This window comes from Ovis canadensis, chromosome 2 (assembly GCF_042477335.2).
Source record: "Ovis canadensis isolate MfBH-ARS-UI-01 breed Bighorn chromosome 2, ARS-UI_OviCan_v2, whole genome shotgun sequence".
NCBI classification, from domain to species: Eukaryota; Metazoa; Chordata; class Mammalia; order Artiodactyla; family Bovidae; genus Ovis; species Ovis canadensis.
The window spans coordinates 90596476-90657423 of NC_091246.1; the positions used below are offsets into that span (position 1 = coordinate 90596476).

General features: G+C 43.4%; 5 protein-coding genes and 2 pseudogenes across 5 annotated transcripts; all 7 read left to right on the forward strand.

Moving 5' to 3' along the window:
- The first annotated feature begins 2184 nt into the window (after positions 1–2184).
- LOC138433644 (interferon omega-1-like) lies at positions 2185–2771 on the forward strand (annotated as a pseudogene).
- Positions 2772–20964: 18193 nt separating this feature from the next.
- Positions 20965–21525, forward strand: LOC138433655 (interferon beta-2-like). Its single transcript, XM_069576680.1, has one exon. It carries the CDS (start codon positions 20965–20967, stop codon positions 21523–21525), a length of 561 nt encoding a protein of 186 aa, XP_069432781.1.
- A 4354-nt stretch (positions 21526–25879) lies between these two features.
- On the forward strand, positions 25880–32450 carry LOC138432387 (interferon alpha-2-like). Its single transcript, XM_069573733.1, has 2 exons — positions 25880–26080; positions 31818–32450. Exons 1-2 carry the CDS (start codon positions 25880–25882, stop codon positions 32448–32450), a joined length of 834 nt encoding a protein of 277 aa, XP_069429834.1.
- A 5566-nt stretch (positions 32451–38016) lies between these two features.
- LOC138433650 (interferon beta-2-like) lies at positions 38017–39409 on the forward strand. Its single transcript, XM_069576675.1, has one exon. The coding sequence runs from the start codon at positions 38849–38851 to the stop codon at positions 39407–39409; it is 561 nt and encodes a 186-aa protein (XP_069432776.1). The 5' UTR covers positions 38017–38848.
- Positions 39410–43136: 3727 nt separating this feature from the next.
- On the forward strand, positions 43137–43448 carry LOC138432388 (interferon tau-11-like). The gene has a single exon (XM_069573734.1). The coding sequence runs from the start codon at positions 43137–43139 to the stop codon at positions 43446–43448; it is 312 nt and encodes a 103-aa protein (XP_069429835.1).
- Positions 43449–49173: 5725 nt separating this feature from the next.
- Positions 49174–54415, forward strand: LOC138432389 (interferon alpha-2-like; annotated as a pseudogene).
- A 2540-nt stretch (positions 54416–56955) lies between these two features.
- On the forward strand, positions 56956–60693 carry LOC138433641 (interferon omega-1-like). The gene has a single exon (XM_069576666.1). The coding sequence runs from the start codon at positions 57076–57078 to the stop codon at positions 57826–57828; it is 753 nt and encodes a 250-aa protein (XP_069432767.1). The 5' UTR covers positions 56956–57075; the 3' UTR covers positions 57829–60693.
- Positions 60694–60948: the final 255 nt, after the last annotated feature.

The following is a 60948-nucleotide window of genomic DNA, read 5'->3' on the forward strand; positions in this document are numbered from 1 at the left end:
ATTATGATTACCCAGATTAATATAATGATCTTTGGAATTATCTGATCCCCTTTTATTTAATTTTAGTTTTCACAAAGCATCGTCTCATTGTTGAGCGGATTTTTCACCTAGACAGATGCTCAGCAAGGTTGGTCTCCAAAATCCTGCCAGAGAGAGTTAGTTTTCTAGCAACTGGCATTCCTTGTGAGCTGATGGATGTGACTCAGTTCTCTCCTAAAACTGATCTTACATGGATTAAATGAAAGAAAAATGAGGCCACTGATCTTGCAAAGCAAAGGGCAATCAACCGACCCAGAACTTTTCCTTCATTGAGTTTCTGGCAGACCCAGCTCTGTCCCAGCCTTTCTGTTGTTCATACTGGCCTCATCCTTCCCCTCTGCCTCAGTATGTCCCCAGCTGTGCTGCACTGAAGTTTGCTAACTCAGAATATGTCATTGTGTCAGGGGAAAGCCACTTCCCTTTTTTCATATTCATGACATTCAGATTGACATTTGTTTTCTTTTTTTTTGTCTACATTTGTTTTCTCATCTCAAATTTTCGTTTCCAGGAAAGGTGCAAAGAAAAACAAAAAAATCTAGTCTTAAAAATGATAGAGTACGGCCCCTCTGGCTTTCTTTACTTCCTTTTATTGTTCTCACCTCATCATGAATTAGGACTAGAGCAGGAGCAGTGAGACTCATCTTGTCCAGTATGTCAATATAAATTAAAGCAACTTCAACTGAAGAATCACCCACAAGCAAAGAAAGAAGGCTATTTCCCCTGACTGAGTAGCATGAGTCTCACTGCCCTGCATTCTCAGAGGAAGACAGAGACAGAGGAACAAAGGAGCCCAGTGGAATCAACTGACTGAAGGAGCAACTGAAGCTCACTGGGTTCTGTGACATAAACTTCTGATGAGAGACAGCAACACCACTGAATCTCATTCCTCCAACTCAGAAACTCTGAACATCGCACGTGTTCAAAAAAATTAAGAGAGTAGAATGATAAAATCTATCCTTGGTAAAATAAAAATTATCTCTCTACTAAAGGTAAAATAATGGCAGTTGGATAATTCCTCTGTCTACCTGCACAAATGCACCCTACTCTCAGCATGTGGGCAATACTGACACTTAGGACACTTGGGGATATGGGCCAGGAGAAGAGGGGTCACCACTGGGAACGCGGGTCCTTCACACAAACATTCCAGAGGAGAAGGTGGGGGTTTAGGAAGACCATCTATTTTCCCAACAAGTAAACAAGCCCTCCACAGAAAGGAGATTTTTCGCATCCTCAGGCTGTGGTGAGCCTGTCTGCAGGGAGGGAGTCCAGCAGGTGAGCAAGGGGACTCTGTCACCCGGAGGACAGGGGGTGGCGCCATGTGATCTCTCCCTGAGAGTGAGGTGCTGCTGGGGAAACACAATCATCCTGGAATTAGTCTCCTCACCCATGTTCCCTGAGAAGAACCAGGATTCTGGTGGGGGTATTGGCCCAGCCAGTGAAGGACAACAGGTCTCCAGTATGAAAATGGTGGAAAGAAAGCGTCATGTCTGCAATAGTCCTGACTCCATGGTTCCCTGAAGCACAACCACATGGACCTGCAAGAACGTGTTCTAGAAGGAAGAGAAACATGGGGGGAGCTCATGGACTCATAATATTCAGAATCTTCTCTAAATCAAACACTAAAGACAAACATCATTTATTTCAAAGAGCTTAATTACCAGAGGGAACTGGTAAATACGTTATAAATATAGAAATACAGAGCTGAGGGAGCCTGGTTTCCTATGTAAAGTAAGAGGGAAAAGTGGAGCCTAAGATCAGGGCTGCAGATGTGTTTATGGACAAGAGGCACCAGCATGAGAGACAAAAGGCAATAATGTGTGTAATTACACACATACATCACTCCTGAGTTAAGAAAAAGACCTTTCTCATTTGATTGATAAATATCCATTTGGATGGGCACATAGGAAGTTATTGGGAAATACACAAAATTAATACTTTACATTGATGACATTTTATTTGATCATATTGTGAATACATAAATGAAAATCAAAAAAGGAACTAAAAGTGTAGAGAAATGACTAGAAAATGAAAACTACCATGTTCCCTATTTAATGGCCTCACTTAGAAAGCATGGCATCAGAGAACCTACCTCAAGTTTCCCCCAGACGCCGTCTCAGCCAGCCCAGCAGCAGCTGCGTCTTCCCCATGGCCTTCGTGCTCTCTCTACTCATGGCCCTGGCGCTGGTCAACTATAGCCTGGGAGGATCCCTGGGCTGTGACCTGTCTCAGAACCACATTCTGATTGGCAGGAAGAACCTCAGGCTCCTGGGCAAAATGAGGAGAATCTCCCCTCGCTTCTGTCTGCAGGACAGAAAAGACTTTGCTTTCCCCCAGGAGATGGTGGAGGGCAGCCAGCTCCAGGAGGCCCAGGCCATCTCTGTGTTCCATGAGATGCTCCAGCAGAGCTTCAACCTCTTCCACACAGAGAGCTCCTCTGCTGCCTGGGACACCACCCTCCTGGAGCAGCTCCGCACTGGACTCCATCAACAGCTGGACGACCTGGACGCCTGCCTGGGGCAGGTGATGGGAGAGGAAGACTCTGCCTGGGAAGGACGGGCCCCACCCTGGCTGTGAAGAGGTACTTCCAGGGCATCCATGTCTACCTGAAAGAGAAGGGATACAGCGACTGCGCCTGGGAAACCATCAGAGTGGAGATGATGAAAGCCCTCTCGTCATCAACCAGCTTGCAAGAAAGGTTAAGAAAGATGGGTGGAGATCTGAACTCACCTTGAAAGGACTCTCACTCACTAAGATGTCACATCAGCCTTGCACACTCACCTGTGGTCATTTCAGAAGTTTCTGATTTCTGCTTTAACCACAAAGTTTGCTGAATTACTTAAGCATATATTTTGTAGTATTAAGCAAGGATGTTAAAAACTTAGCTCTAGGGTCATCAGTCCTTAAGCGATTATTTCCCTGATTTATTTATTATTTATTTATACTTGTTCTTGTCATATTTACATTTTCATATAAGGATATTTGCCTTCACATTGTATTAGGATTTAGGAAATATGTTCAGCTTTCCATTTCATTAAAGATGATTTTTTATTTATTAAATTCTTATCAAACTTTTAGTTTTCTTTTTGTGTGTGTGAGATCAAATTTATTCTCCTCTCTTTTAGTGGATGGCATTTCCAAACATATTTTTACTGAATGATTGAATAAACCCAAAAATGAACTAATCCAGCAATGAGTATTTAAGTAGAAAATCCTGTGTTTTGATGAAAGAAATCTCCACAGGCGAAGATCTCCACTGCCTCACTGGAAACATATTTGTGCAGTGGTCTCTGTGTAAAAATCCAGACACTGAGTCTGTTTATTCTTAACAACTAAATTCAATCTTCAGTATTCTAAACAAAAGTGAGTAACTCATGGTAACACTTATCTACTCATTCATTCATTCAGTTCATGTCACATGTATTAACTGAGTATCAAAGTGGCAGATGGTGGAATTACCTTTAAGAAACACTGGTAAATAAATCTAATTCAGAATCTCCTATGTTGAAACTTTCAGTCTCATAGAGAACGATACATAAAAATAATGTATTTTTTTAAAATATCAATTATATTAAAAAATACAAAAAGAAGTAATGGAAAACTGGGTTCTCACATCAGAAAATACTTGCAGGTAATTTTTCCAGGTAATTTTCAGGGGAAAAAAGAGGGATACCTTTGCTACGGTACCCGCTGCTGCTGCTAAGTCGCTTCAGTCGTGTCCGACTCTGTATGACCCCAGAGACGGCAGCCCACCAGGCTCCGTCGTCCCTGGGATTCTCCAGGCAAGAACACTGGAGTGGGTTGCTATTTCCATCTCCAAAGCATGAAAGTGAAAAGTGAAAATGAAGTCATTCAGTTGTGTCAGACCCTCAGCGACACCATGGACTGCAGCATTCCAGGCTCCTTCGTCCATGAGATTTTCCAGGCACGAGGACTGGAGGGGGTGCCATCGCCTTCTCCAACCATCACGCTAAGCACATTCAAAATTAACACGTTTTTATTTTCTTAAATAAACCATCAATTTATTTTCACTAGTCTTTTAGACCCTCTTGTCTGTTTATCAGTTCAGTTCAGTCCAGTCGCTCAGTCGTGTCCAACTCTTTGCGACCCCATGAATCGCAGCACGCCAGGCCTCCCTGTCCATCACCAACTCCCAGAGTTCACTCAGATTCATGTCCATCGAGTCGGTGATGCCATCCAGCCATCTCATCCTCTTTCGTCCTCTTCTCCTCCTGCCCCGAATCCCTCCCAGCAGCAGAGTCTTTTCCAATGAGTCAACTCTTCGCATGAGGTGGCCAAAGTACTGGAGTTTCAGCTTCAGCATCATTCCTTCCAAAGAAATCCCAGGGCTGACCTCCTTCAGAATGGACTGGGTGGATCTCCTTGCAGTCCAAGGGACTCTCAAGAGTCTTCTACAACACCACAGGTCAAAAGTACCAATTCTTTGGTGCTCAGCCTTCTTCACAGTCCAACTCTCACATCCATACATGACCACAGGAAAAACGATAGCCTTGACTAGATGGACCTTAGTCGGCAAAGTAATGTGTCTGCTTTTGAATATACTGTCTAGGTTGGTCATAACTTTTCTTCCAAAGGAGTAAGCAGCTTTTAATTTCGTGGCTGCAGTCACCATCTGCAGTGATTTTGGAGCCCCCAAAAATAAAGTCTGACACTGTTTCCACTGTTTCCCCATCTATTTGCCATGAAGTGATGGGACCAGATGCCATGATCTTCATTTTATGAATGCCCAGTTTTAAGCCAACTTTTTCACTCCTCTTTCACTTTCCTCAAGAGGCTCTTTAGTTCCTCTTCACTTTCTGCCATAAGGGTGGTGTCATCTGCATATCTGAGGTTATTGATATTTCTCCCAGCAATCTTGATTCCAGCTTGTGTTTCTTCCAGTCCAGCGTTTCTCATGATGTACTCTGCCTATAAGTTATATAAGCAGGGTGACAATATACAACCTTGACATACTTCTTTTCCTATTTGGAACCAGTCTGTTGTTCCATGTCCAGTTCTAACTGTTGCTTCCTGACCTGCATACAGATACTTGAACATAAATTCATGTGCATACCCATTCCCATCATGTCTCCTATGAACACTTACTCTATTGGCTAAAAGCAAGAGCCCCAATAAGAACTAGAAGGGAACAGTAAAATCGGTTAAAATTACTTTTAAAAATGTATTTATTTATCTTTGGCTGTGCTATGCAGGTGGTGGGATTTTAGCTTCATGACTAGGGATTGAACCCAGGCCCACAGCAGTGGAAGTCCTAACAACTGGACCACCAGTTCAATTCAGTTCAGTTCAGTTGCTCACTCATGTCTGAATCTTTGTGACCCCATGAATTGCAGCATGCCAGGCCTCCCTATCCATCACCAACTCCCGGAGTTCTCTCAAACTCATATCCATCAAGTCAGTGATGCCATCCAACAATCTAATCATGTGTCATCCCCTTCTCCTCCTGCCCCCAATCCCTCCCAGCATCAGAGTCTTCTCCAATGAGTCAACTCTTTGAAACAGGTGGCCAAAGTATTGGAATTTCAGCTTCAACATCAGTCCTTCTAATGAACACCCAGGACTGATCTCCTTTAGGATGGACTGGTTTGATCTCCTTGCAGACCAAGGGACTATCAAGAGTCTTCTCCAACACCACAGTTCAAAAGCGTCACTTCTTCGGCACTTAGCTTTCTTGACAGTCCAACACGTTCATCCATACATGACCATGGGAAAGACCACAGCCTTCACTAAATGGACCTTTGTTGGCAAAGTAATGTCTCTGCTTTTGAGTATGCTATCTAGGTTGGTCATAACTTTCCTTCCGAGGAGTAAGCATCTTTTAATTTCATGGCTGCAATCACCATCTGCAGTGATTTTGGACCACCAGGGAACTCCCCCAATAGGTTAATTTTTGCAGTTTTAATTTTGCAATTTTTCACTCAAAACTTAAGAGAAACTCTAAATTGCTTTCAAAAGTATACTGGGTTTAAATCAACATTAATGGAGAATTGAAAGGAGTATGACAAGTGTCAAAAAAAATATGTAAAAGGGCTTCCCTGGTGGTCCAGTGCTTAAGAATCTGCCTTGTAATGCAAGGGACACTGGTTTGATCCCTGGTCCAAGAAGATCTCACATGCCTCAGAGCCACTAAGCACGTAAGCCACAAGTACTGAGCCTGTGCTCTAGAGTCTGGGAGTCGCACTTACTCAGCCCATGAGCTGCAACTACTGAAGCCTGTGCACCTGGAGCCCCTGCTCCTCAACTAGAGAAGCTGCTGCAATGAGAAGCCCAAGCACCACAACTAGAGAAAGCCCGCACAGCAACAGAGACCCAGCACAGCCAGATACATAATAAAACAAATTAATTCAGTAGCTTTAAGAAAACGTAAAAGTAATATTAACAGTAAAGCAGAAATCAATGCACTTAAGACCCAGATATACAGCACTCAAGATAATAAATACAAGCTACTTATGAATGAAAACATCTGTTGATTGCTTTAAACATAAACCCTACTATTACCTTAAAGAGGAAGAAAAGCTGAAATTCAAATAATACTAAATACTTATTAATACTAAAACTACAACAACAAAAAAGATGGGCAAATACAGAGCAAGAAAATATAATGAAGGATGTAATTAGAGGTGGCAATGTTAACGTCAATGAGATCTTGATAAAGAATTAATATCAATAGTAATGTCATTAACATCCAGGACAATTCAATAAAAACATGTTTCATTTGAGAAACAAGGTCAATATACATGGAAATACAGTTGGATCTATAATTAAATTTTAAGAGCATGGAACTAAATTTCAAATATTATAGGAGGTTTAGTGGGAAAATGCAGCATATGTAGTAACGCAAACAGAAACATGGTAGCACTGACATTTAGTCCAGTGCTGTAAGCTGGTAAAAAAATACAGAAAAATAATAGAGGAAAGAAGGCCTGAAATATGATGTAAAAGACTAAAACCAGAGGTTTATATACAGGGCCACTATCACCTAGACTAGGAAATACAACTTCTATCAAATATTTATAAATCACCCATGAAAGTTATCATATATTAGACTACCCAGAAAATACCTATAATTCCTCCAGAGCAAACATATTATAAGTTGCATGCTCACATCACAATGCCTGCAATTAATATGAAAATAGGTGGCGCTAGTGGTAAAGACCTGCCTACCAATGCAGATAGACATAAAAGACCTGGATTCCATCCCTAGGTCAGGAAGATCCCCTGGAGGAGGGCACAGCAACCCACTCCAGTAGTCTTGCCTGGAGAATCCCTTGGACAAAGGAGCCTGGCGGTCCATAGGGTCGCAAAGAGTCAGACACAACTGAAGCAACGTAGCACAAAAGCAATCATTTAGAGATTTGAAATCATCCTGATAAATTATGGTCAAGTCAGAATTAAAAAATGAAATGAGAAATATAGTAAGTAATGGAAATTCAGTCACTATTCTTCAAAGTTGCAGGAGCAAAGTTGCATACTGAGGTAAATTCACAGCCTCGAGTGTGTGCATGCTGAGCTTCTTCAGCTGTGTCTGACTCTTTTGCAATCCCATGGACTATAGCCTGCCAGTCTAGCTAGTCCTTGCCACTAGCGCCATCTGGGAAGCCCAAATTAACAGGTTTAGGAAACATGAACTGAAAATAGATTGGCCTCACTCATTAAAGGGCTTCCCAGGTGACTCATCAGTAAAGAACTAGCCTGACAATACTAGAGATATAGCAGACGCCAGTTCCATCCCTGGGTTGGGAAAATCCCCTGGAGGAGGAAATGGCAACCCATTTCAGCATTCTTGCCTGGACAATTCCATAGACAGAGGAGCCTGGCAAACTACAGTCCATGGGGTTGCAAAGAGTAGGACACTACTGAGCAACTGAGCAGGCACGCACACACTCGTTCAAGTCAGTAAGAGAATTCAAAAAACAGTAAAAGAAATAGGAAAAGGTAACATTCATTAAACGTTCCCTCTGCACCTGGGACTGTGCTAAAGACTTGACAGGAAGTATTTCTATCTTCTGAACAACCACCCAAGCCATTAAACAATAACTGGTTCTCTTCAGTGTGTCCTTTGATACCCTCATTTACTGAGTGCCTACTATGTGCAAGAACAACAGACCATAGGTGCTATGAAGTAGCAGAAATGTGATTCAATTACAGTCAGAATTTTCCCGAATCTATACACATTCCAGTGTGACAGAATTCAAAATCAGATTAATAAACTAATTCATCATGATTAAAAGCAGGAGAACTCCAGAAAAATATTTTTCTACTTTATTGACTACGCCAAAGACTTTGACTGTGTGGATCACAATAAACTGGAAAATCTGAAAGAGATGGGAATACCAGACCACCTGACATGCCCCCTGAGAAATCTATATGCAGGTCAAGAAACAACAGTTAGAACTGGACATGGAACAACAGACTGCTTCCAAATAGGAAAAGGAGTACATCATGCTGTATATTGTCACCCTGCTTATTTAACTTCTATGCAGAGTACATCATGAGAAATGCAGGGCTGGAAGAAGCACAAGCTGGAATCAAGATTACCAGGAGAAATATCAATAACCTCAGATATGCAGATGACACCACCCTTATGGCAGAAAATGAAGAACTAAAGAGCCTCTTGATGAAAGTGAAAGAGGAGAGTGAAAAAGTTGGCTTAAAGCTCAACATTCAGAAAATGAAGATCATGGCATCCGGTCCCATCATTTCATGGCAAATAGATGGGGAAACAGTGGAAAGAGCGTCAGACTTTATTTTGGGGGGCTCCAAAATCACTGCAGATGGTGATTGCAGCTATGAAATTAAAAGATGCTTACTCCTTGGAAGGAAAGTTATGACCAACCTAAATAGCATATTCAAAAGCAGAGATATTACTTTGCCAACAAAAGTCTGTCTAGTCAAGGCTATGGTTTTTCCAGTGGTCATGTATGGATGTGAGAGTTGGACTGTGGAGAAAGCTGAGCATCGAAGAATTGATGCTTTTGAACTGTGGTGTTGGAGAAGACTCTTGAGAGTCCCTTGGACTGCAAGGAGATCCAACCAGTCCATCCTAAAGGAGACCAATCCTGGCTGCTCATTGGAGGACTGATGCTGAGGCTGAAACGCGAATACTTTGGCCACCTGATGCGAAGACTTGACTCATTGGAAAAGACCCTGATGCTGGGAGGGATTGGAGGCAGGAGGAGAAGGGGATGACAGAGGATGAGATGGCTGGATGGCGTCACCAACTTGATGCACATGAGTTTGGGTGAACTCTGGGAGTTGGTGATGGACAGGGAGGCCTGGCATGCTGCGATTCATGGGGTCGCAAAGAGTCAGACACGACTGAGTAACTGACCTGAACTAATCTGGATCTTACTTCCTGATAAGAGCAACTTTGAAGGAAGCTTTGCTAGGCTTCTTTTAAAAGGTCTTCTTTCTCCTGCCTCTAGATAGCCTCTTGGAAAAGCTAATTAGGCGTGAAAGATACCTGAGCTTTATATGCATGGATCTCACATTTGGCTCTGCTGCAGAATTTATAATTTGTCATATTTGGTTTCATTTGCCCTCTTCAATTGAGAAAATTTCTGAGCACTTACTCTGTGCCAATCATTATGCTGAACTCAGGCTATATCAAGATGATTAAACCTCCAATGTTACCCTCAAGAAGAGTAAAGTGTAGCCACCACTCCTGTCCAGATGTTCAAGTGGTTAGAATGACTTGCTGCTTTTTGGGCACCTCTTTGTCTTAGCCAGTACCATTGTCCTAGCTGTGTCCATGCAATGGCTGTTGCTGTCTTTCAGTCACCGAGTCGTGTCCGACTCCTTGGGATCCCATGGACTGCAGTCTGCCAGGCTCCTCTGTCCATAGGCTTCTCACAGCAACAGTACTGGAGTGGATTGTCATTTCCTTCTCCAGGGGATCTTTCCAATGGTTAAGCCACCATTTTTTTATGTGCTACATTTATATAATTTTCATATTGTTACCTCTTGCTTGGCATTTGTAGTTTCAACTTGTAAAAGTGGTCCTAAGGATCCTGCAATCTTTTCTATTTCCACTTTGAGGTTTGTTAACCAAAAAAGGGAAGAGAAAATGTAAGTGAAAAGAAGAGGTAATATATTTCCTCTGTGATTTTTCAAGATATCAAATCTTTCCTCCTTCATTGAACATTCCTGGAAAGTAAAACTAAGTTGTGATCAAATTGCCAACATCTGATGGATCATCGAAAAAGCAGGAGAGTTCCAGAAGGACACCTATTTCTGCTTTCTTGATTATGCCAAAGCCTAATGGCACAGTCAATGTGTGCATCACAATAAACTGTGGAAAATTCTGAAAGAGATGGGCACCTGACCTGCCTCTTGAGAAACCTGTATGCAGGTCAGGAAGCAACAGTTAGAACTGGACATAGAACAACAGACTGGTTCCAAATAGGAAAAGGAGTACATCATGCTGTATATTGTCACCCTGCTTATTTAACTTCTATGCAGAGTACATCATGAGAAATGCAGGGCTGGAAGAAGCACAAGCTGGAATCAAGATTGCCAGGAGAAATATCAATAACCTCAGATATGCAGATGACACCACCCTTATGGCAGAAAATGAAGAACTAAAGAGCCTCTTGATGAGAGTGAAAGAGGAGAGTGAAAAAGTTGACTTAAAGCTCAACATTCAGAAAACGAAGATCATGGCATCCAGTCCCATCACTTCATGGGAGATAGATGGGGAAACAGTGGAAACAGTGGGTGACTATTTTTCTGGGCTGCAAAATCACTGCAGATGGTGACTGCAGCCATGGAATAAAAAGCTTACTCCTTGGAAGGAAAGTTATGACCAACCTAGACAGCATATTCAAAAGCAGAGACATTACTTTGCCAACAAAGGTCCATCTAGTCAAGGCTATGGTTTTTCCAGTGGTCATGTATGGATGTGAGAGTTGGACTATAAAGAAAGCTGAGCACCGAAGAATTGATGCTTTTGAACTGTGGTGTTGGAGAAGACTCTTGACAGTCCCTTGGACTACAAGGAGATCCAACCAATCCATCCTAAAGGTGATCAGTCCTTGGTGTTCATTGGAAGCATTGATGTTGAAGTTGAAACTCCAATACTTTGGGCACCTGATGTGAAGAACTGACTCATTGGAAAAGATACTGATGCTGGGTAAGACTGAGGGTAGGAGGAGAGGGGACGACAGAGGATAAGATGGTTGGATGGTATCATCAGCTCGATGGACATGGGTTTGGGTGGACTCTGGGAATTGGTGATGGACAGGGAGGCCTGGTGTGCTGCAGTTTATGGGGTCACAAAGAGTCGGACACAACTGAGCGACTGAACTGAATGCACAAAGGCAAATGGAAAGTAAACACTGATATTGGGGGAAAAGTGATATAGTCTTCTCCGTGCAAATGACAAAATGTCACTTAACTACAAATCAGGGATGAAGAGCTCTACAGTGTAACAGATTTTAGACCACCCCATGTTGTCACGGTCTTTGTAGACCGGGACCTGGGGACTAGAGTCAACGAGAAGAAGGATGCAGGGAACCCAAGTCTCGAGTGAAACAAGGGTGCTTTATTTGCAGAAATGCATGTTTATATATCTTCATACAAGGCAGATTTAGGTAGTAAAAAATTGAGCAAAAACAAAGCCAAGCAAATAACAATCTTCAAAGGGCCAGAAAGCATTCAATATCCTGAGTAAGAGGGGCATAACTGAATAGATTACGTTTAATTAAGGTCACTGAAGGGAGTCACTGAAGGGATCCAAGCACGTGCCTGCTCTCATGATCTCAGTTGTGAGAACTGCGCACAGCTCTGCTCGCTCCTGTTTTCCAGGAACTAATAAGGGATAGAGAATCCTTGAGCAACGGCACACAAAAGAAAATAACATATTGGATCCCTTAAAGCTGAATGTCCCTCGACACCAAGTGAGACTGTTTAGCTGCAGACAGAGCCAGAGCAGGGCAGCAGGCTCCAAGGCAGAGTGTTCACCTAAAAGGCTAGTTGTCAGCTTTGCTGAATCTAAGCATCTATTTATTTGTCTGTTTACGTTTTTCACTCCCTATGGAGGCTATCAGATTCTGAGGATGTAGTCCTATTAACTCACACTGAAAAGGACTGGGGTACAGCCTGGACAGCCACTTCATTCATGTGTGAGAGGTCAGCTGTTATCTGGAAACTACTAGATGTTAGTTGCTTGGACAGGGCGCCAGGTTCGAGTAAGAGATGAGACAGAAGTGAGCTGAGAATTAAAGGAACAGAAGAGGTCATCTCAGGGAAATTCTATCCAGTGCCCATAGCTGGATGTGTGAATTTTGCCCACAGGGGAACGGCTAAATAATGCCTGCTTATTTGTCCAGGCATTGTTAGAAATACGTGAGGCCATCCAATCATCACGACAAGCCAGTGGAATAGACAGGATTATCACTTCCATGTAACTGGGGAGAAAGCTGAGGTGCTGAAGGTCATAGAACCAATGCAGACTGGAGCTGGGACATCACCCAGGCAGTCCTGCCCCCGTGCCCACTGTCTCAAGCGCTGGATCCAGCCCTCTCCTCTGACAATGTGCCCTCTGTCTTAGAGAAATACTCAGCAAGTTCTTACTTCCCAATTCCCATTCTTCTCTATCACAAAAGTGCCATTCACCATTCCAAAGACATTACAATCATTACAACACTACAATTGAAGAGGATGCAGTTCCCCTTACACTTGCTTATTTCCAGTCTTATCTTTTAGATGGTGTTGTGTTGAGCTCTACACAATCTGTAGAGCTCCTGGTCTGTAGGAGCTCTGGATGTAGGAGATCCTGGTTTGAGTCCAAGGTCAGGAACATCTGCTGGAGAAGGGATAGGCTACCCATTCCAGTATTCTTGGGCTTGCCTGGTGGCTCAGCTGGTAAAGAATCTGCCCGCAATGCAGGAGACCTGGGTTTGATCCCTGGGCTGGAAGGCTCCCCTGGAGAAGGGAAAGGCTACCCACTCCAGTACTCTAGCCTGGAGCATTCCATGGACTGTATATATAGTCCATGGGGTCCCAAACAGTAAGACACAACTGAGCAGTTTTCACTTTCACTTAAACTGGACCTCTGGTCACTTTCACTGGACCTGTTCCCACCCGAGATATTATTTTTAGAAATTATCCTGAAGGATAAAGCTTCCATTTAAACTTTACTCTTACTACCTTTGTTTTCTAAGATCATCATTTTCTGACACAGTCTTCAAATCCTACATCTACTCACTCTTAGAACTGGCTCTGGGACAGAGGGAGGACTTCCCTGGAGGCTCAATGATAAAGAATCCTCCTGCCAATGCAGGAGACATGGCTTTGATCCCTGATTTCGGAAGATCCCTTGGAGAAGAAAATGGCAACCTACTCCAGTATTCTTGCCTGGAAATTCCCGTGGACAAAGGAGCCTGGTAGGCTACAACAGTCCATGGGGTCGCAAAGAGTTGGACATGACTTAGTGACCGAACAACAACAACTTGCTGGACACTCCAGATGTGGCATTACTGCCTTATAGTCTATCAGGGCAATCAGATGTTACATAATTAGATAAATTACTTAATTCCACTGTACAGAGTATAGCTAAAGGAGATGCTTAAGATTAATGAGAAGTAACAAGGACACAGAACACTATAATGGTAAAATACCACTTATATAATTAATCATGACTTAGTAAATTAGGTAACCTCTCTATTTCAGTTTCCTTATTTGCAAGCAAGTCGATCAGTTGTGTCCAACTCTTTGCAACCCCATGTACTGTCTGTCTCCTGACAGGCCCCTCATTCCATGGAATTCTCCAGGCAAGAATACTGGAGTGGGTAGCCATTTCCTTCTTCAGGGTATCTTTCCAACTCAGGGATTAAACTCGGGTCTCTTGCATTGCAGGCAGATTATTTCCCATCTGAGCCACTAGGGAAGCCCTCCTTAGTTGCAATCATATTAATACTTATAGTAATTACCTCAAAGGGAAGTTGTAGAGATGAAATGAAGTGTTTGTAAAACACTTCCCTGAGAGGTTATGTATAATTAAAGGTTGCTACCATTAATATTATTAAAAATAATCTGTATCTTACAGAGTCAATAAAGATGTATCATTACAAAGTTTGAAAATCATTCAGCCTCATTCTGCCTGAATATGTGGCAGGATACCACCTCTCAGGGAATATATAAGGAGATGAGATTGTACTGCACAATGACGGAGGCAACTGTAGTTGGTAGAGAAGAGTGAGACTCACATACACAGGCAAACTCAAAACTTTTAGGGAAACCAGCACCTAAATGAGTGGCCAGAAGATTATAGGTGCACCATACTTTCCTTTTAACAGATCATCTCAGTGATATTGTTCTCCAACAATGTCTGCAGTGAACTTTAGAACAATTCAGTTGATATTTTTAAGGTATATACATAATTAAAATTTTTACAGAAGGGAGAAAAGGGTCAATAGAGAAAAAGAAGAAAAATCAAAAGTCTTTTATATTGAATATTTCCTTCTGACCCAGAAAATCCACCATATATTGTATGAATGTTTCTCCCTTCTCTGACCTTAACTAGACTCTCCTCTCCAGGAACAACACAGGAGGTGGGAGAAAAGTGTTACACTGCTGTGTAGATATCTCAGTGGCACACGTGATTTGGAGTCGCCCACCTAGGCACTCATGGCAATAAATGCACATTTTTCATTGGCTTCATAAAAAAAAAGTAGAAAAGAAAAGGGGAAAAAATGGCAAAACACAGAAAATCAGTTTCAATACTCAATGTTTAAAATGCACCCATCTCCCAAAGTCCTCAGAACTTGCTGATACCTCTCCTTCAGGCAATCCTGCAGAGCTCCCCAACTTTCCAATGGTCCTCCCAGTTTCTGTGCTTTAATTTACAGAACGTGCTCAGAATGGTACCAGACACTTCCTAAGTGCTCCTTACGTATTAGCTCTTCATTTGAATCTGGTTAGAAGATTATTTTCCGATGTGGTCAGGAAGATAAGGCAGTTCCCAGAGAGCTGTTCAGAGACAGATTCCTGCAGCTCACCCACCACACAGTGAGAGGAGAAATAGCCATTCACTGGGATGAGGAGGCCAAGCTTGTTGCAACAATACCAAGTTCTAGACGGAAACATTCCTACATGGCACACAGGCCAGCTGTCTACAAGGACTCACCCCCACCCTCACTGGATTCTTGGTTCTCCTGGACTTTAGGAGCTCAGAGAATCAACCAGGAAGGAACAGGCATCTGGCAGGCAGTCAGGAGGATCCTCTGCTCTGAGCACTCAACTCAGCCGAGATTCCAGGCCAGAAGGCATTCCCAGGCTGGATCCTGAAATCCCTTTTGGCAGCTTGCATTTAGTTTCCTTTTCACTTGTTGCATCAACTTCCTTGCTATTTTTGCCTTCTGGGGTTCATGACCCAACCTCTGATGATGGAACAAAATTCAAGTCTCTTGTCGGTTTTGAAGTATGTAGAGGGCTTTGCTTTGGGCTATTTCACTTTAAAGATTCGGAAACTGCCTCAGAGACAGGAATCTCACCCAGAACCCACACCAGGAGACCTGCCCTCATGTCAGCAGCGTGGGGCAGGGGCCCAAGGAGGCTTGTTCAGCAGCTGCAGCCAATGTGTTGTCCTTTTAACTCTCTTCTCAACCTTAGGTTGGCCCGACTTAATGCAGCCCTGACAATGATTGTGAGAATTAAATGAGTCCAACTCATAAGATGGCCTGGGATCTGAAGGGAAAAGTAGATGCAAGCTTGATGCAGACGGGCAGGTTGTGAAAGGGCCAGTCTGAGTGTCCAGCAGCAGTGGGTCTGGCAGCAAATACTGAGACAAGGTGTGGGCTGCTCCTGCCTGTTCTGGGCCGTCGACCCTCTGATGGGAGCATTCTGAGGGTGACGGGATGCAGAGTGTAGGATCCTCTGGTTGGTTATGTTCTGGAGGAATTAGAAGAGTTAGGCAGAGAGGGTCCCCAGCAAAGTACCTAGTTCCAGCTTGATCCTCAAGTGAGAAGGACAAACACTGGGCAAAGAGTCTAGTCCAAGGCATATGAAAGACGTGCAGAGCGTGAGTAAAGGGAAAACAAAGTGAAAGTGAAAGGCACTCAGCTGTGTCCTGCTCTTTGTGACCCCATGGACTGTATACTGTATAGTCCATGGAATTCTCCAGGCTCGCAGAATACTGGAGGGGGTAGCTGTTCCCTTCTCCAGGGAATCTTCCCAACCCAGGGATCGAACCCAGGTTTCCCACATTGCAGGTGGATTCTTTACCAGCTGAGCCATCAGGGAAGCCCAAAGGGAAGGGAGAAGAGGCTGCAACCAGAGGCACTTAGATCCCTCTGCATGCTGTCCCTCTCCACACCAGATGGGAGGCCTGAGGAGGGGCTCTGGGCCCACCAGCTGTTGGCTGTGAGCACAGGGCAACCCCCGCCTGGGCAGAGTCAGCCTCAGGTGCTGAGAGAGGGCGAGAGCAAGGCCGCAGCTGGAAGGCAGGAAGACACGCTCTTCCCTCAAGCTGGAGACGGACTTTCCATCGTGGTCCTGAAGCTTCACAGGAGCTCTCTAGGTTGCCAGGCAAAATGTCTCAGTCCAGTTTGGCCTATTTTTAAATTTGTATAAATGGTTTATGGTTTTTTTTTTTGAGTTTAGGTTCTTTTACTCACTACTATGTGCATTTAGTTGTGTTTCTTACATTTTATTGTTAGTAACAACTGTAGTGTAAGCATAGGTAACGTATTTATTCACGAAATTTTAAGGGATAATCGGGTTGTTTCTAGTTTGCCACTGTTATGAATATTGTTGGTCTTAATATTCTTTACTTATATCCTGATGCAGATTTACATGATTTTTTTAGGTTAATTAAGAGTGGATTTACTGGGTCATAGGCCATGCATATTTTCAGCTTTCCTAGATAATGTTTTTGAAAGTAGTTGTACAAATTAACACACCAAACAGCAGTTGCTACATATAGTCATTACACTTGATATTTTAGGTCCTTTAAATTTATGATTTATAGGCAATGTACTTGTTTATCTAAAAATTTTAAAAATCAAACCCAAAATGTTTATATAGTGTTTCTAAAACTGGCCAGAGGGGAAAAAAAAACAAAATTAGTTATTTTCATATGTGTGTATATGAAAATGCAAGGAAAACTTAATAGCAAAGTTTTCTATCTATACTTTCTATTTAAAGTTGCTATTTAAAAAGTAGCAAACATCATGAAAAAATTTCATTAATACTTGCAACAATAATAAAGCATAAGTATATTGGAATAAACCTCAGAAAGAATGTGCAAGACACATAATCAAACTAGAAGCAAAAATTTATTGGGAGACAGTTTTAAAATAGTTCAAGAAAATGGAAACATTTGTTTTTCTTTATGACATGGTTAAGAAATGTTTGCTAAGTAAAACTTGTTCACTAAATAACTGTTGTTTCTCAGGAGGAGGTGGCCTTGGCAGTCTCCTATTGCACGCTCTGATTTCCCTCCTCACTGAGGGAGATATGAATAAATAGCTGCTTTCCACCTCATCACATGCTGACATGCCCCCTGCTCCCATGCCCCTTGCTCCCTTACAAAAAGAGAAGTTGCTTAATCCTCATTAGTGATCAAGATTTAAAACATACTGTCTCAATATAAGTGGAAAAACTGTTATATTTTTCACTGGCTTCTGGCCATCTAATATGAATCACAAATGAAATTATGGACTTGTCAGTTCAGTTGCTCACTCATGTCCTAGTCTTTGTGACCCCATGGACTGCAGCACACAGGCTTCCCTGTCCATCATCAACTCCCGGAGCGTGCTCAAACTCAAGTCCATCGAGTCGGTGATGCCATCCTCTGGTGTCCCCTTCTCCTCCTGCCTTCAATCTTTCCCAGCATCAGGGTGTTTCCAATGAGTCAGTTCTTTGCATCAAGTGGCCAAAGTATTGGAATTTTAGCTGAGGTTAAATATGAAGATAAAGTGACCTGTCAAAGCTACTTTAAAAAAAAAAAAACCTGAAATCTACACTTTATTCAGATTTCCTTATTCCACCACCTACCCATTCACCCCCGTTGGTTGGAGTAACTTCATTTTTATTTATTTATTTAAGGCTATGAGAACTGTGGGATCTTATTAACTAGATTCTCAACGAGAGATCCAACCTGGGTGCCCTGCAGTGAAAGCATGGAGTTCCAGCCACTGAAACTCAAGGGAATTCCAGATGGCCTTAGTTTCTACCCAATATTGTTTTTCTGTTCTGGTATGCTATTTAGATTGGCACATTTTATTAATTTCCATGTTTCCTGAGGCACCTCGAGGCTGTGACAATTTCTCAGTAATAGACTTTTTATGTTCTTATCAGTGGTATCATTTTGAAATGTCAATTTCCAAGTTTTTATTGCTAGTGTAAAAAGAGGTGATTGATTTTAAAGTTGAACTTCTTTTTGGTGACTTGTTAAATTTATTTTAAAATTCTAATAGTTTATATATTCTTTTGTATTTTTGTATATACACAATTATATCATCTTTAGATAGAAAAAAATTACCTGAGACAGTCAGCAAGGTATTGGAACAGGCCTCTCACAAAGAAAATATCCAAAATGGTCAATAAACATATGAAAATTGTATGGAACCTTAGAAACAATTAGGCAATATGAGTTACATGATGTCTTGATGTAATAAGACATCACTATGCTTCACTAGAATGGCTAAAATTAAGAAGACAGGCAACACCAGGTGTTGAAAAGAAAGTAATGCAACTAACATCCCATTCTCAGATACTGAGACTATAAATCGGTGCAAACCTTTGGAAAATATGTTCGTTATCATCTACTAACTCTGAACATATGTACATTCTGTTACCCAGTTACTTCATCCTAGGCCATATACCCAAAAGAAGGCTATAAAAATGTGCACCAAAGGAGAGAAACAAGCATTTTCACAGCAAAATTAATTATACTGACAAAAATCAGTATAAACTCCATGAAGGCAATTGAAAGGTGATATAAACTCCATAAAGGCAATTGAAAGAGACTGATTAAGAAGCAGTTCATAAACACAATAGCAGGGCATGGGAGGAGGACAAAGGGAAGAAAGCCGAAAAGAGAATTCTTATTTACAATTCTGCATCCATCCCCTTCTTCCAGTTCCTCACTCTGGTCTTTCTTTTCAGTCTCTGAGAGATGAGAGCACCTGGGCAGGATTTCTCCCTGCTTCAGTTCCCAACAACATCTGTGCCCATTCTTCTGGCCAGGGCACAACCTAGCAGCCACTCTGCCTGAAGACTTCTCGAATTAACTACAAAGCCACACTCTAGAATTCATGACTGTCCCGAATACATTCTGAGCTGATTTTCCACCATTGATCCCCTTGATTCTTAGCACATAACTCGTCCACAACTTGAAGCTCCTTCTGTGTGGTCCCTGCAAACTCGGGAATTCTCCTGGCTCTCTGATCAAGCTGCTCCCTCCATCTTGAGCTGTGCTGGCCACCATGACATCAACCACAAGAGGCCAACTGACCACGTGACTAGTCCAGTCTCAGCTGTACTATGACTGTAAAAGTATGCACTGTATTTTGAAGGAACTATGAAAAAGATGAATGTAGCTATCTCATTATTGATTTTATATTGGTATGTGTTGAAATGATAACATTTGGATATTTCATGTTCAATAAAATACACTGTTAAAATTAACCTCACTTGTTTCTTTTTCCTCTTCTGATGTGGCTACTAGAAAATTTTAAATTAAGAAATTTAAAATTTTTTTTAAATTTTGAAGAAATTATATTTCTTCTGAGCAGTGCTGAATACATTCTCTGGTAGCATATTGGAAAATCACATAAAGGATAAAAATAATGTTATCCTTAGTTTCACAAGTCAAACTTAATTCCTATTAAAATGTTAGTATATTTCCTTTAGTTTATTTTTTTCCTATATACTTTTACATAGTTGCAGTGTATCTACAATTTTATGCCCTGCTTTTGAATATAACTAGGTGCTTTTTATTTTCTAATAATACCAAAAAATAAATTCCTTATAGAAAAATTTAAATGTGAAAAAAGAAAGGGTAAAAATTACAAGAACATTTATTCAATTCTTTCAAACTAAATTATGAAAATCCCTAAGAATCCTATCTCAGAGATATTCTTTCATTATGAGGAAAAGTTCATGTACAAGCAGTTCCAAAGGTACAAAGTGAGGAGCAAAGAATTTTCCTGCTTACTGCATCCTTACCCTAGCGTACAAAATCAGATATTTAGATTATTTGAAGTATCTACAAAATAAATATGCATCGGGCCTCAGCAATTGTCACAAAGGATCCCTATAAGAGGAATCATGGACTTTAATGCATGGTCTGTGTAACGTTCATTTGCCTGCATAGAGATATTCCTTAATCTTTACTTTTTAGTTATATCTGGAATAGTTTGAGATTGTCAATAAAGCAATAGATTTTGGCTGATAAAGTTATGCAATATCTTGCTGCTTATGGCTGAGGCCTACAAAATATTTCATCAACTTAGCTTATATCATTCTATTTTAGATATAAAAATATATTTTTTCTAAAATTATAAACTCTTAGAAATAAAGACACTTTCACAGAATCTAATAATATGAAAAAACAAAGACAAAGATCTTTTCCCAATGAAAGAAACCTGCTGTAATTCAAATTGACTAAGCTATTTTTTTTAGCATTTAGCAATTCACTGAAAATCTACAGAAACATTAGAAATTCTTCCAGACTGTATGAAAAGCTAGGAGCTTAAAAGAACAAGAGTTTTAAAGGTAACTGATCATTTAAATGACACAGGGGAAAAAAAAGGAGACATGAAACTGGGAAATTCCTCTCAGGAGAGCCATCCTGTATAGGTAGCCCACACTCAAGGAGGAAGGACATTCACTCTGCAAACACTTGAAGACTCAGCTTCAGCACCTACTAGCAGAACAGGCAGCCCTGGGCCTGATTTCACCATGACCTACCGGTGCCTCCTCCAGATGGTTCTCCTGCTGTGTCTTTCCACCACAGCTCTTTGCAGGAGCTACAGCTTGCTTCAATTCCAACAAGAGCGGAGCCTTGAGGTGTGTCAGAACCTCTTGTGGCAGTTACCTTCAACTCCTCAACATTGCCTGGAGGCCAGGATGGACTTCCAGGTCCCCGAGGAGATGATGCAAGCACAGCAGTTCCGGAAGGAAGATGCCGTATTGGTCATGTATGAGATGCTCCAGCACATCTTCAATATTCTCACCAGAGACTTCTCCAGCACTGGCTGGTCTGACGCCATCATTGAGCACCTCCGTGAGGAACTCTATGGGCAGATGAATCGTCTGGAGCCAATCCAGAAGGAAATAATGCAGAAGCAAAACTCCACTATGGGAGACACGACCGATCTTCACCTGCAGAAATATTACTTCAACCACAGGCAGTACCTCAAGTCCAAGGAATACAACAGGTGTGCCTGGACAGTCGTGCAAATGCAATTGCTCAGGAACTTTTCTTTCCTGAAGAGCCTAACAGGTTACCTCCGTGACTGAACATCTCCCACCTGTGGCTCTGGGAAGGGACAATGTGACTTTGAGGTGAGCCTCTTCAGCAGCAGAGGCTCTTGAAGTAAATGACAATGCAATGCACTGATTTCAATGGACAGTTAAAGACTAAGCTGTTTTTAAACTGATTTATGCATTATTTATTTATTTAAACTTTTATATGAGAAATAAACTATTTATGAAACAAAAGTCAACGTTGCAGTTTCAATGTCAACTTGATTTTTGTGACAACACATATTAAAAATTGCAGAGCACCTTGGAGACATTCATTGCAAAACAAGCCTGCAGAGTAGTAGCGTTTCTGGCCCCTGCCTTTGAGGAATTTAAAATACAAGGAAGCCCTGTGGGATGTCCGAGTTATATGCATGCTCTCCATGTATCCACACAGTCTACCCATGCTTGTCTTGTTCACATCTTTAAATGTACCAGACAGCTCATGCCGGAGGGCCCCTCTATATGATGTGGGGCTTTTGTCCTCTCTTTTCTTTTTCAGTTGGGGGAAAATGTACACCACTTTACATTTGAGAGTCTTACAAAGTAAGCCTTCTTAAGCCAATAAAATTTGGCAAATTCCACCTAATTTATAAAATCCTTACTAAAGTAAATGAAAAATTCTGACCTTCTAACTGTCCTCAGTTGCTTGTACACTCCAACCATTATTTCCAACAAGGTAGTCCTCAGAGGTTTCAGGAACATGAGTCAAAAATTACTTAAGACTGTCTTGCGAGTCGTTAGAAATTGTCAAACATGCTAATTCACTCAATTAAAAATAAGTGAAAAGTCATCTAGAAAACATTTAGTTTACATCCATGAAAGATAGAAAAGTAAAACGATATTAAATACTTGTTTTAGTACACAGAAAATATAGTTTAAATAAAGTTTAATAAAATGCTAGTGTTATATACAAAATATATTTTAATATTCTATGCTTAATAGTTAAAATATTTTCTATCAACTTATTACAAAATTGGAAACGTGAAATATTTCATTTAAAATAAGTATATAGTTCAATATAAAATTAATTCAAAAAAATAAAGTGCTGCGCTTTTTAAAATATTCCTAGTTTTCAGCTATTCAACACTTACTCCCCACACTTCAAGGCCGAATCCTTGAAAGACCCTGAAAATTCCAGAGCATTCCAGGGGCGCACACTTCTTTGGTCCCTGACCCAGGTGGTGGCCGCGCTCCTTCTCACCCCCAGAAAGTCCCCCAAACCGTCCCATGCTTGTTTGTCTCCTGGCCACCGCTGACTTCTCCTCTGGCTGCAACGCACTCCCAGGGTCCCATGGCCAGTCCCATCGCCTTGGCTGTTTCTCACGTTGTCCAAAATGGCTCTAAGCCTATAGCCTCACTGACTCCCCCTGGCCCCGTTTTGTGCTCAAGGTCCTCCCATCGGCCCATCTCTCACAGTCTCACCCCCACCGCCCGGTTTAACTCTGTCCACACCGCGGTGCCACCGCCCCAAGCCGATTGTCTCATCACCTGTGCTCGCTTTCACTTTGCCCGCAAAGCCGTCCCGTCAACTCGAAGCCAAAAGCCTCAGCGCTGCCACCGTGTTTCATTGTGTGCCCAACGCCTTTCCATCCTGCCTCAGCGAATAGTCTCGTCGCCACTTCCAGGGTCCCCTGTGTGGACCACACCCATCCATCGTCCGGTGGTCTCATCCCTCCGCAGGGTTTGACTTTGTCTCAAAGCTGTCCAATCGTCCCAAGACCAGTACTCTTTCGCCACCGTCCGGTTTCACTTTGTCCGCAACGTGGACTCCTCGTCTCAGAGCCAAGCCGGGCTCCCCTGTGTGAGAAACGCCCTCCCATCGCCCCACAGCCAATGGTCTCATCGCTCCCGCTGTGCTTCGCTTTCAGCGCAAAGCCCTCCCATCGTCCCACAGCGAATAATCTTGGCCACCGAGGCATCTCAAGTGAGGCAACGCCGCCCCCAGTGCCCCACAGCCTCTCGTCTTGTCGGGAAGTCAGCTTTCACTCTGTCCGCAACACTTTCCAACCGTCTTATCTGCAACAGCCTCACCCACTCCCCACCCCCGCCGGATTTCACGTGTTGCAGGACTCTGTCCAAGCGTCCTGTCGCCAATATTCTCATCGCCTCCGCTGTTCTATACTTGTCGCAAGCCCTCTGACTTCTCAGCGCAAACATGGATAGTTTCATCGCCATGCCAGGGTCCTCCTTTGTCCGGAACGCCGTCCGACGGTCCCATCGGCCAAGGTCTCATCTCCCCTGCGGGGCTGAAATGCACTCTGTTTGCAACGCCTTCCCATCGTGCCATAGGGAATGCTCTGCAAGCCACCGCCGAATTCTCTCTTTTTCTGCGATGTTCTGACATGGGCTCATCGCCCACAGGCATCGTCCCAAAGCCAATAGTCTCAAAGCTGTCTATCTCAACGCCCCTGCTGGCTTTCGTTTTGTCCCCAACGCTATCTATCCTCTGAAAACCAAGACTCCTTGCCACCGCCGACTTCCCCTTTTTGCCCAACGACCTCCCATGGTCCCAGCGCCTATAGGCTCATCGGCAAAGCGGTGTTTCACTTCAGCTCCAAGGACATCGCCCAAGGTCTCATCCCACCGCCCTGATTCACTTTGTGGATAACGCCTTCCTCTCGTGCCATAGGGAAGAGTCTCCTGGCCAGCGCCAGGCTCCCCTACATGAGCAACGCCCTCGCATAGTCCCCGTAGACAAATGTCTCATCGCCGATGCTGGCTTTCACTTTGTCCGCAACGCCGTCCACTCTTCTCAGAGCTACCACCACTTTCCCCTTTATGCCCAACGTCCGCCCGTGTCCCATCGCCTATAGGCTCACCGCCGCCCCCGGTTTCCCCTTTGTGCACCACATCGCTGTCCTGCCTTCCCATCGCCAAGAATCCCATCTCCCCCGCGGTGGTTCACTTTTCCTCAAAGCTGTCCCATACGCAGATCACCCAAGGCCTCATCCCCACAGCCCGGTTTAAATTGGACCTCAACTCTTGCCATTGTCCCAGGGCAAATAGGCTCATCGCCACCGCCGGGTATCGCCCCGTAGCTAATCCTGTCATTGTAGCCACTGTGTTTCATTTTGTTCCAAACTCCCTCCCATAGTCCCACAGCGAATAGTCTCGGCTCCACCGCGAAATTCGACCGTCCATTCCGGCCCTCACTACGCCCCCCAATCGTGGTAAAGCCAATAGTCTCATCGCGGCCACTGTGTTCCACTTGGTGCCGAACGCTCTGCCATCATCCCACAGCAGAGCGCCTCCTAGCCACCGCGGGATTCGACCGTGTGAGCAACGCCCCAGCAGGTCCCACAGCGAATAGTCTCTGAGCCGCCGCGCTCCGTGTGCGCAACGCCCACTCCACCGTGTTTCACCTGGTGCACGACCCCCTCCCATCCTTCCTCAGCTTATCCTCTTTAAGCCAACGCGGGATTCCAAGATGTTCGCCACGCTCCCTCCCACCCCCCATCAATTGCGGCACAGCTGGTTGTCTCATCCCAGACACTGGGTTTCACTAGGTCAGCAACGGCCCATATGAGCCGGCACCAGGAGTGTCTTGCTCACCCTCTAGTTTCACTTTGGGCACAAGGCTCTCCATCCTCTCATCGCCAATAATCCCATCACCGCTGCTGGTCCCTTTGAGCTGTGGGTTCCCTCGCGCCTGAAGGGAGCGCCAATCTGTAAAATCAGCCTCATCTCGCTCGAACCCCTACCTTGGGGGTTCTGTTCCTCAAACATGGTCAGTTCCGGTTGACATCTGGAAAGAAAGCCCACTATTCATGCGATCTTTCCGGAAATGCAAGATTCTGGCTCCTGACTCAGGACAGGGGAAACCAGGCCTTTTCCACAAAAGGGCTAATGATATGCGCACCCTTGAATTAGTGCTCCTGTTAAAAGCTCTGTGGAACCTTTGCGTCCTGTCTCTCCCGCAGCCACACGAGAGTCAACTGAAAACTCTCCCACGATTGCGATTCGAAAGCAAAAACGACGGATACACAGCGTTCGCGCTCTCGCGCTCGCCTGGAGAAGCAGGCGGTCTGCGGGTCCATCTCAGGGCTCTTTCTCATCGTTTCGCGGTGCTCGCGCGCCCCCTGCCGGCCGTCTGCAGAAGCACTGACATTCTCTATGGCCCACATCCACTTGCTGGTGGAAGGAGCTGCTGCATCCCTGCTTGCTCTCTTCGCTGGAACGAGCCTGGGATCCACTGCCAGAAACACAGGGAAATCTTCAAACTCCTGAAATAGATGCAAAGGATCCGCTCTCAGTCGCGCCTAAAGGACAGAGCCGACTTCAGATCTCCTCGGAAAAGAGAGATGATCACTCCAGTGCAGATGACTCAGGGCCCCTGAACCACTATCTGATGCTCCAGCAGAGCTTTCAACTCTTCACCACGGAGGACAGCCGTGCTACTCTGCAGCCCGGATCAGAGCCTGAAACAACTGGAAGGAGATGGAAGGAGACAATCTGTGCTGTTCTCACGGGACTTCCTGCCCGGGAGTATTTCCATGGCATCCATCTCTACCTCAGGGAGCTGGAATACAGCCACTTTGCCTGGGAGGCTGTCAGAGTGGAAGTGAAAAGTGCCTTTCCCTCATGTACGAATCCTGAAAGAAATGGCAACGATAAGGGTGTTTATATTTGTAACACTCGCTAATGAATTCCATTATTGTTTGCTTCCTGTTCCAAAGTGATTGCAGCTCATACTTCCTCAGCCACTGAAAACTGGAATGAAAATCATGATTTTTCAGAAGCAGCTGTGGACAGCAGAGCAGAATGTCTTTTCTTGTATAAAGATCTTTTGATCATCATTGGAAAGATCTCTTGATGTCTGTGGGGCTGGTATTTTCTATACTCAGTGTTCAGAGTTTCTTTCTCATGGACAGGTTTCTAGGATCCTCTGTTCTTCAATATATTTCTCAGTTAAGTCTAGGTGCTATAGAGATAAAGAATAAACTGTGCAGATTTTCACCATAATAGAAATGTATGTTTCCTTCTCTGAAGAGCACAATGCAGGCCTTCCGGATGAGGTGAATCTTCTGGTTTGCTTGCATTCAAAGGGTAATTCAGGGACATGGGTACCTTCTGTTCTGTGGCTTTTGCCATCATCAATATGTGACTCCAAGTTTGTCTGTGGTACTTGGATCTAGTACACATGGCACTAAAGGGATGAAGTCTGGTAGCTCACAGGGGATGCTTCGAAGCGCCAGGACTATGCAGGGTGAGAGCACTTCCTCTCATGTTCCATGGCCTGGATTTATCCTCATGGGAATCTCAGTGCAAGCAAGCTGGGAAACTATTGGGTGATGAATGGATAAAGAGATAAGTTCAGAGTGCTGACTTTCAAAAATGCCCAACACGAAAGTTGAAAGTTAGTGTCTGGGGGGCAAAATGAGGACTGCAGCCCAGGAGACAGCACCTCAGATAGCTCTGAGAACCTGTTCCAAAGACACACAGAGGGATATGTGTGATTTTGGTGAAGGGGCAATACGTGCAATCAGGTGCCTAGTTTTTGTGGAAGTTTTCTGCCAGTATCGTGAAGGTTTCTTGGAGTCACAAGAAGCAGTCGTCAGTCACCATGAAGGGTTTCCATGCTTTTCTAGATGTGAGGAGATAGAAGAACAATTGAGTTAAAATGGGCTCCTGAAAATAGCTCACCTTCTGAAGACTTGTTCTGCCAGTTTTCCCTGCACACAGAATGCCTCACTTCTGCTTTCCACCCGAGATTCCTTTCCAGGGGTGTTGAAACGCAGCAGCTGCAAGAGCACATGATTTAATCCTTGTAAGGAGATGGCAAGTGCCAATGGCACGTGCTAGTTTGTACTTGACAGGGCATGAGGCCAGGTTTCACGTTTGCACTATTTGTTCAAATGAAGTTCTGGTAGGGGTCGAGGGGAACAAGGATTGTTCTTGCTTGCACACACTTCCTTAAAATACAGTCTGACCCAAATGCTTTTCTCCAAGTTCAGCTTTGGGGAGATGACAAGAATGCCTGTCATAGTTCACAGTATCGTCAGCTGTTTGGAAGAAACGTCCAAGCTGATCCCCGAAGGCGTTGCCTGCAGGGAAATATCCACAGTGTAGACACATTACAGGCTGTTTCCTTACTACCTGAGGGAGACAAGAAAAGAATAATCAGGCAGTTCCTTTCAACTACTTGAGGATGATTGAAGAAAACGTGGTGGAGTGAGTCTTCCATCTGGGTCCAGGCCCAAGAGCCTCATCCTGATCTCCTACATATTGGAAATGGAAAGTTGAAGACAGTCTTCCTAATAATGATCTTCAAAAAATAACTCACACATGCTGTGTGCGAGGACAAAAAAACAAAAGCAAATTTTTGTATCCACAAAGAGTTAAGCGATAAATTTAATCGCAACTGATGAAACACTATATAAAACATTTGACACATTACTCTGCTTAGTCTATTAATACCACTAATAGTCAGTTAATTCGCCTTGCTGTTATCCTGCTGATGAGGTAACATTTATGGTTCTGGAAAATAAATAGTACAAGATAAGATAGTAATTCAATAAACATTTGCTGTTCACCCTATTATGTTAAAGTAGCAGCACACATGTGTATACTTATTTAATATATATTGTACAAGTGTGTGTGTTTATATATGTGTATATATTTTTGTTCAGTCGCTTAGTTGTATCTGACTGTCTGTGACCCCATGAACTGTAGCATGCCAGGCGTGCCCGTACTTCACTATCTCCCAAGTTTGCTCAAACTCATGTCCGTTGAGTCAGTAAAGCCAATCTCATCCTCCGTTGCCCCCTTCTCCTCCTGCCCTCAATCTTCCACAGCATCAGGGTCATTTTCAAAGGGTCGGTTTCTTCTCAGAAGGTGGCCAAAGTATTAGAGCTTCAGCTTCAGCATCAGTCCTTTCAATGCGTATTCAGGGTTGATGTCCTTTAGGATTGACTGGTTTGAGCTCCCTGCAGTCCAAGGGACTCTCAAAGACTCTTCTTCAGGACCACAATTCAAAAACATCAATTCTTCGGCGTGCACTTTCTTAATGATGCAAATCGCATCCGTACATGACCACTGGGAAAACCATAGCCTCGACTAGACGGCCCCTTGTTGGCAACGTGGCATCTCTGCTGTCTAGCATGCGGTCTAGGTTTCTCACATAATCTCTTCCAGGAGAAGAGCCTTTAATTTTGTGGCTGCAGGCACCATCCGTGGTAAGTTTGGACCCCAAGAAAATGAAATCTGACAGGGTTGCCACTTTTTCCCCATTTATTTGCCATGAAGTGATAGCACTGTTATGCCATGATCTTTGTTTTTTGAATGTTGATGCAACTATATATGCATATGTACATGTATTTTTTTTGCGGGGTCTGGTTTAGCTGTGCCTCAAATTGGTTCTCTAAAAAGGTGGTTAAGTTAGGTCAGGGAAACAATAGTTCTTACAGAGATTCTGTTTTACATGATGGCTGAAGATTTTCAAAATTTGAATTTTTGAAAGTGCTATTATAATGGAAAATTTATTTATTGAGATTGGCATATTCATTCCAAAGAATCCTCTCTGTTTTGTTTTCCATGCATACAATCTGAATTGTGATACACAGAATGAAATATTCTAAATACAAAAGAAATGTTTCAACAATTAGAACATTTAAATAGAATTTGGGACTACAACATTTCCATCTTTAATCCTGATGCTTTTCTAAGTTCAAATTAATAAAATAAAGTTTAACCACTACTCCTGTCCAAGTGTTCAAGTGATTAGAATCTGCCTTTCTTAGCCCAGACCATTGTCCTTGCCATGTCCAAGCAACCCACTTTGTTTTAGGTACTTTTATACAGTTTTCATATTGCTGCCTCTTCTTTGTCATTTGTATTTCAGTTTGTAAAAGCTGTGCTAATGCCCCTACAATCTTTTCTATTTCCACTTTGAGGTTTATTGCAAAAGCAGGAACAGAAAACAGACATGAATAGAACAGTTAATGTATTTCCTCTGTGATTTTTCAAGAGATCAAAACTTTCCACTCACTGAACATTCCTAGAAAATAATAGTAAGCCATGAATGAAGAAGTAATGCACCTAGGTAAAGAGAAAGTAAATGATGTAGTTGAAAAACGTACAGTGACATCTCTGCCAAATGACAAAATATCACTTAACTACACAAACAGGGATGCAGAGCTCTACAGATGACAGATTTCAGAGCAGCTGATGTGACACTGTTTAGCTGCAGACAGAGCCAAGGAGGGTGGCAGGCTCTTAGGCACAGTGTTGCCTAAAAGGATAGTGGACCGCTCTGCTAACTCCCAGTATCTATTTATTTATCTTTATTTGTATCTTTATTTGTCTGTTTACATTTCTCACTCTTTGTGGAGGTTATGGGATTCTGAGAATATAGACCCATTAACTCACCCTGAAGAGAGACTTCGGTACAGACTGGACGGTCACCCTATTCATGTGTGAGAGGTCAGCTGTTCCCTGGAAGCTACTAGATGTAGTGTTTGGACAGCACATCATGTTCACACAGAGATGAGATTAGATGTAATAATGTTGACCAGTGAGCTGAGCATTAAGGGAAGGGAGGCAGGTCATCTCAGGGAAATTCTATCCAGTTTCCATAAATGGACGTGTGAATTTTCTGCCTCGTGGGAACAGTTAACAGATACTGAATGCTTATATGTCCAAGCATTGTCAGAAGTACGTTACATCATACAACCTTCAGAAAAATCCAGTGAAACTTCTGTGATGATCAGTTCCATTTAAGAGGAGAAACCGTAGTGCCGCAGGTCACACAGGCAGTGCAGGCTGGAGCTGTGACATCAACCCAGGGATCTTGCCCCATGTCCACTGTCTCATGCACTGGACCGAGCTGTCTGCTCTGACAATGTGCTTCCTATTTTAGAGGAACACTTAGTAAGGTCTTCCTTTCCAAACCCTATTCTTCATTATCACAAAAGTGCCATTCTCTCGTTCCAGGGACGATACAATCATTAGACGAAAGCTGAGTACACAGTTCCCTTTGCACCTGATAAGTTCCAATCGTTAAGTGTTATTTTGTTGAGCTCTACAGAGGAGCCTGGAAGATTATGGCAACTAAACAACAACTCTGAGAGTCTCGGTCTCCACCTGAGATAATATTTTGAGAAATTATCCATAAAGTTGAAAAATCCATTTAAATTTCTCTTACTCTCTTTGTTTTCAGAAGATTCTCATTTTCTGAAACAGTCTTCAAATACTAGGTCTACTCAAACTTTGGTGTGGATAGTTCTCTTAGAACTACTTCTGGGACAGAGTTGAAACTCCAATACTTCGGCCGCCTGATGGGAAGAGCCCACTCACTGGAAAAGACCCTGATGCTGGGAAAGATTGAGGGCAGGACGAGAAGGGATCAACAGAGGATAAGATGATTCGATCGCTTTGGATCAACTCAATGAACATGAATTTTAACGAACTCTGAGAGATAGAGAAGGACAGGGAAGCCTGGCGTGCTGTAGTCCATGGGATCAAAGAGAGTCAGACATGCCTTAGTGACAAACAACAATGGGACAGAAACCCCTTTGTGCACTTCCTCTGGGACAGACACCTTCCTGGATTCTCCACATGTGCCATTACTACCTTTAGGGGGCTTACAATCTCTCAGGGCAGTCAAATGTTGCATAATTAGATGGATTATATAGTTCACTTTCCAGTGAAATATTTAAGGGGATAAGATTATCTGACTATCACACAAAGACTGAAGCAAAGTATCCTGTGAAATATTGCAGTGGTAGAGGAGAAAGAAATAAACACAGGCAAACATGAGTTGTTTAGGACAACCAGCACCTTAAAAAGTGCCTTGTGGATTATAGTTGCAAAATAACTCACTTTTAACAAATGATATCAGTGATATTGTTCCCTATAATGTCTCCAGGGAGCTTAAGGCCTACTCAGGTGATATCGTAAAGGTACATACACAACCGAAACCTTTTAAAGAAGGGAGAAAAGGGTAAATGAGGGACAAATGAGAAAAATCAAAAGCTTCTCTCATAAGCTCTTTTCAGACTAAACATTTCTTGGTGACCTGGAAAAGCCACATTTGTATGAATATTTCTTCCTTCCCCGACTTTGACCAGGCTCTTCTCCCAGGAACAAATAAGGAGGTGTGAAAAGCATAATATACGGCTGTGTAGATATCAACCACAGCGGCACGCATGATTTGATGTTCCCCACCTAGGCACTCATGGCAAAAATTAGCACTTTTATTGATTTCATTAGAAAGAGTAGAAAAAGAAAGGAAAGGGAAAAATGGAAAAACCCAGGAAATGAAAGTTTCTCGACTCACTCTTTAAGAGCCACTCATCACCCCAAGCACTCAGAACTTGCCTAGACCTCCCCTGCAGGCAGTCCTGCAAGCCCCCAGCATCGCAGTGGCCCTCCCCATCTCTGTGCTGCTGGCCCTGGGGATGCTCTGCTCCAGCCCCACGTGCTCCCTGGGCTGTGAGCTGCCTGCCAGCCGCAGCAATCTGGAAAGCTTCACACGTTCGAATCAGATGGAGAGAGTGCCCACTGTGTCCTGTCTGAGGGACAGGACTGATTTCAGATTTCCTCAGACCCTGGTGCACGGGACCAGGCCTGAGAAGACAGAAGCCACAGCTGTTGTGCATGAGTTGCTCCAGCAGACCTTCCAGCTCTTCAGCACCACGGGCTCTTCTGTAGGTCGAAACGAGAGCCTCCTGGACAGACTCCTCGTGGGACTTGATCAGCAGCTGGAGGACCTGGACGCGTGTCTGAGGGAGGGAAGGACCCTGGAACAGTCACCTCTAGGCAGTGAGAACTCCCGATTGGCTGTGAAGGGTTACTTCCAGCGAATCAGTGTGTATTTCAAAGAGAAAGAATACAGCCGCTGTGCCTGGGAGGTTGTCAGCGTGGAAATCAGAAGGTGCTTGGTCTTTGCCAACAAGCTCATCAGAAAACTCAGGATATAAAAATGACATTGATTCTGAAAACAGTGCATCTGGTCAGCTAAATGGCTATTTTCTAAGAATCAGTGCAACCTTTAACTCTATTTTTGTGTCAGATGAAACATAAATAATAGCTAATATATGGGATTATTTAAATGTTTGTTAAATGTTTTGTAACTGTGCAAAACAGATTTAAGAATCCATTTTCCATGTCTTAAAAACCTGTAATATTTATTTAAATTATAGGAAATACTTAGGCTGTGCATAGCATTTAAACATTTATCTTTCATAAAATATTTGCTTTGTACTATATTTTGTATAAGGCTACTCTTGCTTTTCAGTAGAGAAAATAAAAGTAATTTGAAAAAAGCAAATTGACTTGCACACACCATTGAGTAAAATCTAACCCAAAGCCTGATCCTAGAAGATAAACCTGTACTGAAGTCACCTGAATAAAGAGGGAATGGGGTCACCTACCCTGCGTCATAGAAGGAACAAGGGACAATGTGAGGAGGGACTGAATGTGATTCTTGAGACATAGACTAGAGGTGGGAGGGAGATGAGTGGAGAAAAGGCCAGGTCATGGACTCAGGTGCCAGCTTGGGGCCTGTGAGAACCGGAGCGCCTTCAAGGGTTAGTGGAGAGCCACATACATCATGTGGGGAAGGAAATGGTACCCCACTCCAGTGTTCTTGCCTGGAGAATCCCAGTGACAGTGGAGACTAGTGGGCTGCCGTCTATGGAGTAGCACACAGTCGGACACGACTGAAGCGACTTAGCAGCAGCTGTAGCAGCACATACATCATGGGAGGTCAATCTGCATATGTGGAATCTAGGATCCTGGAGTAGGATGAGGAAGGGAGAGTAATTTTTCTACACTTGGCCATTCCTGAGAAAAGAGTCTTCCTGAACTGTTCAAATGGAGGCAAGAAGAACAAGGCAGGCTGGGGACTGCAGAGACAGCTAAGAGAGGCCATGTGGAACCAGTAGCTACCATGATAAATGTGACTCTAAAGAAGTAAAAGGGTTTCTTGAGCTTATTTATATATCTTAAACACGCATGTCATCGCTAAACTTTTAAATAAATCATACAAAGGAATGCCTACCCTTGACTTCTAGGAAGATGCACTCGAATACTATACTGTTAACAATTTAATGGGTATCCTTCTAGACATTTTCATATGTAGTTAATAAATCTATACATATGGACATACTAATGTATATCACATAAATATCAATTTTTCATATACTTCAGCTTCTCATTTATTTATATTCTTAGCAAATAGGTCTTTGGGATTTTTCTTCATTAGTACATAAATATAGATTGCCTAAGTATAAATTGCTGCATTATGTCTTAACTGCAAAACTAAGATAATCATAAAAGCTTATCTTGAAAGTGTGCTAAGATTAATTGCCTTAATTTATAGCACATGCTCAGCATGGTACCAGACACTTCCCAAGTGCTCCTTATGTATTAACTCTTTTATTTGAATCTGGTTAGAAGATTATTTCCTGAGGTTCTGGGTCTGTGGTCCAGAAGATGAGGCAGTTCCCAGAGAGCTATTCAGAGACAGATTGCTGCAGCTCATCCACCACACAGTGAGGGGAGAAATAGCCATTCACTGGGATGAGGAGGCCAAGCCTGTTGCAACAATCCCCAGAGTTCTAGACAGAAACATTCCTATGTGGCACACAGGCCAGCTGTCTACAAGGACTCACCCCCACCCTCACTGGATTCTTGGTTCTCCTGGACTTTAGGAGCTCAGAGAATCAGTCAGGAAGACACAGGCGTCTGGCAGGCAGTCAGGAGGATCCTCTGCTCTGAGCACTCAACTCAGCCAGGAGGCCAGGCCAGAGGGGATTCCCAGGCTGGATCCTGAAATCCCTTTTGGCAGCTTGCATTTAGTTTCCTTTTCACTTGTTGCATCAACTTCCTTGCTATTTTTGCCTTCTGGGGTTCATGACGCAATCTCTGAGGATGTAACAAAACTCAAGGTACTTGTTGGTTTTGAGTATGTAGATGGCTTTGCTTTGGGCTGTTTCACTTTAAGGAAGATTCAGAAACTGCCTCAGAGACAGGAAACTAACCCAGAACCCACACAGTGGGACTTGCTCATGTGTCAGCAGAGGGGGGCCTCTAAGGCTTGTTCAGCAGCTGCAGCCAATATGTTGTCCCTTGTAACCATTTTCTCAACCTTGAGGGGCCTGACTCACTGCACCCCTGATAGTGATTCTGAGAATTAAAGTCCAGCTCAGAGAACGGCCTGGGATCTGAAGTAAATGCAGGCTTGATGCAGACGGGCATGTTCTGAAAGGGCCAGTCTGAGTGTCCAGCAGCAGTGGGTCCTGGCAGGAAACAGTGAAAACAAGGCTTGCCCTGTTCCTGCCTGTTCCTGGGCCATCGACCCTCTGATGGGAGCATTCTGAGAGTGACAGGGGTGCAGAGTGTGGGATCTTCTGGTTGGGTATGTTCTGGAGGAGTTAGAAGAGCTAGGCATAGAGGCCTTCAGCCAAGTACCTAGTTCCAGCTGCATCCTGATTGAGCTAGAAAAAAATCGCACAATGAGTCTATCCAAGGCCTGTCACAAGATGTCCAGGCTGTGAGAAAGGGCAAGAGAGGACTGCAACCAGGAGCACTTAGATCTCTGTGCACATTGTCCCTCTCCACACCAGGTGGGACGCCTGAGGAGGGGCTCTGGGCCCACCAGCTGTTGGCTGTGAGCACAGGGCAACGCCAACCTGGGCACAGTCAGCCTCAGGTGCTGAGAGGGCGAGAGCGAGGCCACAGCTGGAAGGTGGGAAGACACGCTCTTCTCTCAAGCTGGAGACAGACTTTCCATTGTGGTCCTGAAGCTTCACAGGAGCTCTCTAGGTTGCTGAGCAAAATGTCTCCAGTTTAGGTTGGCCTATTTTTAAATGCTGTATATATTTATACAAATGGTTTGTGTTTTCTTTTGAACTGAGTTTCTCTTACTCACTACTATGTTTGTCCATTTATTGTGCTTATATCTTATTAACAACCCTATCATAAGCATAGATAACAACTTATCTATTTATGCCATTTTAAGGGATTTTATGTCATTTGGTGTTTAGTACTGTTATAAATAGTGCTGGTATACATGTTCTTTACTCACATCCTGATGCATAATGACTTGATTTTTTTCCCAGGGTGATTGCTGGAGTTACTAGATCATAGGCTATGCATATTTCAACTATGCTACAAAATGTTTTGTAAAGTACAAATTTATACAACAGATAACAGTTGCTCTATATGATCATCACCCTTGACACATTCAGTCCTTTAAAATTTTTATTTGCAGACAATATACTGCTGCTGCTGCTAAGTCACTTCAGTCGTGTCCGACTTTGTGTGACCCCAGAGACGGCAGCCCACCAGGCTCCCCCACCCCTGGGATTCTGCAGGCAAGAACACTGGAGTGGGTTGCCATTTCCTTCTCCAATGCATGAAAGTGAAAAGTGAAAGTGAAGTCACTCAGTCCTGTCTGACTCTTCAGGACCCCATGGACTGCAGCCTACCAGGCTCCTCTATCCATGGGATTTTGCAGACAATATACATTTATTTAAAAATTTTAAAATCCAACCAAATACTTTTAGATATAGTGTTTGTAAAGTTAGCCAGATTAAAAACCAAAATTATTTCAATATGTTTGTGTATGAAAATGCAAGGAAAACCCAGTCCATTAAAAAGTAAAAATGTAATGAAAAAACTGTTTCGTTCATTCTTGCAACAACAGTAAATAATAAATATGTTGGGAAAAAACCCTCAGAAAGAATGTGAAAAATATGTAATCAAGCCAGTAGCAAAACTTTATTGAGAGCCATTTTTAAAAATAGTCCAATAAATTGGCAGCATTTGCTTCTTTTGTTTATGAAGTGGTTAAGAAACATTTGCTAACTATTTGCTCACTAAATGACAGTGTGAGCCTCAGTAGGAGGTGGCCTTGGCAGTCTCCTATTATAGACTCTGTATTCCCTTCTCAAGGATGCTGACCACCTCATCACATGTTCACATGTCTTTCACTCACTCAGAAGAATTAGTTGGGAAAGTTGCTTAATCCTTATTGATGATCAAGATGAAAAAAAAGACAATCTCAATGAAACAGAGAAAGCTTTGATTCTTCATTAGTTTCTGGCCATCGAATTTTAATCAAATTTCAATTATACACTTGTACTTAGAGGCCAAAAGTGAAGGTAATTGGGCCTGTCAATGCTACATTGAAAAGGATTAAAGTCTAGGGCTTCCCTGGTGGGCCAGTGGTTAAGAACCACCTGCCAGTGCAGGGGACCTGGGTCCCAGCCCCGCTCAGGGAGGATGACATGTGCTGAGAGGCCCCTGCGCCTGTGCACCACAACTACTGAGCTGGGCCCTGGAGTCTGTGCTCTGCAGCAGGAGAGAGCTCTGTAGGGAGAAGCCTGAGCAGCTCAGCCAGAGAGCAGCCCACGCTTGCTCCAACTGGAGAAAGCCCGCCTGCTGCCACAAAGAGCCAGTCCAGTCATAAACTGATTAATTAAAAATTAGTCTACACTTTATGAAGAGCTCCTAATGCCTCTCCCTCCCCCGGCCCCCTCCCACACACACTCTGGTTGTAGCAACTTTTTATTTAGTTTCTTATTTTTGGTTCTGAGACTTGTGGGATCTTAGTTCTCTGACCAGGCATGGAACTCGGGCCTCCTGCCCTGAAAGCATAGAGTCCCACCCACTAGATCTCCAGGGAATTCCCAGATCTCCTTCGTTTTTTACCTAATTTTTTTTTTCTCTTCTGGGATGTCATTTAGGATGCCCCATTACCTGTAATTGCCACGTTTTCTCAGGCACCTCTGGTATGACAGTTTCTCAGTAGTAGACATTTTATATTATCGTCAATGGTATCATCTTTAAATGTCATTTTCCAAGTTTTAATTGCTCATATAAAAAGAAGTGGTTGAATTTTAGTGTTGATCTTGTTTTCCTATTGCTCCCTCCATCTTGAGCTGTGTTGGTCACCGTGGAGCCGACAGCCCCATGTGGCCAGCTGAGCGCTTGACTAGTCCAGCCTGAGCTGTACTGTGACTAACAGCATGTACTGTCTTTTGAAGGCACTATGAAAAAGAAGAAAGTAACTATCTCACTACTAATATTGTATTGCTTTATGTTGAAATGATAACATTTAGATATATTGTTAAATAACATATACTGTTAAAATTAACCTTTCTTTTTACTCTTTTGATGTGGCCTCCAGAGAAATTTAAATTGCACATTCATATAAAAAGAAGTGGCCATTTTTAATTTCCTAGCTGCAATTGCTATCTGCACTGATTTTGGAGCCAAAGCAAAGAAAGTCTGTCACTGTTTCCATTGTTTCCCCATCTATTTACCATGAAGTGATAATGAGTTTGAACAAACTCCAGGAGGTACTGAAGGACAGGGAAGCCTGGCATTCTGCATCCCACGGGGTCACAAAAAGTCGGACCCGATTTAGTGACTGATAGACAACAACAAGGTTGATAAAGTTATGTGATGTCTTGCTCCTTATGGCTAAGGCCTCCAAAACAATTCAGAACAACTTAGTTTAACAACATTCTATTTTGTTTTTTATATACATTTCTTTTAATTAAATATTTTTAGTTTTAATTCAATGATAATTGCTTTACAATATTGTGTTGGTTTCTGCCATACAGCAACATGAATCAGCCACAGGTATACATATCTCCCCTCCCTCTGGAACCTCTCCCACCCCTCTAGGAACATCACTCTATTTTAGAGAGAAAAAAATAGGTGCCTTTTAAAAAATCATAAACTGCATGTATTATATTTAAATCATACGTATATCATGTGATTATTGTTCATCAACTTAGTTTAATATTATTCTCTTTCAGATAGAAAAAAAATGGTATCTTTTTAAAAATCATTAACTGCAAGTATTATTGTTTGGTAATAGCAGATTTGATAATGAAACCTAATTCTTATGAAAAAGAAAACTCTTACAAACAAGGCCTCCTCTCCAAAAATCTCATAATATGAAAAGAAAAAAAAGAAAAATATTTTCAAAATGAAAGAATCCTATAACAATCTAGTTCAAAATATTTGGCTTATATTTTTCTTTAACATTCAGCAATTCAGAGAAACTTTAAATAATGTTAGAAATTCTCAGGTTCTATATCTTTTTTCCCCATGGTATATATAAATTAAAATAGCAAGGGGCTTAACGAAAGCGTTTTAGAGGCAACTAATAATTCAAATGACATGGGAAAACTGAAAGGGAGACCTGAAAGTGGGAAATTCCTCTCAAATAGAAAGAATGGAGAGCCACCCTGTATAAGTAGCCCACACTCAAGGAGGAAGGACACTCACTCTGCAAACTCTTGAAGACTCAGCTTCAGCACCTACTAGCAGAACAGGCAGCCCTGGGCCTGATTTCACCATGACCTACCGGTGCCTCCTCCAGATGGTTCTCCTGCTGTGTCTCTCCACCACAGCTCTTTGCAGGAGCTACAGCTTGCTTCGATTCCAACAAGGGCGGAGCCTTGAGGTGTGTCAGAACCTCCTGTGGCAGTTACCTTCAACTCCTCAACATTGCCTCGAGTTCAGGATGGACTTCCAGATGCCTGAGGAGATGAAGCAAGCACAGCAGTTCCGGAAGGAAGATGCCGTATTGGTCATGTATGAGATGCTCCAGCACATCTTCAATATTCTCACCAGAGACTTCTCCAGCACTGGCTGGTCTGACACCATCATTGAGCACCTCCGTGAGGAACTCTATGGGCAGATGAATCGTCTGGAGCCAATCCAGAAGGAAATAATGCAGAAGCAAACCTCCACTATGGGAGACACGACCGATCTTCACCTGCGGAAATATTACTTCAACCTCGGGCAGTACCTGAAGGCCAAGGAGCACAACAGGTGTGCCTGGACAGTCGTGCAAGTGCAATTGCTCAGGAACTTTTCTTTCCTGAAGAGCCTAACAGGTTACCTCCGGGACTGAACATCTCCCACCTGTGGCTCTGGGAAGGGACAATGTGACTTTGAGGTGAGACTCTTCAGCAGCAGAGGCTCTTGAAGTAACTGACATGCAAGGCACTGATTTCAATGGACAGTTAAAGACTAACCTATTTTTAAATTGATTTATGCACTATTTATTTAAACTTTTATATGAGAAATAAATTATTTATGAAACAAAAGTCAATGTGGCAGTTTCAATGTCAACTTGATTTTCGTGACAACACAGATTAAAAATTGCAGAGCACCTTGGAGACATTCATTGCAAAACAAGCCTGCAGAGTAGTCGAGTTTCTGGCCCCTGCCTTTGAGGAATTTAAACTACAAGGAAGCTGTGTGGGATGTCCGAGTTATATGCACGCTCTCCATGTATCCACACAGTCTACATGCTCTTGTCTTGTTCACTCGTTTAAATATACCATATAGCTCATGCCGGAGGGCCTCTCTATATGATGTGAGGGTTTCTTCCTCTCTTTTTTTTTTTTCCACTGGGGTAAACTGTACACCACCTTATATTTGAGAGTCTTACAAAATAAGTCTTCTTTAAACCAATAAAATTTGGGGAAATTTTACTCTATTTATCAAATTCTTAGTAAAGTAAATGAAAAATTCTGACCTTCTAAATGTCCTCAGTTGCTCGTACACTCCAACCCTTATTTCCAACAATGTAGTCCTCAGAAAGAGGTTTCAGGAACATGAGTCGAAAATTACTTAAGACTGTCTTGGGGGTCATTAGAAATTGTCAAACATGCTAATTCACTCAATTAAAAATAAGAGAAAAGCCATCTTGAAAATATTAAGTTTATATTCATGAAAGATAGAAAAGTAAAACGATATTAAATACTTGTTTTAGTACACAGAAAATATAGTTTAAATAAAGTTTAATAAAATGCTACTGTTATATACTAAATATATTTTAATATTCTATGCTTAATATTTAAAATACCTTCCATAAATTTATTATAAAATTGGAAACGTGAGATATTTCTTTTAAATAAGTATACAATTCAATATAAAATTAATTCAAAAAATAAAGTGCTGTGCTTTTAAAAATATTACTAGTTTTCCGCTATTCAATACTTACTTCCCAACTTCAAGGCCGAATCCTTGAGAGACCCTGAAAATTCCAGAGCATTCCAGGGCGCACACTTCTTTGGTCCCTGACCCAGGTGGTGGCCGCGTTCCTCCTCAGCCCCAGAAAGTCCCCCAAACCGTCCCATGCTTGTTTGTGTCCTGGCCACCGCTGACTTCTCCTCTGGCTGCAACGCACTCCCAGGGTCCCATGGCCAGTCTCATCGCCTTGGCTGTTTCTCACGTTGTCCAAAATGGCTCTAAGCCTATAGCCTCACTGACTCCCCCTGGCTCCGCCTGGTGCTCAAGGTCCTCCCATCGTCCCATCTCTCACAGTCTCACCCCCACCGCCGGGTTTAACTCTGTCCACACCGCGGTGCCACCGCCCCAAGCCGCTTGTCTCATCACCTGTGCTCGCTTTCACTTGGTCCGCGAAGCCGTCCCATCAACTCGAAGCCAAAAGCCTCAGCGCTGCCACCGTGTTTCATTGTGTGCCCAACGCCTTTCCATCCTGCCTCAGCGAATAGTCTCGTCGCCACTTCCAGGGTCCCCTGTGTGGACCACACCCATCCATCGTCCGGTGGTCTCATCCCTCCGCGGGGTTTAACTTTGTCTCAGAGCTGTCCATAGTCCCACCACCAGCAGTTTTCCGCCACCGTCCGGTTTCACTTTGTCCGCAACGCGGACTCCTCCTCTCAAAGCCAAGCAGGGCTCCCCTGTGTGAGAAACGCCCGCCCATCACCCCATAGCCAATAGTCTGCGATGTTCTGACAAGGTCTTCCCAAAGCCAATAGTCTCAAAGCTGTCTATCTCAACCCCCACGCTGGCTTTCATTTTGTCCGCAACTGCTATGTATCCGCTGAAAACCAAGACTCCTTGCCACCGCCGACTTCCCCTTTTTGCCCAACGACCTCCCATGGTCCCTGCGCCTATAGGCTCATCGGCAAAGCGGTGTTTCAATTCAACTCCAAGGACATCGCCCAAGGTCTCATCCCACCGCCCTATTTCACTTTGTCCATAACGCCCTCCCATCGTGCCATAGGGAAGAGTCTCCTGGCCAGCGCCAGGCTCCCCTACATGAGCAACGCCCTCGCATAGTTCCCGTAACAAATGGCTCATCGCCGATGCTGGCTTTCACTTTGTTCGCAGCGCCGTCCACTCTTCTCAGAGCCACCACCACTTTCCCCTTTATGCCCAACGTCCGCCCGTGGTCCCATCGCCTGTAGGCTCCTGGCCGCCGCCGGTTTCCCCTTTGTGCACCACATCGCTGTCCTGCCTTCCCATCGCCAAGAATCCCATCTCCCCCGCGGTGGTTCACTTTTCCTCCAAGCTGCCCGGTACTCAGATCACCCAAGGCCTCATCCCCACCGCCGAGTTTAAATTTCACCTCAACTCTTGCCATTGTCCCATAGCAAATGGGCTCATCGCCACCGCCCGGTACCGCCCCACAGCCGATATTGTCATTGCGGCCACTGTGTTTCATTTTGTTCTGAACTCCCTCCCATAGTCCCACAACGAATAGTCTCGGCTCCACCGCGGGATTCGACCGTCCATCCTGGCCCCTATTCCGCCCCCCAATCGCGGTAAAGCCAACAGTCTCATCGCGGCCACTGTGTTCCCGTTTGTGCCAAACGCTCTGCCATCGACCCACAGCAGAGCGCCTCCTAGCCACCGCGGGATTCGACCGTGTGAGCAACGCCCCAGCAGGTCCCACAGCGAATAGTCTCTGAGCCGCCGCGCTCCGTGTGCGCAACGCCCACTCCCCCGTGTTTCACCTGGTGCACGACCCCCTCCCATCCTTCCGCAGCTTATCCTCTTTAAGCCAACGCGGGATTCATGCGTGATCGCCACGCTCCCCTCCCATCCCCCATCAACGCGGCACAGCTGGTTGTCTCCTCCCGGATACCGTGTTTCACTAGGTCAGCAACAGCCCATATGAGTCGGCAGCCAGTAGTGTCTTGCTCACCCTCTAGTTTCACTTTAGGACTCAGCGCTGTCCATCCTCGCATCGCCAATAATCCCATCACCGCTGCGGGTCCCTTTCTCTGAGCTGCGGGTTCCGGAAGTGAGCCCCAATCTGTAAAATCAGCCTCATCTCGCTCAGAAACCCCACCTTGGGGGTTCTTTTCCTCTAACACGGCCAGTTCGAGTTGACATGTGGAAGAAAGCCCACTACTCAGGGGATCTTTCCGAAAAGGCAATATTCTCTCTCCCTACTCAGGACAGCGGAAACCAGGCTTTTTCCACAAAAGGGCTAATGATATGCGCACCCTTGAATCAGTGCTCCTATTAAAAGCTCTGTGGAACCTTTGCGTCCTGTCTCTCCAGCAGCCCCACGAGAGTCAACTGTAAACTCTCCTACGACTGCGATTCGAAAGCAAAAACGATGGATCCACAGCGTGCGCGCTCTCGCGGTCGCCTGGAGAAGCAGGCGGTCTGCGGGTCCATCTCCTCGCTCTTTCTCACCGTTCGCGGTGCTCGCGCGCCCCCTGCCGGCCGTCTGCAGAAGCACTGACATTCTCTATGGCCCACATCCACTTGCTGGTGGAAGGAGCTGCTGCATCCCAGCTTGCTCTCTTCGCTGGAACGAGCCTGGGATCCACCGCCAGAAACACAAGGATATCTTCAAACACCTGAAATAGATGCAAAGGATCCGCTCTCAGTCGCGCCTAAAGGACAAAGCCGACTTCAGATTTCCTTGGAAAAGAGAGATGATCACTCCAGTGCAGATGACTCAGGGCCCCTGCAACCACTATCTGATGCTCCAGCAGAGCTTTCAACTCTTCACCACGGAGGACAGCCGTGCTACCCTGCAGCCAGGATCAGAGCCTGAAACAACTGGAGCCGATGGAAGGAGACAGTCTGTGCTGTTCTCATTGGGACTTCCTGCCCGGAAGTATTTCCAGGGCATCCATCTCTACCTCAGGGAGCTGGAATACAGCCACTTTGCCTGAGAGGCTGTCAGAGTGGAAATGAAAAGTGCCTTTCCCTCATGTACAAATCTTCAAAGAAATGGCAACAATAAGGGTGTTTATATTTGTAACATTCGCTAATGGATTCCATGATTGTTTGCTGCCTGTTCCAAAGCGATTGCAGCTCATACTTCCTCAGGCACTGAAAACTAAAATAAAAATCATGATTTTTCAGAAGCAGGTTGTGGACAGCAGAGCAGAATGTCTTTTCTTGGATAAAGATCTTGTTATCATCATTGAAAAGATCTCTTGATGTCTGCGGGGGGGTATTTTCTATACTCAGAATTCAGAGTTTCTTTCCCATGGACAGGTTTCCAGAATCCTCTGTTCTTAAATATCTTTCTCAGTTAAGTCTAGGTGCTATAGAGATAAAGAATAAACTGTGTGGATTTTCATCATCATAGAAAGTTGTCTTTCCTTCTCTGAGGAGCACAATGCAGGCCTTCCGGATGAGGTGAATCTTCTGGTTTGCTTGCATTCAAAGGGTAATTCAGGGACATGGGTACCTTCTGTTCTGTGGCTTTTTCCATCATCAATATGTGACACGTTTGTCTGTGGTACTTGGATCTAGTACAGGTGGCAGTAAAGGGATGAAGTCTGGTGACTCACAGGGGATGCTTCGAAGCGCCAGGACTATACAGGGTGAGAGCACTTCCTCTCATGTTCCATGGCCTGGATTTATCCTCATGGGAATCACACTGCAAGCAAGTTGGGAAACTATTGGGTGATGAATGGATGAAGAGATAAGTTCAGGGTGCTGACTTTCAAAAATGCACAACACGAAAGTTGCAGGTTAAGTGTTCGGGGGGCAAAATGAGGACTGCAGTCCAGGAGACAGCACCTCAGATAGCACTGAGAAGCTGTTCCAAAGACACACAGAGGGATATATGTGATTTTGGTGAAGGGGCAATACATGCAATCATGTGCCTATTTTTTTGTGGAAGTTTTATAACAGTGTCGTGGAGGTTTTTTGGAGTCACAAGATCAGTTGTCACCATGAAGGGTTTCCATGCTTTTCTAGATATGAGGAGATAGACGAACCATTGAGTTAAAATAGGCTCCTGAAAACAGCTCACCTTCTGAAGACTTGTTCTGCCAGTTTTCCCTGCACACAGCCTCCCTCACTTCTGCTTTCCACCCGAGATTCCTTTCCAGGGTTGTTGAAAATCAGCAGCTGCAAGAGCACATGATTTAATTCTTGTAGGGAGATGGCAAGTGCCAATGGCACATGCTAGTTTGTACTTGACAGGGCATGAGGCCAGGTTTCACGTTTGCACTATTTGTTCAAATGAAGGTCTGGTAGGGGTCGAGGGGAACAAGGATTGTTCTTGCTTGCACACACTTCCTTAAAATACAGTCTGACCCAAATGCTTTTTCTCCAAGTTCAGCTTTGGGGAGAATGACAAGAATGCCTGTCATAGTTCACAGTATCATCAGCTGTTTGAAAGAAACTTCCAAGCTGATCCCCGGAGGCATTGCCTGCAGGGAAATATCCACAGTGTAGACACATTACAGGCTGTTTCCTTACTACCTGAGGGAGACAAGAAAAGAATAATCAGGCAGTTCCTTGCAACTAGGTGAGGATGACTGAAGAAAAAGTGATGAGTGAGTCTTCCATTTGGGTCCAGGCCCAAGAGCCTCATCCTGATCTTCTACATATTGCAAATGGAAAGTTGAAGACAGTCTTCCTAATAATGATCTTCAAAAAACAACTCACACATGCTGTGTGCGAGGACAAAAAAACAAAAACAAGTTTTTGTATCCACAAAGAGTTAAGCGATAAATTTAACCGCAATTGATGAAACACTATATAAAATATTTGACACATTACTCTGCTTAGTCTATTAATACCACAAACAGTCACTGAATTAGTCTTGCTGTTATCCTGCTGATGAGGTAACATTTATGGTGCAGGAAAATAAATAATATAGGATAAGACAGCAATTCAAGTAAACATTTGCTGTTCACCCTTTTATGTTAAAGTAGCAACACACGTGTGTACTTATTTAACATATATTGTAATACATATTGTGTGTGTTTATATATGTGTATATATTTTTGTTCAGTCGCTTAGTTATATCCGACTGTCTGTGACCCCGTGAACTGCAGCATGCCAGGCTTCCCTGTCTTTCACTATCTCCCAAGTTTGCTCAAACTCATGTCCATTGAGTCAGTGATGCCAAGCAACCATCTCATCCTCTGTTGCCCCCTTCTTCACCTGCCCTCAATCTTCCACAGCATCAGGGTCATTTTCAAAGGGTCAGTTTCTTCTCAGAAGGTGGTCAAATTATTAGAGCTTCAGCTTCAGCACCAGTCCTTTCAATGCATATTCAGGGTTGATGTCCTTTAGGAGTGACTGGTTTGATCTCCTTGCAGTCCAAGGGACTCTCAAGACTCTTCCTTAGTACCACAGTTCAAAAATTCAATTCTTCGGCGCTCAACTTTCTTTATTGTCCAAATCACATCCATACATGACTACTGGAAAAACCATAACTTTGACTACATGAAGTTTTGTTGGCAACATGGTATCTCTGCTTTTTAACACACTCTATATTTCTCATATAATTTCTTCCAAGGAGAGAGAGTCTTTTAAATTTGTGGCTGCAGTCACCGTCCATAGTAATTTTGGGCCCCAAGAAAATGAAATCTAACAGTGTTTCCACTGTTTCCCTATCTATTTGCCATGAAGTGATGGGACTATATGCCATGATCTTTGTTTTCTGAATGTTGGTGCAACTATCTATGTATATGTATTTGGGGGATGGGAGGTCTGGTTTAGCTGTGCCTCAAATTGGTTCTCTAGAAAGGTGGTTAATTTTGGTCAGGGAAGCAATAGATGTTATAGAGATTCTGTTTTACATGATGGCTGAAGATTTTCAAAATTTGAATTTTTGAAATTACTATTATAATGGAAAATTTATTTACTGAGATTAGCATATTCATTCCAAAAATCCTCTTTGTTTTGTTTTCCATGCATGCAATCTGAATCGTGATACACAGAATGAAATATTCTAAATACAAAAGAAATATTTCAACAATTAGAACATTTAAATAGAATTTGGGACTACAACATTTCCATGTTAAATCCTGATGCTTTCCTAGTTAAAATTAATGAAACTCTTGTGAACTTCCGGTTTAACAGATGAGACGGCACTAATGGTAAAGAATCTGCCTGCCGCTGCAGGAGACAGGGATGCGGGCTCCATCTCTAGGTTGGGAAGATCCCCTCTACAAGGAAATGACAACCCACTCCAGGATTCTTGCCAGAGGACCCTGAGTCAGAAACGACTGATGGACTAAACAACAACAACCCTGCAGAAAACCATAAAACTAGAGAAACACAAAGGAACGTTTGTGTGTGATTTTAGATGTTCTTATGTTTCACATAAGAAAACAGTATACCTCTTGGAGTTCACAAGTTATCACTGGAAGTCCCAATGCTGGAATGTTTCTACATTAATTTAAAATATAACGATGAAAATGAATCAGTGTCTTATATGTGTAATAAAACTCAAAAAACTTATACTCCTGCGTGGAAACCATGTTAGATCTGAAATACTATCAAGAACATGAGAAAAGTACTTTACCCTATTTTTAAAATTATACATCATTTGTAGCTCATCAAAAACAAATATATGAGTCAAGTATGTTTCATCAAGAAAAATAATAGAACAATAAAATAAATTAATTCACTACATGGAAGTGAAAAATTGGATAGGTGTAATATTCATGGGGTCGCAAAGAGTCGGACACGACTGAGTGACTAAACTGAAATGAACTGAACTGAATGTGTGAAATTGATATATTGGGAAAATGATATGGTCATAAAGTGTCCATGGCTAAGTATATAAAAATAGAGGGAAAATGGCAAATGCATGTAAGAATGAAAGTCCATTTTTTCCCATTACTGAAAAAGAAGATGAATATGTGGGTCTAAGCACATACATTTCACATTACCAGAATCACCACTGTGAATGAGAATTGGTTTTTCTTCACTTCTGTATTTGCTACTTTGTGTTTAAGTTGGCAGGTTGGCTAACTGTTCTTTGATTTCTAATTTCTTGCCTTCTACCAGCTGGAATTCACAGGAAACCAATATAGCCAATCTCTAACTTCAATATGCCAGGAAATTTGAAAAACTCAGCAGGGGCCACAGGACTGGAAAAGGTCCGTTTTCATTCCAGTCCCTAAGAAAGACAATGCCAAAGAATGCTCAAACTACTGAACAATTGCACTTATCTTACATGCTAGCAAATTAAGGCTCAAAATTCTCCAAGCCAGGCTTCAACAATATGTGAACCGTGAACTTCCTGATGTTCGAGCTGGTTTTAGAAAAGGCAGAGGAACCAGAGAATAAATTGCCAACATCCACTGGATCATCAAAAAAGCAAGAGAGTTCCAGAAAAAAATATCTTTTTCTGCTTTATTGACTATGCCAAAGCCTTTGACTGTGTGTATCACAATAAACTGTGGAAAATTCTGAAAGAGATGGGACTACCAGACCACCTGACTGCCTCTTGAGAAATCTGTATGCAGCTCAGGAAGCAACAGTTAGAACTGGACATGGAACAACAGACTGGTTCCAAATAGGAAAAGGAGTACGTCAAGGCTTTAAATTATCACCCTGCTCATTTAACTTATACATAGAGTACATCATGAGAAACACTGGGCCAGATGAAGTACAAGCTGGAATCAAGATTGCCGGGAGAAATACCAATAACCTCAATATGCAGATGTCACCACCCTTAAGGCAGAAAGTGAAGAAGAACTAAAGAGCTTCTTGATGAAAGTGAAAGAGGAGAGTGAAAAAGTTGGCTTAAACCTCAACATTCAGAAAACTAAGATCATGGCATCCAGTCTCGTCACTTCATGGCACATAGATAGAGAAATAGTGGAAACAGTGGCAGACTTTATTTTTTGGCTCCAAAATCACTGCAGATGGTGACTGCAGCCATGGAATAAAAAGCTTACTCCTTGGAAGAAAAGTTATGACCAACCTGGAAAGCATATTATAAAGCACAGACATAATTTGCCAACAAAGGTCCATTTAGTCAAACTATGGTTTTTCCAGTAGTCATGTATGAATGTGAGAGTTGGACTATAAAGAAAGCTGAGTGCTGAAGAATTGATGGTCTTGAATTGTGGTGTTGGAGAAGATTCTTGAGAGTCCCTTGGACTGCAAGGAGTTCCAACCAGTCCATCCTAAAGGAGATCAGTCCTGAAGGTTCATTGGAAGGACTGATATTGAAGCTGAAACTCCAAGACTTCGGCCACCTGATGTGAAGGGTTGACTCATTTGAAAAGACCTTGATTCTTGGGGAAATTTATGGAGGGAGGGGAAGGGGACAACAGAAGATGAGATGGTTGGATGGCATCACCGACTCAATGGACATGAGTTTGCATAAACTCCGGGAGTTGGTGATGGACAGGGAAGCCTGGAGTGCTGCCGTCCATGGGATTGCAAAGAGTCGGATACAACTGAGCTGATGACTGAACTGAACTGAAGCCAGTATTTGACCACAGCCCATAGGTGGAAGTGTAACTCCAGCTCCTGTTTGTTCATGACGGCATCACTCATAGTCCACCAAGACCGCAAGCCTGAGGACCTAGAGCGCAGACGGAGGTGCCGCAGATCCTCATTCTTTCAGTCCTGTAGCTTGCTCCTTCTCTAGTCCAACGCTGGATAACGGATCCCTGAAGAAAGGCCATGAGAGACTTCCAGGAACAGGTGGAGAGCCTGGTGTGATGAAGGAAGCCCTGCCGCTAAACTCTCCTCTCAGACCTCACCTGGTTCACCTGCTTGCTTGGTTAAAGCTTGCGGGGTAGTTTTATGAGAGAGTCTATGTGACGCTGAGTGTAGATTTTCCTGTTGTTTCCTTAGTTGTACGTGTACCTGGATGCAGCCTCGATAGAAGTCTTGAAGAACAGGTCAGGAGACGTGATGTCTAATGATGGCAACAGCATCGTCATCACTCAAAAAGATTTTGACTCCCAGGATGAGAACGCCTTCAGAGCAAGTTTACAAGCTAGATAAGAATATGAAACTCATTGCTACATTCTCATATGCTTCACCTTAGAGTGAGAATTGTTTCATTCAAGTTGATTAGGGCCTTACTAACCACAGGACTCCAAAATTTCCAATCATCACATTTGGAATACATGGCACTCGTTTTGCAGACTGCATCCAACTTCCATCATTCTAACAGCATCAAAATTAATGTGTTTTCATTTTCTTAAATGAATAATGTGTTTTCCTTTAACTTTTAGACATTCCCCTATGTTTACACTTGAACATAGCTTCACATGCATCTCTGTTCCTATCAAGTCTCTTGGGAGCATTTACTGTGTTGATTAAAAGCAACAGTCCTAGTAAGAACTAGAAGTGACTAGTCACATCAGTGGAAGTTACTTTAAAGGGTTTGTTATTATTTTGGCTGTGCCACGTGGCTTAAGAGGCATTAGTTCCCTGAGTGGGGATTGAACCCAGGCCCACAGCACTGAAAATATTGAGTTCTAACCACTGAACGGCCAAGGAAGTCTCAAATTACTCTAAATTTTGCAGTTTTAGTTGTTCAGTTTTTCATTCAAGGATTCAGAGAAATGCTAAATTGTTTTAACATTATATATTTACTAAAAGAAATGACTGTTGGAGAACTGAATGGAGTATGACAAGGGTCAAAACCCATGTAAAAGTCATCAAAAAGTAACGCATAAATCCAATACATTTGAGACCCAAACTGATAAAGGTTAAATTAATTTTAAAAATTAATATAATCTGCTTAAACATAAAAGATTCTATCGATTGATTTAATACACAAACTCCATTATTACTTGGAAGAGGAAGAAAAACCTAAAATCAAATAATACTAAATACTCAATACCAAAACAAGGGCAACACAGAAGGGGACCAATACAGAGCATGAAAATATAATGTAGGGAATAATTAGAGGTGGCAATGTTAATATCAACGAGATCTTTGTCATTAATATCAATAGTCATACACTTGAGAATTCCAGAAATAAACACATGAGAAAGAAATTATTCTTCGTGAGAAAGAAGTTCAAAATACGTAAGAAACACTTTGAATCTATAATTAAATTTTTAAAATGCTTGAGCTAAATTTCAAATGGTATGAAACAATGAGTAAAAATACAACATCACATAGCCATGTGAACAGAAACACGGGAGCACTGAAGTTTCCCCTCAATGCTGTGCTTTTGAGCTGAGTCGCTTCAGTCGTGTCTGACTCTTTGGGACTCTGTGGACCATAGGCTGCCAGGCTCTTCTGTCCATGGGATTCTCCAGGCAAGAATACTGGAGTGGGTTGCCATGCCCTCCTCCAGGGGATCGTCCTGACCCAGGCATCAAACTGGTGTCTCCTGAATTGGCAGGCAAGTTCTCTACCATTAGCGCCGCCTGGGAAGCCCAGTACGATGCTACTAGTCTGTAAAAAACCATATATAAACTTCTAAAGAGAAGAACTGAAACTATGATTTAGAGGAGGAAATTCGTGATTAACACTCTTGGGCCCTTAACCTACAATAAGAAATATAACTTGCTTCAAATATCTATAAACCATCCATGAAAATTACCATACATTAGACTTCACAAAAAATATACATAATTCCTCCAGGGAAAAAATATTTGTATAAGTTGTGTGCCCAGATCACAATGCCTGCAATTAATTTTAATATTATTTTAAAGCATCATTTAAAGATGAACATCATCCTGATAATTTATGTAAAGTCAAAATTAAACCATAAATTTAGAAATTTTGTAAGTAATGGAAATTAAATCACTACTCCTCAAATTTTCAGAAGCAAAGACACACACCGAGGTGAATTCATATCCTGGAAATGTGAATTGAAAATAGATTGGCCTCATTCATTAAAGTCAACAAGAATATTCGTATACATGAATAGAAATAGTATAAGAAAATATCTGTCAAATGCCCACTTCTGAGTGACCGTGATTTGACTGTCATTCTCTAGAGTAAAGCTTGATTTTATCAAGAGAGTGGTAGATTAGCTTGTAACTCAAATAATCGTCATCCAAGGGCTTCTCCTGAGAACAGTCACCATGCGTGCAGCGGACGTGCTTGCCACACAACATGTCAACAAGACTACAACGGAGAGGATTTTTCAAATGTGTACTCCAAAGTGAAGATTTCATAAAATTCATCATCTTGCTGTCTCACTAGGGATCTTCTTACGGGAAACTGTCCTTTTTTCAAACTTCAAGTATATTATACGTAAGAACAGGACAATCACTAGGCACTGAGGTGCCCCTGCTTTGACCCACACCACAGCACTGGAGCCTTACCCAGCGCTGCATCTGTACCACCAGGAGAAGTTGTTCCCGTGGTGAAAAAGACAGATAAGATCTTGATATCACTATAATAATTATTGTACCTCATGAATCCCTGTAGAGTGTCCTGGGGATCTGCAGGGGCCCACAGACCACACTTTGCGAACTGCTGGTTTCAGGAATTTCCCTGCATCTGCTTTGGTCCCAGTGGCTCTGTAGCTTTAAATTCGCAAGTAATTTCCTTGGTTCCTGAGATAAAATCTGACATCATTCAAAAGTCTATCGCTGGGCCCTTTTCCATGTCTCCAGGGCCAAGCCATGCTATCCCCTGCAGGCATCAATACAGTCTACCTCCGGGCTTGTTCTTGCCTTTAAAGCACCAGAGCCATTCCTGCTGCAGGGACACTCTACGTGCTGCGCTTGGTTGTGTATTATTGTTTGCTTATTTTGCTCTTCATGAGTTACTTGACAAATTCATGCTCATTCTTCAAGTCTCATACTTCGGATTACTTCCCTGGGGAGACAGCTGCTGCTGCTGCTGCTAAGTCGCTTAAACGTGGTCCTAATGAGCTTCCCAGGATACTCACTGCCATCAGCATCTGATACTTCTTCTGTGTAGCCCAGGGCCCAGATGTAAACACCTAATTATCTTATGCCCACTTCTTTCATGGCAGTGTCCTTGCTCCAGTGTGAGCTCTGTGCGGTCGGGGCCTCTGCCTCTCGCACTCGAGACTCTCTGCACAAGGCCCGCAGACAAAGGAAGGAGCACACAGCACCTTCTCTCTGTCACTTCACAGCATTCGGGCTCTGGGAAGAGACCCAAAAGGAAGAGGAGGAAACGTGTCTTCAGATAATGTCATGAGTAAATAAAAGGTACATTTTTATTAAAGAAAATTACATATTCTTATGGAATAAATTGGAGAAAGGAAATGACAACCCACTCCAGTATTCCTGCCTAGAGAATCCTGTGGACAGAGGAGCCTGCTGGGCTGCTGTCCAGAGGGTCGCATAGAGTCAGACACGACTGAAGCAACTTAGCATGCATAGCACGCATGCACGTAATAAACAGAACATAGAAATGCAACTGCCATGAAAATAAATGAATTAAGATAAATAAATGAGTTACATTCGTACAAAAACATGTTATTCCATAAGTTTCAGCCGCAGGGCATCAGATATATTTCCTCTAATTCTAAAAGCAGCTGGTATTGATATTCTCAACATTAATGTCAATATCAATTGTCACTCAAACTCTTTCATTGCTGAGGCAGAAATCAGAGTTTAGGAAATGACTGAACCTTGAAGTGTCTGAGCTAGGACATGAGTCACTGAGGATCAGGTTCCTTCTAACTTCCTGAGTTTTCTTAGGAACTTGTTGACACAGAAAGCAACTCGTGATTTCCACTCTGACAGTTTCCCAGGCGCAGTCGCTGTATCCCTTCTCTTGCAGGTAGACATGGATGCCCTGGAAGTACCTCTTCAGTCCAGTCTGAGGTTGTCCTTCCCAGGGCAGAGTCTTCCTCTCCCGTCACCTGCCCCAGGCAGGCATCCAGGTGGTCCAGCTGCTGATGGAGTCCAGTGTGGAGCTGCTCCAGGAGGGTGGTGTCCCAAACAGCAGAGGAGCGCTTTGTGTGGAAGAGGTTGAAGCTCTGCTGGAGCATCTCATGGAGCACAGAGATGGCCTGGGCCTCCTGGAGCTGGCTGCCCTCCACCATCTTTTCATACTGAACATTTCTTGGTGACCTGGAAAAGCCACAATTGTATGAATACTTGTCCCTTCTCTGACTTTGATCAGACTCTTCTCCCAGAAACAACTAAGGAGGTGTGAAAAGCATAATATATGTCTGTGTAGCTATCAACCACAGTGGCACGCATGATTTGATGTCCCCCACCTAGGCACTCATGGCAAAAATTAGCACTTTTATTGATTTCATTACAAAGAGTAGAAAAAGAAAGGAAAGGGAAAAATGTGGAAAAACCCAGAAAATGAAAGTTTCTCGACTCACTCTTTAAGAGCCACCCATCACCCCAAGCCCTCAGAACTTGCCTAGACCTCCCCTGCAGGCGGTCCTGCAAGCCCCCAGCATCCCAGTGGCCCTCCCTGTCTCTGTGCTGCTGGCCCTGGTGATGCTCTGCTCCAGCCCCACGTGCTCCCTGGGCTGTGAGCTGCCTGCCAGCCACGGCTATCTGGAAAGCTTCATACATTGGAGTCAGATGGAGAGAGTGCCCATTGTGTCCTGTCTGAGGGACAGGACTGACTTCAGATTCCTCAGACCCTGGTGCACGGGACCAGGCCTGAGAAGACAGAAGCCACAGCTGTTGTGCACGAGTTGCTCCAGCAGACCTTCCAGCTCTTCAGCACCACGGGCTCTTCTGCAGGTCGAAACGAGAGCCTCCTGGACAGACTCCTCGTGGGACTTGATCAGCAGCTGGAGGACCCGGATACCTGTGTGAGGGAGGGACGGACACTGGAACAGTCACCTCTAGGGAGTGAGAACTCCTGATTGGCTGTGAAGAGTTACTTCCAGCGAATCAGTGTGTATCTCAAAGAATACAGCCACTGTGCCTGGGAGGTTGTCAGCATGGAAATCAGAAGGTGTTTGGTCTTAGCCAAGAAGCTCATCAGAAAACTCAGGAAATAAAGAAGACGTTGAATCTGAAAACAGTTCATCTGGTCAACTAAACGGCTATTTTCTAAGACTCTAAGTGCAACTTTTAACTCTAATTTTGTGTCCGATGACATATAAATAATAGCTAATATATGGGCTTATTTAAATGTATGTTAAAGGTTTAGTTACCATAATTGTTTAAAACAGATTTAAGAATCCATTTTTCATATCATAAAAAGTTGTAATATTTATTTATTTATTTAAATTATAGAAATATCTAGGCTGTTCATAGTTTAAATCTTTATCATTCATAAGATACTTGCCTTCTACTATATTTTGTACAAGACTACTCTTGTTTTTTAGTAGAGAAAATAAAAGTAATTCTAAAAAAACAAACGGGCTTGCACACATCTTTGAATAAAACCTGACCCAAAGCCTGATCCTACAGGATAAACCTATAGTGAATTCACCTTAATAAAGAGGGAACGGGGTCACCCACCCTGGGTCATAGAAGGAACAATGGACAATTTGACGGGGGATTGAATGTGATTCTTGAGACATAGACTAGAGGTGGGAGGGAGATGGGTGGAGAAAAGCCCAGGTCATGGACTCAGGTGCCTGCTTGGGGGCTGGAAGAACCGGAGCACCTTCAAGGGTTAGTGGAGAACCACATACATCATGCAGAGAAGGCAATGGCACCCCACTCCAGTACTCTTGCCTGGAGAATCCCAGTGACAGGCGAGCCTGGTAGGCTACAGTCCATGGGTCGCTAAGAGTCTGATACGACTGAGTGGCTTCACTTTCACTTTTCATTTTCATGCATTGGAGAAGGAAATGGCAACCCACTCCACTGTGCATGCCTGGAGAATCCCAGTGACGGTGGAGCTAGTGGGCTGCCGTCTATGGAGTAGCACAGAGTCAGACAGGACTGAAGCAACTTAGCAGCAGCAGCAGCACATACATCATGGGAGGTCAATCTGCATATGTGGAGTCTAGGATCCTGAAGTAGGATGAGGAAGGGAGAGGAAGTTTTCTACACTTGGCCATTCCTGAGAAAAGAGTCTTCCTGAACTCTTCAAATGGAGGCAAGGAGAACAAGGCAGGCTGGGGACTGCAGAGACAACTAAGAGAGGCCATGCAGAACCAGTAGCTGCCATGAGAAATGTGACTCTAAGGAAGTAAGAGGGTTTCTCAAGCTTATTTATATATATTAAACACACATGTCATCGCTAAACTTTGAATAATTCATTCAAAGGAGTGCCTACCCTTGACTTCTAGGAGGATGCACCGTAATCCTCAGCACTTCCTCCCAGTGTAGAAATCCCCAGCGTGCTCTCCTCACTCACTCTGCATGAAGGCGTCCTCTCCATTCATACAGCTGTGTCCTTCTCCATTACGGTTTCTGGTTGTCAATTTCCCCTTACGACTGCAAACCACCAACTCAAAGCAGAACCAGAGTGAAAGTTCTGGCTCTGTCAGACACTCTCCTATGACTTCACCTGCTCTGCCTGCCAAGCACTGCAGGTCCAGACTGTCCAGCCTCCCAGAGAAACACAGTAAATAGAGGGAACCCTGCCCCACAGTGAGCAATGGTGGAGACACCAGGGGCTCCTCTGACCGTGCACCTAGGTTATTTCATGTGCAGGGCTTTTAATACATTTAATACATTTAGCAACAGGGGGACAGAGCTTTCCTCACAGGACATATGTTAGTAAAGTGAACACTGGAAGAATACAATTTCTCAAAGTAACAAAGATCTTTGTGGGAATTCATGTATTTAATGTAGGCAATCTTCAGGACATTGATGGATCAATCATCTTTCTCTTCCTTCCAGTTGGGACATACCGCACTCAGTAGCTATATGTAAAGTCAGAGGGACTTTTGAAATAATTTTATTCATTTATTCATTTCTCACTGTGCTGTGTCTTCACTGCCGCATGTACTTCTCTCTAGTTGTGGCAAAGGTGGGTCCTCTCTAGTTGTGGGGCACAGGCTTCTCACTGTGGGAGCCTCTCTTGTTGGGGAGCTCAGGCTCCAGTGCACTTGGCTTCGGTGGTGAGGGCCCGGGGTCTAGAGCACAGGGCAGGAGCTGTGCCCCCGGGCTCACTGTCCTGCAGCACACGCAGCCTCTAGGACCGCATGTGGTCCTGTTGGCAGGTGGACTCCTCACCACTGAGCCTCCAGGGAAGCCCCTAAGGGAACGTTTAAGTACATTGAGAGGTTTGGAAACCTTCTTGAGGATTAGGGTCCTAAACAAGTAAAAAACATTCCAACATTACTGTTAAAAATACCATTTCATTAACAGATTATTTTCTAAATAACCTTTCATTCAATACTATAGTATCACCTGAACGGTAGCCTGGTTCTCACCGTCCTTTGTTCTCACAGGAAGAAAGAGACAGAGGAACAGAGATGCCCAGTGGAAGCAACTGCCTGAATGAATGACTGAAACTCACTAGATTCTGTGACATAAGTTTCCAGTGAGAGACACCATCACTGAATGTCCTTCCTCCAGCTCTGAACCTCTGAGCAGAAACGTGCTGAACAGTGTAAATAAAAGTCATGAATAATAAAAACATTCTCATTTAATTGACATATACAATCGGATGGATACATTTGAAATTATTGGGAAATAGGTAAAATTAATACTTTAAACTGATGACATTTTCTTTGATCATATTGTGAATACATAAATGAAAATCAAAAAAGGAAATGAAAGTGTATTAAAACAATTAGAAAATGAAAATTACCATGTTCACTATTTAAAGGCCTCGCTTAGAAAGCATGGCATCAGAGAACCTACCTCAAGTTTCCCCCAGACGCCGTCTCAGCAGCCCAGCAGCAGCTGCATCTTCCCCATGGCCTTCGTGCTCTCTCTACTCATGGCCCTGGTGCTGGTCAGCTACAGCCAGGGAGGATCCCTGGGCTGTGACCTGTCTCAGAACCACGTGCTGCTTGGCAGGAAGAACCTCAGGCTCCTGGGCCAAATGAGGAGAATCTCCCCTCGCTTCTGTCTGCAGGACAGAAAAGACTTCGCTTTCCCCCAGGAGATGGTGGAGGGCGGCCAGCTCCAGGAGGCCCAGGCCATCTCTGTGCTCCATGAGATGCTCCAACAGAGCTTCAACCTCTTCCACACAGAGCGCGCCTCTGCTGCCTGGGACACCACTCTCCTGGAGCAGCTCCGCACTGGACTCCATCAGCAGCTGGATGACCTGGACGCCTGCCTGGGGCAGGTGATGGGAGAGGAAGACTCTGCCCTGGGAAGGACGTGCCCCACACTGGCTGTGAAGAGGTACTTCCAGGGCATCCATGTCTACCTGCAAGAGAAGGAATACAGCGACTGCGCCTGGGAAACTGTCAGAGTGGAAATCATGAGATCCTTGTCTTCATCAGTCAGCTTGCAAGAAAGGTTAAGAATGATGGATGGAGACCTAAACTCATCTTGATATGACTCTCACTGACTAAGAGGCCACATCACCCTTGTATGCTCCCCTGAAGTCATTTTAGAAGACTCTGATTTCTGATTCAGCCACCATGTTTCCTGAATTCAATCAATAGTACTTTCTCAGTAGCAATAAGCAAGTAGATAATAAAAAGAATTCAACTGCACAGGGATCAGTCCATAAGGGATGACTGTCATGATGTTATTTATGTTTATTTATGTTTTTATTTTATCTCATCATATTTATATTTTCATGTAAAAATGTTTTTCTGCATTGTAATAAAATTTAGAAAATATGTTCATTTCCTTAATCTTCTAATTTGTTTTATTTATTAATTTCTTATGAAAGTAATTACTGTTTTCATTATGAAGATCTAAATACATATTTGGTCTACATAAACCTATCATAGAATAGCATTTGTCCATTTATACTACAGAATACTTGTATCACTTTTCAGGAAATGATTGTCAAAAGGTAGAATTTCTGGATCCCTGGCAGTCCAGTAGAATGGACTCCATGCTTCCAGTATGAGATGCTCAGGTGCCATGGATACCTGGTCAGGGAACTAAGATCCTGCAAGCTGTGCAGTGCAGCCCCCTCCACCCAAAAGAAACAGGTAGAAAGGAGTCTCTGAAATGGTGGTAGATGAGTAGTCCTGAAGTCACAAGTATAACTAGTTTATACCCAATCAACAGAGAATGGTTGGTGTCAGTATGTGGGGGGAGGACTCCCGGCCTCCAGGGAAGCTGCGAACATGTGGTGCTGACTGGCTGAGCCTGACACCTGTTACTCTTCCTCTCGCCTTCTCCTCGGTCCTGCTTTACTGAACAATCCACTCCCTTACACTGTATCTTCACTGCCTCCAACACAGGAGCTCTGTTCTGTGATGGTTTCTGGCTTCAAAGTTTCTCTGAGTGGAAATCACTGGAAGAGAGCACAAGTGAAAGGAGAGTTCTAGAAGTGTCAAAACCTTTGAATGCAGCTCTGCTATTTAACAGCAGTGTGACCCTGAAAAATATCACAAACACTAAGGAGATGGATATGGCAACCCCCTCCAGTATTCTTTCTTGACAATCCCATGGACAGAGGAGCCTGGTGGGCTACAGTCCATGGGTCACAGGAGCTGGACCTGTCTGAACCAACTTAGCATGCATGCAGGCATGCATTCTGTCTTGATCTTCTTCTCAAATATGGGCAAAATAACAGTAGTTTTTCATGGGACTACTGTTTGGATCAATAAGTCCATATTACAAGAAGCAAAAACGTATGCTTGGCACAAATAATTAGGACAGTGAGAGTCCCAGAGTAGCTGCCCACAGGGAGCAGACTGGTCAGCAGGCCTGAGGCAGTGACTGAAAGGCAACACCGGAAAGATACTAGGTCTTTGGTAAAAATATTTAACTTGGGGGCTAGTTTCACGGTATATTCAGTGAGTGAACTCTCCTGTGCTCAATGCTGAAGACAATTCCAATTTCTGTGTTTCAGACTTCTAGAAGTATTCTTAGGAAGTCACAGAAATTCTTTGAGAAAGAAGGATTAGTAGAAAATGCTTTGATCTATCATAAAAATGAATAATAGGGAAATCATAGAGATTTCTGCATTCCCATGAATGCAGAAAATCACACACATTACTCCTTAATCATGTTTCTTGCTTCTTTAGTGTGAGTACTACTCTACTACTTCTTGAAGACATTTCTAAAATCACCTTCTCAACTCTCTGTTGGGTTTCCATCTTTCAGCAGCAAGGCAGAGGCAGGAAGAAAAGAGCAAGGGCCATGCAGTGTGAGGTTCTGCTTTCCAGCCCTGGGCTGGCCTGGGTTTGATCCTCGTTGTTTTCCATAAAGACTTCAGTCCCTAAGTGCTGGCAGGGTCACCTCCTAGAGTCGGTCCTTCTCAGAAATCAGTGCCTTTGAGGAGAGACTGCTACAAGTGTATGCAGGTGTCTTATAACGGAAGCGAGAGTCTTTCTCTGAACAAGGGGCCACGAAGTCAATATTATTGGTCAAAACACATAAACCTTGCACATGCATACTGCCAGCTGTCCATGAAAACAATGGCTACATTAATCTATATTCAAGACCATATAAGTCCCTATATGTTCTCACACATTGACCAAAACAGGATCTTTTCATCCTTTTTAGTTTTTGCCAATCTGACTGGTGACACAGAGCATCTAGCAGCAATCATTAGTTTTCCTTTTCCTAATTGATGGTGGTTGTCATCAGTCATACACCAGTCTTCTTGTCCATCTCTTGGAATAGGTCTGGAGAACTCTGAAAGAAAAGCAATCTGCAGGCAAAGGAGAAATGTACTGAAAACAACTGGAGCCCCAGCATCCCAGAGTAGAGCTGAGAAGAGCTGTGGAGTTGAGACTTTCATTTTAAGACCAGTATGCTAGAGGAGGTGACAGCCTTTCTCCGTCATATCCACTGGAAATGCAGGTTTCTTCTGTGAATTTCTGATCCATAGACAACGAACCCTCTGCTCTTGCATTGTCACTTTACCCAGGTAAGTTCAGTTCAGTTTAGTTCAGTCGCTCAGTCGTGTCTGACTCTCTGCGACCCCATGAATAGCAGCACGCCAGGCCTCCCTGTCCATCACCAAATCCCAGAGTTCATACACACTCACTTCCATCGAGTCATTGATGTCATCCAGCCATCTCATCCTCTGTCGTCCCCTTCTCCTCCTGCCCCCAATCCCTCCCAGCATCAGAGTCTTTGCCAATGAGTCACTCCTTCACATGAGGTGGCCAAAGTACTGGAGTTTCACTTTAGCATCTTACCTTCCAAAGAAATCCCAGGGCTGATCTCCTTTAGAATGGACTGGTTGGATCTCCTTGCAGTCCAAGGGACTCTCAAGAGTCTTCTCCAATACCACAGTTCAAAAGCATCAATTTTTTGGTGCTCAGCCTTCTTCACAGTCCAACTTTCACATCCATACATGACCACAGGAAAAACCATAGCCTTGACTAGATGGACCTTAGTCGGCAAAGTAATGTCTCCGCTTTTGAATATGCTATCTAGGTTGGTCATAACTTTCCTTCCAAGGAGTAAGTGTCTTTTAATTTCATGGTTGCAGTCACCATCTGCAGTGATTTTGGAGCCCAAAAAAAAAATAAAGTCT

Excerpts from the sequence above, each read along its gene's own strand:
- LOC138433650 (XM_069576675.1), top strand. The coding sequence starts at position 38,849 with ATGACCTACCGGTGCCTCCTCCAGATGGTTCTCCTGCTGTGTCTCTCC.
- LOC138432387 (XM_069573733.1), top strand. The coding sequence starts at position 25,880 with ATGCTCCAGCAGAGCTTTCAACTCTTCACCACGGAGGACAGCCGTGCT. Across the intron at positions 26,081-31,817 it reads GCCACTTTGCCTGGGAGGCT|CCACTCATCACCCCAAGCAC; the intron begins GTCAGAGTGGAA and ends ACTCTTTAAGAG.
- LOC138433655 (XM_069576680.1), top strand. The coding sequence starts at position 20,965 with ATGACCTACCGGTGCCTCCTCCAGATGGTTCTCCTGCTGTGTCTTTCC.
- LOC138432388 (XM_069573734.1), top strand. The coding sequence starts at position 43,137 with ATGCAAAGGATCCGCTCTCAGTCGCGCCTAAAGGACAAAGCCGACTTC.
- LOC138433641 (XM_069576666.1), top strand. The coding sequence starts at position 57,076 with ATGAAAATCAAAAAAGGAAATGAAAGTGTATTAAAACAATTAGAAAAT.